General features: G+C 48.7%; 2 protein-coding genes across 5 annotated transcripts; one reads left to right on the top strand and one right to left on the bottom strand.

Moving 5' to 3' along the window:
• The first annotated feature begins 30,583 nt into the window (after positions 1-30,583).
• Positions 30,584-32,995, top strand: PGAM2 (phosphoglycerate mutase 2). The gene is made up of 3 exons (XM_065883878.1): positions 30,584-31,050; positions 31,156-31,336; positions 32,799-32,995. Exons 1-3 carry the CDS (start codon positions 30,637-30,639, stop codon positions 32,963-32,965), a joined length of 762 nt encoding a protein of 253 aa, XP_065739950.1. The 5' UTR covers positions 30,584-30,636; the 3' UTR covers positions 32,966-32,995.
• Positions 32,996-33,845: 850 nt separating this feature from the next.
• Positions 33,846-46,281, bottom strand: DBNL (drebrin like). Of its 4 annotated transcripts, none has more exons than XM_065883643.1 (13): positions 46,165-46,281; positions 42,464-42,519; positions 40,451-40,563; positions 39,765-39,839; positions 38,615-38,761; positions 37,744-37,821; positions 37,282-37,433; positions 37,126-37,171; positions 36,626-36,701; positions 35,928-36,023; positions 35,713-35,825; positions 35,381-35,477; positions 33,846-34,899 (listed from the first exon to the last, which is right to left on the bottom strand). In XM_065883643.1, exons 1-13 carry the CDS (start codon positions 46,245-46,247, stop codon positions 34,760-34,762), a joined length of 1,272 nt encoding a protein of 423 aa, XP_065739715.1. In that variant the 5' UTR covers positions 46,248-46,281; the 3' UTR covers positions 33,846-34,759. The 4 variants fall into 4 exon arrangements, with proteins under 4 accessions (XP_065739715.1, XP_065739713.1, XP_065739712.1 ...); XM_065883641.1 differs by having other exon boundaries at positions 34,760-34,899; positions 36,626-36,742; positions 37,125-37,171; positions 46,165-46,247; XM_065883640.1 differs by having other exon boundaries at positions 34,760-34,899; positions 36,626-36,742; positions 37,125-37,174; positions 46,165-46,247.
• Positions 46,282-71,075: the final 24,794 nt, after the last annotated feature.

The following is a 71,075-nucleotide window of genomic DNA, read 5'->3' on the forward strand; positions in this document are numbered from 1 at the left end:
CTAGGAACGGGATGCCAGAGGGCCAGGGCGGCATAAAGGCTGCCAGGTGGTTTATGGTCAACTACACGACAGCCACAGTGAAACCAGCTCAAGCAGAACAAAGACAAGAATTCCAGGTTGCAGCTAGCTGTCAGAAGCCTTCAAACATCTCCCCCAGGTGTCTTAGGCCCTCAAATTGAAGAGAGCTCTTTGCCTCATCACATACTCGGCAATGGAAATAGCACATTTAGGTATGTGATTCAGGACCTCAAAAGCATCAGAGGCGTACTGATAACAACCAATATTAGATGAAATTCAGAGCAACCCACTCAAGATGAAAAGATCTCAGATATATAACTCACGTGTAAGATTCCATGTGATACATTAGAAAGAAATCTCCTTAATTCCTCAGAGAGACACCTCTCTACCACAAACAAAATAGGTGCTTGGGACAGTCGTGCAAAAGTGGGCTACACCACACCATCCCATGAAAACAAAAATTACCAATCATCTAGATATCTGACTTTGTGAAAGCATCAATTTACTCCTTTAAATTTTAGTGTATGGGCTTCCCTGGCGGCGCAGTGGTTGGGAGTCCGCCTGCCGATGCAGGGGACACGGGTGCGTGCCCCGGTCCGGGAAGATCCCACGTGCCGCGGAGCGGCTGGGCCCGTGAGCCATGGTCGCTGAGCCTGCGCGTCAGGAGCCTGTGCTCCTCAACGGGAGAGGCCACAGCAGTGAGAGGCCCGTGTACCAAAAAAAAAAAAAAAAATTTTAGTGTTGTCACAGTTCTGCTTAATATCATTTGCACCTTTCAGGCCTGATTTGAACTCTCTCTTAAGATGATAAATTCCTGAAGAACGTCGCGTCTCCCAGACTGTGCACCCAGAGGGGATTCAGGATGAAGAAAAACAGGATACTGGCCCCAGATAGCTGAGGTACATATCAAAGGAATGATTTCAATATGCTCAAACTCTTGCAACTTCCCATACATAGAAAAGTGCTAAATCCATTAACCTGAGATGTCTGGTTTTCTTTAATAGTAATCTTTTGATGTTCCAACTACCTGGGGTTTTTTTGCTTGGTTTTTGTTTTTGTTTGGCAAAAACTCCTCTATAGGGGGCTTCCCTGGTGGCACAATGGTTAAGAATTCCCCTGCCAACGCAGGGAACACAAGTTCAAGCCCTGGTCCGGGAAGATTCCACATGCTGCGGAACTACTAGGCCCGTGCGCCACAACTACTGAGCCTGAGCTCTAGAGCCCGCGAGCCACAACTACTGAGCCCGCGCACCATAACTACTGAAGCCCGTGTGCCTAGAACCCATGCTCCGCAACAAGAGAAACCACTGCAATGAGAAGCCATGCACCGCAACGAAGAGCAGCCCCCACTCACCACAACTAGAGAAACCCCACGGGCAGCAACGAAGACCCAACGCAGCCAAAAATAAATAAATAATTTTATATTAAAAAAAACCTCCTCTGTATCCTGGCTCCTCCCTTAACCCTTCAGGGCAGTCCCTCCGAGTGATCTGAGAGGCTGGGTCCCAGGCTTAAGTACTTTGAAAAGAACTGAGTCCTTGACGCAGTCTAGGCTACGTACAGGGCACAGCACCACACACACTAAAGACGTGCAGGAGGCAGAACCAACGAAATGCGAGATAATTTCACCAAGTGCTGATTTAAAGGTGGGGGGATCGCATGTGTAGGTACAGATGCATGCGTTTTTATGTGAATAGTGGTCTCAGATTCACTTCTCCATTATCTGTCTGGTGATCACCCAGGAGATGTGATACCTAAGGTCATAAAATTATGAATCAACAAAAAGGACGCAAGTGGAGGGCACTCCACAAAAACATGAACCACTCAGCCAGGGAGACAGAAGAACAAAAAGAGTAAGTCTTTGCTATGGCGGGGCCGGGGGCAAGAAACTTTTCCATCAACCTTCTTTTCAGGAGAGCTCAGACTCTCCCTCCCATTTTGTAACACTGATTTCCTTATACATGAAGAAAACCAAGGAGTCGTTTCCAGAGTTTTACTACCTAAAAGAGAAAACGTAAGAACCTCATCACTCATTTACTTTGACTTCATTACTTTAGTAAAATTTCATTCAAAATAATGGAAGTGAGCAGGGAATAGAACAAACCTTAATCCAGACTGCACCCTAGGGCCCCACTAGCTCCCATTTTAAAGAACCCGCTTTAGCAAGAAGGGGGTGGCCGCCATCCGAGGGCGCAACTTCCCGGCCGGGGGCGGCCGGGGGCAGCCGAGTTCCCCACGAGGTTGCGGTCACCAGCAATTCCTCCGCCGTCGCTTCAACAAGTCCCCTGTCTCGGCTCCAAAAGACCACACCCACCCCGGCTCTTCGGGGGTTTTCTCTCGCTTCGGAAGACGGCGCTTCATCCTCACCGGCGGGGACGGCGGGGACATTTCCTCCTACTCAGTCCCGCCATCTCACTCGGGGACCCGTGACACCTCCCTCATCCACGTCTCCGCGCGGTCGCGCCCCGACCCGGCGGCGCCCCCTCCCCAGCCCCAAACCGCTGGTCGCCCTGACTCTGCGCCTGCGCCGCTTCAGGGACCACCCGCCCGCCAGCCCCACCAGACCCGGGCCCCCGGGGGAGGGGAGGGGAGGGGTCGGGCGCACAGCGCGCAAAGGGTTCTCCCGGGTCCTCCCCACGCGCGAGAATCGGTAACGCGGGGCGGGGGGACTGAGGGCCGTCGGAGGAGCGAGGAGGGCTGGGACGACCCCGTCACCAGGGCGAGGACGCCTTCCGTACGGGGGCTCGTGCGGGTCCGTGAGGCCGTGGCTCTTGGCCCTCAGCCTTCAGGGCTCCCGCACACGGTCTCCCGGGCGCCTCGGTGCCGCTCCCGCTCAGCCCCGCCCGGCCCGGCCCTACCTCCACGAGCAGCCCGAGCAGCAGCGCCGCCGCACTCCCGGCCAGGCGGCCCATGGCTGCGCGTCCTCCTGGTCGCAGGCGCGGGTCAGCAGCACGTCCCCTACGAGGGGGCCAGCCGGCTGGCGGGCGGGATCCCGGCCCGGAGTCACAGGGATTCGGGCTGGCGGGCGGGGAGCCGGGCTGAGCCGCGAAGCCCTCGCCGCGCGCGCCCCCGGCTCGCGCGCCCCCGGCTCAGCTACAGGGTGTCAGGGTCAGCCCCGCCGGAGTGCGCGCGCCAGGAGCTGGGAGATGAGTCGCGGAGGCTGGCGAATGGGAGGGGAGGGGCCAGCTGTTTCCTCCCTCCTAGGAGACCGCCCAGTCACCCCTGAATAGACCTGGTTAAGGGTTTAAAAAGAAGCAAAGTCTCCGCGGAGTGGGGTTCGTTCCAGAGGGAGATACATGAACCCGTTGTGTGCCTCCAGGTTCTACACCGTCCCTCCCATCCCTGCACACCGTGGGGCGGTGCACCCTCCCGACGTGTGACGGCGAGGACGGCCAAAGGATGAGGCAGACGGAGAATGGAAGAATCCCTGCGCTTCACCTCTCGCTTAGATGTGGTGCTTTCATGCCCGCATCCTCCTGTGCTGGCCCTGCCTGTACTCCCCACACAATTGGCCCACATTGAAGCCCACCCTCCCGCTAGTAAGTTTGCGATGTCCTTGCCTCTGCTGAACTGACTTTCTTCCCCCCACTACCTCGTACCTACCATGGTTTTTTCACAACATGGCTCAGATTCCATCTCATTTATACAGTTATTCAACAAGCATTTATTGAACTTGTAAGTTGTACCAGACCCTGAGCTGGAGAGCCAGTACATAGAGGGGGGCAAGAAAACTCTGTCTGGTGTCTAAAGGGAGAGATAGTCACTTACACGAATAGGATGCAAAGTGCTGGGTGCACACACCAGGAGGTACAGGATAATAAAGGACATGAACCTACCGGTGACTGGAGGTGAAGGGAGGGGTCGGGGAAATAGATGTTACATAACGCATGTCCCAAACGCTTTCCAGACTTCAACATATTTACTCATCTGATGACTCTAAAACATGCACCACCAGACAACACCTGTTGGAACCAGAACTTGCAAGTCAAGCAGAAAAGACGCTTGGTGGCCTTCATTGTCATGGTAATACAGTATCAGACAAGGCCACCAAGGGTCCTGCCTGGGATTTTAGTAACTTTGACTTACTATTTTATTTTATTTATTTATTTATATTTTTTTTGCGGTACGCGGGCCTCTCACTGTTGTGGCTTCTCCTGTTTCGGAGCACAGGCCCCGGACGCGCAGGCTCAGTGGCCACGGCTCACGGGCCCAGCCGTTCCGCGGCATGTGGGATCCTCCCGGACCGGGGCACGAACCCGTGTGTCTCCTGCATCGACAGGCGGACTCTCAACCACTGCGCCACCAGGGAAACCCAGACTTACTATTTTAAATGAGGGCATTTTATTACTCCTTTAAGGGTAGAAGTTAACTTGTAGAAAACTAAACACAAGCTTTGTTGTGTAATAGAGATGCAAATTTTTTCCTCCAGTGGTGATGTAAATGATTTTATCTGGTAAAAATGCAAATGACCTCTGCCAGCTCAGAACATTAACCAGGTTTCTGCTTGATTTATCGATCTCATCCCAAGAGTTTCCTTTTCTCCTCTTTTTCACTGGCTATGTACACATAGTCAGTTGCCTGCATTCTCCTCTGAAGCAGCCTTGTCACCCTCTGGTTCCCTCATTAATGGGTTGTTGACCTGAAACAAATAAGGCTGCCAGTTATTTCTACGGCAAAGATGGGTTTATTTGGGATCCTTAACACAAGTTTGTGTGCCCAAAGCACAGTGAGGCCAAACAAACTAAAACGTCGGAGTTTGGAACAGAGAAAGGTTTATTGCAAGGCCATGAAAGGAGATGAGGTGACTCATTCCCTGAAAAGCCTTGAGCTCCCCGAAGGGTTTCGGCAAAGCATTTTGAAAGGCCGAGAGGGGGTAGGGGTGGGGTCGCAGGGTAGATGATCAGCTTGTAAAGAATGCACAGCATAAACCAATTACAGTAAAGAATTGGCTTCTGGTGGGAATGGATGTTAGTAACATCTGAGGATTAGGAACAACAAGGTGTTAAAAAATAAGTTGTTTAGGGCTTCCCTGGTGGCGCAGTGGTTAAGAATCCGCTTGCCGATGCAGGGGATAGGGGACCGAGCCCTGGTCGGGGAAGATCCCACATGCCACAGACTGACTAAGCCCGTGCGCCACAACTACTGAGCCTGCGCTCTAGAGCCCATGAGCCACAACTACTGAGCCCACGTGCCACAACTACTGAAGCCCCCACGCCTAGAGCCCGTGCTCCACAATAAGAGAAGCCACCGCAATGAGAAGCCTGTGCACCGCAGGGAAGAGTAGCCCCTGCTCGCGGCAACTAGAGAAAGCCCGCGTGCAGCAACAAAGACCCAACACAGCCAAATACAAATAAATTTTTTTAAGTTGTTTATTGCTTGGGGGTCCTGGACAGACCTCCACCCATGGTCCTTAGATTTTCTTGCCAGTAAAATGGGGGTGTTACAAGGATTAGTGCAAGGGACTATGAGGTCTTGAGCCTTGTAATCTTCTATTATGGGCTTTATACCTTTAAGGGCTTCTTTACTTGTAGGACATTGGTTAAGAGGATTTGAGGGGTCAGCTGGAGATTTTGCCCATAAGGAGGGTGGTAGCTGACTCAACAGGGACAAATGATTAGTGTTTCCAGAATCAGCTCTGGTACCATCAGAGATGGGACAAATAAAAGACGTCAAAGGGTCATTTAATTCATGTGGTACGTTACTTTGATGACCACTCTCAATTTCTAGAATCATTTTCCCCTTTGGAGAGAGAGAAATTCCAGGAGAAAAGGGTGTGTCTCTCTCAAAGGGCCTAAATAAAGCGGAATACGTTCAGAGACAGGAACCTCTTGAGGTTCATTAGAGATCCCTACTGTTTGAACAGTTGTAGTCCTCTGATGCAGGGGCTGCTTTATAGTAGTGGGGCTGAGCTCTGAGAGTGTGGCCCTGGGGTCAGTTCGTACTGGAAGAGATTCATCCCCCATCTGGAGAAACGTTTCTCCCAGCCAATTAAGAGGGAGAATTGGGAAGAGCCCCGTCTACGGAGCCCCATCTTTGAGAATTGGGAGTACATTAGAAAGGCTGGTTAGAGGGCTGCAGGTACCTGAAGCGTTTGAATTTGTAACAATGTCTTTTCCAATGTCCTGGCTCTGTGCGATAACAGCAGCAACAAATAGGAAGGTTTTGTTTTTGTTTAGGGGCCTTCATTTGCTGGCGTTGAAGATTATGAATTTTAGCAGTCTTCCTTTGCGATGACTCATCTGGAGTGTGAGAGGGCTGGTTTGCCGGTCTAACCAAACCTGGAGTGGACATGGTTTCCCTTTCCATCCTGGTCCTTTGTACTAGAAGGGAAAGCTCCTGGTTTGGCCGATTAATAAGCATAGAGTTAAAAGCTACTCAGTGGAGTCAACATCTGGAAGACCAGACTTTTCTTTCTTTCTTTCTTGTTTAATTCTTTTTCAAATTCTTTTCCCATTTAGGTTGTTACAGAACACTGAGCAGAGTTCCCTGTGCTCTACAGTAGGTCCTTGTTGGTTATCCATTTTAAATATAGCAGTGTGTACATGTCAATCCCAAACTCCCAATCTATCCCCCGTCCCTGCCCCCCCTGGTAACCATAAGTTTGTTCTCTACAGACATTTCTTTAAAAACAACCTGAACTCAATTATAATATCCATGAACAGGTTCATCAGACTTTTGTACCCAAGACCAAATTTTGTTCCAACCAACAGACTTTGGAAAAGCCCTAGGCATTGCTCAGTGAAGTCACCTAGTGATTGCCTGAGCTTGATTGTATAATAAGTTAGCCTATTGTAGCCAAGAGGGTTGGCCTCCCAGCTGTAACTCTAGACATCTTTCAGGATTTTCCCAGTTAGCGGTTTTCATCCAGTGCTGGGCCTGCCCTTCGCTGACAAGCATGTGAACAAGAGTAAGTCAGTGAAACCAGGCTGATACATTTGAATGACTGTATTGAATTCCTCAGTAAATTTCTGAGGATCTGCATTACTCTGGGAAATTTTTGACTGGCTCACAGTTCAGCTTTAGTCCAGGGAATGTAAGAAATTAAGAGTTTAGCCTTGGGATCCTCAGAAGGCTTAGTATTAAAGGGACAGATTCTGATAGTTTCAGAGGAGAAGAGAGTTTCAGAGAAAAGTAAAAATTTGGTGAGAGAATTAGTGTGAGGGAGCTGAGGGTGTAGAGAAGGCATAGGCAGCATAGAAGAGAAGGAGGAAGACGATGCTGAACGTGGAGTCTGAGCACAGGAGTCGAGAGAGACAGGACAGCCCAGGACGCAAAACCTGAGAAAAAGAGACCAGGAAGAAAGGCCCGCAGCTTCAGGAGCCCTTTGATCTTTCTTTAATCGTTTGTTTGCCCCAGTTAATCTTAAAATCTTATTTTGAAGAGAGGCCATTTTAGACCACTGATGACCTTGGGAAGACTCAAAATACCAATCAAAATGAGCATTCCAGTCAGTTCTGGAAAACTTTGGTCTATTGTAGTCCAGTTTAGTTTTAAGGAAATTAAGGTTTGAGATTTCAAAAGTGTCCCATAGTGGCCACTGATATTCTAAATTGCCTTTGGTCCCATCAGTCCATTTAGTTAGAAATGCACATGAAGAAGGGCCACGTGTTTTTTATTTTTTCAAATAGTGTGTGCATAACTAAGATTCAGTTTCAAGCCAATTGGAACATAGAATCTGAATTTTAATAACTCTTTTTTCATATACATCTTTATTGGAGTATAATTGCTTTACAATGGTGTGTTAGTTTCTGCTGTGTAACAAAGTGAATCAGCTATACATATACATATCCCCATATCCCCTCCCTCTTGCGTCTCCCTCCCACCCTCCCTATCCCATGCCTCTAGGTGGTCACAAAGCACGGAGCTGATCTCCCTGTGCTATATGGCTGCTTCCCACTAGCTATCTATTTTACATTTGGTAGGGTATATATGTGCATGCCACTCTCTTCACTATTGTCCCAGCTTACCCTTCCCCCTCCCCGTGTCCTCAAGTCCATTCTCTAGTCTGCGTCTTTATTCCTGTCCTGCCTCTAGTTTCTTCAGAACCATTTTTCTTAATTTTTAGATTCCATATATATGTGTAAGCATACGGTATTTGTTTTTCTCTTTCTGACTTACTTCACTCTGTATGACAGACTCTAGGTCCATCCACCTCACGACAAATAACTCAGTTTTGTTTCTTTTTGTGGCTGACTAATATTCCATTGTATATATGTGCCACATCTTCTTTATCCATTCATCTGTCAGTGGACACTTAGGTTGCTTCCATGTCCTGGCTATTGTAAATAGAGCTGCAATGAACATTGTGGTACATGACTCTTTTTGAATTATGGTTTTCTCAGGGTATATGCCCAGTAGTGCGATTGCTGGGTCGTATGGTAGTTCTATTTTTAGTTTTTTAAGGAACCTCCATACTGTTCTCCATAGTGGCTGTATCAATTTACATTCCCACCAACAGTGCAAGAGGGTTCCCTTTTCTCCACACCCTGTCCAGCATCTATTGTTTATAGATCTTTTGATGATGGCCATTCTGACTGGTATGAGATGATATCTCATTGTAGTTTTGATTTGCATTTCTCTAATGATTAGTGATGTTGAGCATCCTTTCATGTGTTTGTTGGCAATCTGTATATCTTCTTTGGAGAAATGTCTATTTAGGTCTTCTGCTCATTTTGGGGGTTGGGTTGTTCCTTTTTTTTGATAGTGAGCTTCATGAGCTCCTTGTAAATTTTGGAGATTAATCCTTTGTCAGTTGCTTCATTTGAAAATACTTTCTCCCATTCTGAGGGTTGTCTTTTCATCTAGTTTAAGTTTTCCTTTGCCGTGCAAAAGCTTTTAAGTTTCATTAGGTCACATTTGTTTATTTTTGTTTTTATTTCCATTTCCTAGGAGGTGGTCAAAAGGATCTTGCTGTGATTTATGTCATAGTGTTCTGCCTATGTTTTCCTCTAGTGTCTGGCCTTACATTTAGGTCTTTAATCCATTTTGAGTTGATTTTTGTGTATGGTGTTAGGAAGTGTTCTAATTTCACTCTTTTACATGTAGCTCTCCAGTTTTCCCAGCACCACTTATTGAAGAGGCTGTCTTTTCTCCATTGTATATTCTTACCTCCTATATCAAAAATAAGGTGACCATATGTGTGTGGGTTTATCTCTGTGCTTTCTATCCTGTTCCACTGATCTATATTTCTATTTTTGTGCCAGTACCATACTGTCTTTTTTTTTTTAATGATATTTTATTTATTTATTTATTTAATTTATTTTTGGCTACTTTGGGTCTTCGTTGCAGCACACGGGCTTTCTCTAGTTGTGGCGAGAGGGAGCTACTGTTCATTGCGGAGCATGGGCTCCAGGCGTGCGGGCTCAGTAGTTGTGGCTCATGGGCTCAGTAGCTGTGGCTCACTGGCTCTAGAGTGCAGGCTCAGTAGTTGTGGCACACAGGCCCAGGTGCTCCACAGCATGTGGGATCCTCCCAGACCAGGGCTCGAACCCGTGTCCCCTGCATTGGCAGGTGGATTCCCAAACACTGTGCCAGCAGGGAAGCCCCATACTCTCTTGATTACTGTAGCTTTGTAGTATAGTCTGCATTCCAGAAGCCTGATTCCTCCAGCTCCGTTTTCCTTTCAAAGATTGCTTTGGCTATTTGGGGTCTTTTGTGTTTCCACACAAATTGTGAAGTTTTTTGTTCTAGTTCTGTGAAAAATGCCATTGGTAGTTTGATAGGGATTGCATTGAATCTGTAGATTGCTTTGGGTAGTATAGTCATTTTAACAATGTTGATTCTTCCAATCCAAGAACATGGTATATCTCTCCATCTGTTTGTGTCATCTTTAATTTCTTTCATCAGTGTCTTATAGTTTTCTGCATACAGGTCTTTTGTTTCCTTAGGTAGGTTTATTCCTAGGTATTTATTCTTTTTGTTGCAATGGTGAATGGGAGTGTTTCCTTAATTTCTCTTTCAGATTTTTCATCATTAGTGTATAGGAATGCAAGAGACTTCTGTGCATTAATTTTGTATCCTAATACTTTACCAAATTAATTGATTAGCTCTAGTAGTTTTCTGGTAGCATCTTTAGGATTCTCTATGTATAGTATCATGTCATCTGCAAACAGTGACAGCTTTACTTCTTTTCTGATTTGGGTGCCTTTTTTCTTTTTCTTCTCTGCTGTGGCTAAAACTTACAAAACTATGTTGAATAATAGTGAGGAGACTGGACAACGCTGTCTTTTTCCTCATCTTAGAGGAAATGGTTTCAGTTTTTCACCATTGAGAATGATGTTGGCTGTGGGTTTGTCATATATGGTCTTTATTATGTTGAGGTAAGTTCCCTCTTTGCCTACTTTCTGGAGGGTTTTTATCATAAATGGGTGTTCAATTTTGTTGAAAGCTTTTTCTGCATCTATTGAGATGATCATATGGTTTTCCTCCATCAGTGTGTTAGGGTGCTTTATCACATTGATTGATTTGCATGTATTGAAGAATCCTTGCATTCCTGGGATAAACCCCACTTGATCATGGTACATGATCCTTTTAATGTGCTGTTGGATTCTGTTTGCTAGTAGTTTGTTGAGGATTTTTTTTTTTTTTTTGCGGTACGCGGGCTTCTCACTGTTGTGGCCTCTCCCATTGTGGAGCACAGGCTCTGGACGCGCAGGCTCAGCGGCCATGGCTCACGGGCCCAGCCGCTCCTCGGCACATGGGATCCTCCTGGAGCGGGGCGCGAACCCGTGTCCCCTGCATTGGCAGGCGGACTCTCAACCACTGCGCCACCAGGGAAGCCCGAGGATTTTTGCATCTATGTTCATCAGAGATATTGGCCTGTAGTTTTCTTTTTTATGATCTTTCTCTGATTTTGGTATCAGGGTGATGGTGGCCTCGTAGAATTAGTTTGGGAGTGTTCCTCCCTCTGCTATATTTTGGAAGAGTTTGAGAAGGATAGGTGTTATCTCTTCTCTAAATGTTTGATAGAATTCACCTGTGAAGCCATCCGGTCCTGGACTTTAGTTTGTTGGAAGATTTTTAATCACAGTCTCAATTTCAGTGCTTGTGATTGGTCTCTTTTTATTTTCTATTTCTTCCTGGTTCAGTCTTGGAAGGTTGTGCTTTTCTAAGTATGTGTCCATTTCTTCCAGGTTGTCCATTTCATTGGCATAGATTCGCTTGTAGTAATCTCTCATGATTCTTTGTATTTCTGCAGTGTCAGTTGTTACTTCACCTTTTTCATTTCTAATTCTATTGATTTGAGTCTTCTCCCTTTTTATCTTGATGAGTCTGGCTAGTGGTTTATCAATTTTGTTTATCTTCTCAAAGAACCAGCTTTTAGTTTTATTGATCTTTGCTATCATTTCCTTCGTTTCTTTTTCATTTATTTCTGATCTGATCTTTATGATTTCTTTCCTTCTGCTAACTTTGGGGTTCTTTTGTTCTTCTTTCTCTAATTGCTTTAGGTGTAAGGTTAGGTTGTTTATTTGAGGTGGGATTGTATTGCTATAAACTTCTCTCTTAGAACTGCTTTTGCTGCATCCCATAGGTTTTGGGTTGTTGTGTTTTCATTGTCATTTGTTTCTAGGTATTTTTTTAATTTCCTCTTTGATTTCTTCAGTGATCTCTTGGCTATTTAGTAGTGTAGTGTTTAGCCTCCACGTCTTCGTATTTTTTACAGAATTTTTTCCTGTAATTGATATCTAGTCTCATAGCATTGTGATCAGAAAAGATACTTGATACAATTTCAATTTTCTTAAATTTACCGAGGCTTAATTTGTGACCCAAGATATGATCTATCCTGGAGAATATTCCATGAGCACTTGAGAAGAAAGTGTATTCTGTTGTTTTTGGATGGAATGTCCTATAAATAGCAATTAAGGCCATCTTGTTTAATGTATCATTTAAAGCTTGTGTTTCCTTATTTATTTTCATTTTTGATGATCTGTCCATTGGTGAAAGTGGGGTGTTAAAGTCCCCTACTATTATTGTGACACTGTCAATTTCACTATTTATGGCTGTTAGCATTTGCCTTATGTATTGAGGTGCTCCTATGTTGGGTGCATAACGATTTACAATTGTTATATCTTCTTCTTGGATTGATCCCTTGATCATTATGTAGTGTCCTTCTTTGTCTCTTTTAATAGTCCTTATTTTAAAGTCTATTTTGTCTGATATGAGAATTGCTACTCCAGTTTTGTTTTGGTTTCCATTTGCATGGAATATCTTTTTCCATCCCCTCACTTTCAGTCTATATGTGTCCCTAGGTCTGAAGTGGGCCTCTTGTAGACAGCATATATACAGGTCTGTTTTTGTATCCATTCAGCCAGTCTATGTCTTTTGGTTGGAGCATTTAATCCATTTACATTTAAGGTAGTTATCAATATGTATGTTCCTATTACCATTTTCTTATTTGTTTCGGGTTTGTTATTGTAGGTCTCTTCCTTCTCTTGTGTTTCCTGCCTAGAGAAGTTCCTTTAGCATTTGTCGTAAAGCTGGTTTGGTGGTGCTGAATTCTGTTAATTTTGCTTGTCTGTAACGTTTTAAATTTCTCTGTCAAGTCTGAATGAGATCCTTGCTGGGTAGAGTAATATTGGTTGTAGGTTTTTCCCTTTCATCACTTTAAATATGTCCTACCAGTCCCTTCTGGCTTGCAGAGTTTCTGCTGAAAGACCAGCTGTTAACCTTATGGGGATTCCCTTGTATGTTGTTGTTTTTTCCTTGCTGCTTTTAATATTTTTTCTTTGTATTTAATTTTTGATAGTTTGATTAATATGTGCCTTGGAGTGTTTCTCCTTGGATTTATCCTGTATGGGACTCTATGTGCTTCCCGTACTTGATTGCCTATTTCCTTTCCCATATTAGGGACGTTTTCAACTATATTCTCTTCAAATATTTTCTCAGTCCCTTTCTTTTTCTCTTCTTCTTCTGGGACCCCTATAATTTGAATGTTGGTGCATTAGTGTTGTCCCAGAGGTCTCTGAGACTGTCTTCAGTTCTTTTCATTCTTTTTTCTTTATTCTTCTCTGCAGTAGTTATTTCCACTATTTTATCTTCCAGGTCACTTATCTGTTCTTCTGCCTCAGTTATTCTGCTATTGATTCCTTCTAGAGAATTTTAAATTTCATTTATTCTGTTGTTCATCATTGTTTGTTTGCTCTTTAGTTCTTCTAGGTCCCTGTTGCACGTTTCTTGTATTTTCTTCATTCTATTTCCAAGATTTTGGATCGTCTTTACTATCATTACTCTGAATTCTCTTTCAGGTAGACTGCCTGTTTCCTCTTCATTTGTTTGGTCTGGTGGGTTTATTCCTTACTCCTTCATCTGCTGTGTGTTTTTCTGTCTTCTCATTTTGTTTAACTTACTGTGTTTGGGGTCTCCTTTTCACATGCCACAGGTTCATAGTTCCCATTGTTTTTGGTGTCTGCCCCCAGTGGGTAAGGTTGGTTCAGTGGGTTGTGTAGGCTTCCAGGTGGAGGGGAGTGGTGCCTGTGTTCTGGTGGATGAGCCTGGATGTTGTCTTTCTGGTGGGCAGGACTGCATCCGGTGGTGTGTTTTAGGGTGTCTGTGAACTTATTATGATTTTAAGCAGCCTCTCTGCTAATGGGTGGTGTTGTGTTCCTGTCTTGCTAGTTGTTTGGCATAAGGTGTCCATCACTGTAGCTTGCTGGTCATTGAGTGGAGCTGGGTCTTAGCATTGAGATGGAGATCTCTGGGAGAGCTTTTGCTGTTTGATATTACATGGAGCTGGGAGGTCTCTGGTGGACCAATGTCCTGGAATCGGCTCTCCCACCTCAGAGGCACAGGCCTGACACCTGACCAGAGCACCGAGACCCTGTCAGCCACACGGCTCAGAAGAAAAACGAGAAAAAATTAATTAATTAATTAAATTTAATTTAAAATTTACTATTATAAAAAAATTATTAAAAATCAAAAGAATTTAAACATAAAAAGAAAGAAAGAAGAGAGCAACCAAACCAAACAACAAATCCAACAATGATAACAAACACTAAAAACTATACTAAAAAAAAAAAAAAAGAAATGGACAGACAGAACCCTAGGACAAACGGTAAAAGCAAAGCTATACAGACAAAATCACAGAAAGAAGCATACACATACACACTCACAAAAAGAGAAAAAGGAAATATATATATATATATATATACACATATAAAATAAAAAGGAAGAGAGCAACCAAATCAGTAAACAAATCTCCCAGTGATAATACACTCTAAATACTAAACAAAGATAACATAAAACCAGAAACAAATTAGATGCAGAAAACAAACCCCAATTCCACAGTTACTCCCAAAGTCCACCGCCTCAATTTTGGGATGACTCGTTGTCTATTCAGGTATTCCAGAGATGCAGGGTACATCAAGTTGATTGTGGAGATTTAATCTGTGCTCCTGTGGCTGCTGGGAGAGATTTCCCTTTCTCTTCTTTCTTTGCACAGCTCCTGGGGTTCAGCTTTGTTATTTGGCCCCGCCTCTGTGTGTAGGTCGCCCTCTGGTGTCTGTTCTTCACCCAGACAGAAGGAGGTTAAAGGAGCAGCTGATTAGGGGGCTCTGGCTCACTCAGGCCGGGGGGAGGGAGAGGTATGGAATGCGGGGCGAGCCTGCAGCGGCAGAAGCTGGCGTGACGCTGCAACAGCCTGAGGTGCACCGTGTGTTCTCCCGGGCAAGTTGCCCCTGGATCACGGGACCCTGGCAGTGGCAGGCTGCACAGGCTCTCGGGAGGGGTGGTGTGGATAGTGACCTGTGCTTGCACACAGGATTGTTGGTGGCTGCAGCAGCAGCATTAGCATTTGATACCTGTCTCTGGTGTCCGCGCTGAGAGCCGCGGCTTGTGCCCGTCTCTGGAACTTGTTTAGGCTGTTCCCAGAATCCCCTCTGCTTGCACACCCTGAAACAATGTCCTCTTGCCTTTTAGGCAGGTCCAGACTTTTCCCAGGACTCCCTCCTGGCTAGCTGTGGTACACAAGCCCCCTTCAGGCTGTGTTCACGTAGCCAAGCCCAGTCCTCTCCCTGGGATCTGACCTCCAAAGCCCGAGTCTCAGCTCCTAGCCCCCGCCCACTCCAGCAGGTGAGCAGACAAGCCTCTCGGGCTGGTGAGTGCTGGTCAGCACTGATCCTCTGTGCGGGAATCTCTCTGCTTTGCCCTCTGCAGCCCTGTTGCTGCGCTCTCCTCCGTGGCTGTGAAGCTTCCTCCCTGCTACCTCCTGTCTCTGCCAGTGAAGGGGCTTCCTAGTGTGTGGAAGCTTTTCCTCCTTCACAGCTCCCTCCCAGAGAAGCAGGTCCTGTCCCTATTCTTTTGTCTCTGTGTTTTCTTTTTTTTTTTTGCCCTACCCAGGTACGTGGGGAGTTTCTTGCCTTTTGGGAAGTCTGAGGTCTTCTGCCAGCGTTCAGTAGGTGTTCTGTAGGAGTTGTTCCCCATGTAGATGTATTTCTGATGTATTTGTGAGGAGGAAGGTGATCTCCATGTCTTACTCCTCTGTCATCTTGAAGGTCTCTCCGACATTTTGTTAATTGTTTTGAGGTTATTTTTCTAGTTCTTTGTTGTTCCTTCTTTTACTCTCTTCACTTGTGATTTGATGATTATCTTTTGTGTTATGTTTGAATTTCTTTCTCTTTTTTGTGTTTATCTATTATAGATTTTTGGTTTGTGGTTATCATAAGATTTACACATATAGAAAAACAAAAAAGATATATATATATACATTATATTTATTATATATGTGATTATTTTTAGTTGCTGTTCCCTTAAGTTAAAACGTAGTTCAACAATCTGCATTTTTACTCCATTCTCACCACGTTTACTGTTTCTGACATCATATTTTACATCTTTTTGTTTTGTGTATTCCTTAACTACTTATTCTTGATAAAGATGATTTGACCAGTTTTTTCTTTTAACTTTCCTACTAGTTTTGTAAGTGTCTGATCTACTACCTTTACTATATGTTTGCCTTTACAAATGAGATTTTTCCTCTTGTAATTTTTATATTTCTTCTTGTAAGCTTTTCTGTTTAGAGAAGTCTCTTTAACATATCTTGTAAAGCTCCGGATGCTCCGGACGCACAGGCCCAGCAGCCATGGCTCATGGGCCCAGCCGCTCCGTGGCACGTGGGATCCTCCTGGACCAGGGCATGAACCCGCGTCCCCTGCATCAGCAGGCGGACTCTCAACCACTGCGCCACCAGGGAATCCCCAATAATTACTTTAAATGTCAATGGACTAAACGCTCTGATCAAAAGACATAGAGTGGCAGACTCGATTAAAAAAACAAGAACCTACAATATGCTGCCTACAAGAGACTCACTTCAGGGCAAAAGACACACGCACAGAGATTGAAAATGAGGGGATGGAAAAAGATATTTCATGCAAATGGAAACGACAAGAAAGTGGGGGTAGAAATACTCATGTCAGACAAAATAGACTTTGAAAGAGAATCCATAAAGAAAGACAAATGAGGACATTATATAATGATAAAGAGATAAAGACAAAAAGAGGATATTACACTTGTTAACATATGGGCACCCAATATAGAAATACTTAAATGTATAAAACAAATACTAACAGACAGAAAGGGAGAAATGGACAACTGTACAATAATAGTAAGAGACTTTAACACTCCACTAGCATCAATGGATAAATCTTCCAGACAGAAAATCAATAAGGCAAGAAAGTCCTAAATGACACTATAGACTGGTTGGACCTAATTGATATCTACAGGACACCACAAACAAATACACATTTTTTTCAAGTGCACATAAAAAATTCTCTAGGATAAACCACATATGAGGTCACAAATCAAGCCTCAACAAACTTAAAAGGATGGAAATCATATCAAGCATCCTTTCTGACCACAATGGTATGAAACTAGAAATCAACCACCACCGAAAGAAAAACGGGGAAAGAACAAACACATGGAGCCTAAATAATATGCTACTAGAAAAAACAATGGGCCAATGATGAAATCAAAAAGGAAATCAGAAAATACCTCAAGACAAATGACAATGAAAACATAACCTTACAAAATCTCTGGGATGCAGCAAAAGCATTTCTAAGAGGGTAGTTCATACAGGCCTTCCCCAAGAAACAAGAAAAATCTCAAATAAACAACCTAGCCTACCACCTAAAAGAAAATACCTACCACCTAGAAAAATAAGAAAAACCAAAAGCCAAAGCCAAAAGGGAAGAAATAACACAGATCAGGAAATAAATAAAGTAGAGACCAAAAGACAATAGAAAAGATTACTAAAACTAAGACCTTGTTTTTTGAAAAGATAAACAAAATTGACAAACCTCTGGCCAGGCTCACCAAGGAGAAAAGAGAGAGGACCAACTAAACAAAATAAGAAATGAACAAGGATAAATAGCAACTGATACCATGCAATACACAAAAAAAATCATAAGAGAATACTATGAACAGTTATATGACAGCAAATTGGACAACCTAGAAAAAATGGACAAGTTTCTAGAAACATACAGCCTGCCAAAACTGAGTCAAGAAGAAACATAATTTGAATGTCCCAATCACTAGAAGTGAAATGGAATCTGTAATTAAAACAAACAAACAAAAACTCCCTGCAAACAAAAGTCCAGGATGAAATGGTTTTACTGGGGAATTCTACAAAACATATAAGGAAAAGCTTATACCTATCTTTCTCAAACTATTGCAAAAGACTGAACAGGAGGGAACACTCCCAAATTCATTCTGTGAAGCCACCATCACCCTGATACCAAAATCAGATAAAGACATTACCAAAAAAAAAAAAAATTACAGGCAAATATCTTTGATGAATATAGATGAAAAATCCTCACCAAAATATTAGCAAACTAAATCCTACAATACATAAAAAGGATCATACTCCATGTTCAAGTTGGATTCATTCAAGGTTTGCAAAGACAGTTCAACATACAGAAATCAATCATTATGATACAGTAACAAAAGAAAAGACAAAACCCATATGATTATCTCAACAGATGCAGAGAAAGCACTTGACAAAATTAAACATCCATTCATGATAAAAACTCTCACCAAAGTGGGTATAGAGCGAACATATCTCAACATAATAAAAGCCATTTATGAAAACCCACAGCCAACATAATACTCAAGGATGAAGAGCTGAAAGCCTTCCCATTAAAATCTGAAAGAAGACAAGGATGCTCACTGTCACCAGTTCTATTCAACATAGTATTGGAACTCCTGGCCACAGCAATCAGACAAGAAAAAGGAATAAAATGTATACAAATTGGAAGGGAAGAGGTAAAACTGCAACTATTTGCAGATGACATGATACTCCATATAGAGAACCCTAAAGTCTCCACACAAAAACCATTACAAAAATGAATTCATCAAGGTAGCAAGGTATAAGACTAATATGCAGAAATCTGTTGCATTTCTTTACACTAACAATGAAATATGAGAAAGAGAAAGCAAAAAAAAAAAAAAATCCCATTAAAAATCATGTCCAAGGGCTTCCCTGGTGGTGCAGTGGTTGAGAATCCGCCTGCCAATGTAGGGGATACAGGTTTGAGCCCTCGTCCAGGAAGGTCCCCCATGCCATGGAGCAACTAAGCCCATGTGCCACAACTACTGAGCCTGCACTCTATAGAGCCTGCGAGCCACAACTACTGAAGCCCACGCACCTAGATCCCATGCTCTGCAACAAAAGAAGCCACTGCAATGAGAAGCCCGTGCACTGCCACTAAGAGTAGCCCCCACTCACCGCAACTAAAGAAAGCCCACACGCAGCAATGAAGACCCAATGCAGCCAAAAATAAATTTAAAAAAAAAAGGAACAACAGCAACAAAACATTGTGTCCAAAAAGAAAAATACCTAGGAATAAACTTAACCAAGGAGGTGAAAGAACTATAAACCTAAGACTTTAAAACATTGATAAGGAGAACGTTCTAAGAAATGGAAAGATATCCCATGCCCTTGGATGGGAAGAATATTGGTAAAATGGCAACACTACCCAAAATACCCATGACATTTTTCACAGAAATAGAACAAATCATCCTAAAATTTATCTGGAACCACAAAAGACTCAGAATTGTCAAAGCAATCCTGAGGAAAAAGAATAAAGCTGGAGGCATAACCCTTCCAGACTTCAGACTATACTTTAAAGCTCTAGTAATCAAAACATTGTGTTACTAGCACAAACACAGACACATAGATCAATATAACAGAATAGAGAGCCCAGAAAGAAACCCACACACCTTTGGTCAATTAATCTATAACAAAGGAGGCAAGAATATACAATGAAAAAAAGACACCAACAAGTGGTGCTAGGAAAGTTGGACAGCTACATGTAAATCAATTAAATTCGAACACTCCCTTATACCATACACAAGAATAAACTCAAAATGGTTTAAAGGCCTAAATATAAGACATGACACCAACAAATTCCTAGACAAAAACATGTGTAAAACTTTCTCTGACATAAATTGTAGCAATATTTTCTTAGATCATTCTCCCAAGTCAAAAGAAATAAAAGGAAAAATAAACAAATGGGACTACATCAAACTTAAAAGCTTTTGCACAGCAATGGAAACCATCAACAAAATGAAAAGACAACCTGTGGAATGGGAGAAAATATTTGCAAATGATGTGACTGACAAGGGAGTTAATATCCAAAATACACAAACAGCTAATACAATTCAATATAAAAAAAAAAAAAAACTCAAGAAATGGGCAGAAGACCCAAATAGACATGTCTCCAAAGAAGACATATAGATGGCCAACAGCACATAATTAGCACATCTAATACTAATTATTAGAGAAAAGCAAATCAAAACCACAGTGAGGTATCATCTCATACCTGTCAGAATGGCTATCTTTAAAAATCTACAATAATAAATGCTGGAGAGGGTACAGAGAAAAGGGAGCCCTCCTACACTGTTGCTGGGAATGTAAACTGGTGCAGCCACCATGGAAAACCATATGGAGGTTCCTTTAAAAACTAAAAATAGAGCTACCATATGATCCAGCAATCCCAGTCCTGGGCATATATCTGCAGAAAACCATAATTCAAAAAGATACATGCACCCCAGTGTTCATTGCAGCACTATTGACAATAGCCAGGACATGGAAGCAAACTGAATGTCAACAACAGATGAATGGATGAAAAAGATGTGGTACATATATACAATGGAATATTACTTATCCATAAAAAAGAACAAAATAATGCCATTTGCAGCAACACGGATGGGCCCAGAGATTGTCATACTGAGTGAAGTAAGTCAGAGAAAGACAAATATCACATAATATCTCTTATATGTGGAATCTAAAGAAAGGGTACAAATGAACTTATCTACAAAACAGAAACAGAGTTACAGATGTAGAAAACAAACTTATGATTATTGGTCGGGGGGGAAGGGGGAAGAGGGATAAATTAGGAGATTGGGATTGACGTGTACACACTACTGTATATAAAATAGATAACTAGGGAGATTTGATCAAGATGGTGGAGGAGTAGGAAGTGGAGCTCACCTTCTCCCCACAGATACATCAGAAATACACCTACACGTTGAACAACTCTCACAGAACATCTACTGAATGATGGCAGAAGGCCTCAGACTTCCAAAAGGAGAAGAGAAAAGGGGATGTAAATGTCTTTGAAAAATTATGGCTAAAAATGTCCCCAAACTTAAAGAAGGAAACAGATATCCAGATATAGGAGGCACAGAGGGTTCCAAAGAAGATGAACCCAAACAGACCTACACCAAGACATATTATAATAAAAATGGCCAAAGTTAAAGATAGAGAGAGGATTCTAAAGGTAATAAGAGATAAACAAAGAGTTCTTTACAAGGGAACCCTCATAAGGCTATCAGCTGATTTCTCTACAGAAACACTGCAGGCCAGAAGGTAGTGGCAAAATATATTAAAAATCTTGAAAGAGAAAAATCTTCAACCTAGAATACTCTACACACCAAGATTATCATTTAGAATAGGAGAAATAATTTCTCAGACAAGCAAAAACTTCAAGAATACAGCAATACTAAACCTATCCTAAAAGAAATATTGAAAGGTCATCTCTAGATAGAAAAGAAGCAGAAGAAATAGGAAGGAGGAAATCACAATTGGAAAGTAAATCACTTAAATTAGCCAGTATACAGATCAAAAAGAAAAAGAATAAAAACCTATTTGTGAAAGCAATGATAAACACAAGGAACAGCAAAAGGATAAACATGAAGATGTAAAAAGGGACATCAAAATCATAAAATGTGGGGAAGGAGGGTAAGAAAATGCAAATTCTTTTTCTTCCTTTTTTTTAGAATGTGTTTTTTAGAATGTGTATGGCTATCAGTCTAAAGCAAGCAGATATAGGAAGGGGTTAACATACTGAAAAACAGGGCAACCACAAATCAAAAACATACAATAGATTCACAAAAACCTAAAAGAAGAGAACACAAGCATAAAATAAAAGGGAATCATCAAACCACAAAAAAGAAAAAGAAAGAAGAAACAGAATCAACTGGAAAACAAGGTTTGAAATGTCAATAAATACATATGTATCAATAAATACCTTAAATATCAAAGGACTGGATGCTCCAACTGAAAGACACGGAGTGGCAGACTGGATAAAAAAACAAGAGCCTACAATATGCTGCCTACAAGAGACCCACCTTAGGGCAAAGGACACACATAGATTGAAAGTGAGGGGATTGGGAAAGATATTTCATGCAAATGGAAATGACAAGAAAGTGGGAGTTGCAATACTCATGTCAGACAAAATAGACTTAAAGCAAAGCCTATCAAGAAAGATAAAGAAGGACACTATATAATGATAAAAGGATCAAAACAAGAAGAGGATTTTACACTTATCACCATATATGCACCTAATATAGAAGCACCCAAATACATAAAACAAACACTAACAGACATAAAGGGAGAAACTGATGGTAATACAATAACAGTAGGAGACTTTAACACCCCACTCACATCAATGGACAGATCTTCCAGACAGAGAATCAATAAGACAACAGAGGTCCTAAATGATACAACAGAACAGTTAGACTTAATTGATCAATTTAAATATTTTTTTGCTGTGTTGGATCTTCGTTTCTGTGCAAGGGCTTTCTCTAGTTGTGGCAAGTGGGAGCCACTCTTCATTGCGGTGCGCAGGCCTCTCACTGTCGCAGCCTCTCTTGTTGCGGAGCACAGGCTCCAGATGCGCAGGCTCAGTAGTTGTGGCTCATGGGCCTAGTTGCTCTGTGGCATGTGGGATCCTCCCAGACCAGGGCTCGAACCCATGTCCCCTGCATTAGCAGGCAGATTCTCAACCACTGAACCACCAGGGAAGCCCCTAATTGATCATTTTAGATAGTGATATTTTCAATCACCATTTTTGTAGTGACTTTTGGACATTACATCCAAAAAAACCAGAATATATATTATTTTCAAGTGCACACGGAACATTCTCTAGGACTGACCACATCCTAGGGCACAAAACTAACCTCAACAAATTTAAGAGTATAGAAATATTTCAAGCATCTTCTCTGACCACAATGTCATGAAACCAGATATCAACCACAGGAAAAGAAATGAAAAAAAAAAAAGATTATATGGAGACGAAATAACATGCTACTAAAAAACCAATGGGTCAACGAGGAAATCAAAAAGGAAATTAAAAAATACCCTGAGACAAATGACAATGAAAACACAACCACACAAAATCTATGGAATGCGGCAAAACAGCAGTTCTTAGAGGGAGGTTCATAGAGATACAGGCCTTCATAAAACAAACAAACAAACAAAAAAACCAAGAAAAATCTCAAGTAAACAAGCTAACCTACCACCTGAAAGAATTAGAAGAATAAGGACAAACAAAACCTAAAATCAGCAAAAGGAAGGAAATAATAAAGATCAGGGAGGAAATAAATAAAATAGAGATTAAAAAACAATAGAAAAAAATCAACAAAACCAAGAGCTGGTTCTTTGAAAGGGTAAACAAAATTGACAAACCTCTGGCCAGGCTCACCAAGAAGAAAAGAGAGAGAACCCAAAAAAACAAAATAAGAAATGAAAAAGAAATCTCAACAGATATCATAGAAATACAAATAAAATAAGACAATACTATGAACAATTATATGTCAACAAATTTGACAGCCTAGAAGAAATGGATAACTTTCTAGAAACATACACTAAAATTGAATCAAGAAGAAATAGATAATTTGAACAGATCCGTCACTAGAAATGAAATAGAATCTGTAATTAAAAAAAACTTCTTACAAACAAAAGTCCAGAACCAGATGGCTTCACAAGAGAATTCTACCAAACATACAAAGAAGAACTTATACTGATTCTTCTCAAATTCTTCCAAAGGACTGAAGAGGAAGGAACACTCTCAAAGACATTCTATGAAGCCACCATCACCCTGATACCCAAACCAGACAAAGATACCACCAAAAAAGAAAATTACAGGCCAATATCTTTGATGAATATAGAGGCAAACATTCTCAACAAAATATTAGCAAACTGAAGCCAACCACACATAAAAAAGGTCATACCCTACGACCAAGTGGGATTCATGCCAGGTTCACAAGGATGGTTCAACATACACAAATCAACCAATGTAATACACCACATTAACAAAAGAAAAGTCAAAAAACACACGATCATCTCAATAGATGCAGAAAAAGCATTTGACAAAATTCAACATCCATTCATGATAAAAAAAAAAAAACTCTTACCAAAGTGGGAATAGAGAGAACATATCTCGACATAATAAAAGCCATTTATGACAAACTCACAGCCAATATAATATTCAAGAGTGAAAAGCTGAAAGACTTCCCACGAAAATCTGGAACAAGACAAGTATGCCCACTTTCACTACTTCTCTTCAACATAGTAGTGGAAGTCCTAGCCACAGCAATCAGACAAAAAAAAAAAAAAAAAAGAAAGAAAGAAATAAAAGGTATCCAAATTGGAAGGGAAGAGGTAAAACTGTCACTATATGCAGATGACATGATACTATATATAGAAAACACTAAGGACTCTGCACAAAAACTACTAGATCTAATAAATAAATTCAGCAAAGGAGCAGGATATAAGATGAACATTCAGAAATCAGTTGCATTCCTTTACACTAACAATGAAATATCAGAAAGGGAATGTAAAAAAAAAAAACAATACCTTTTAAAATCGCACCAAGAAAATAAAATATCTAGAAATAAACCTGAGCAAGGAGGTGAAACACTTATATGCTGAGAACTATAAAACATTAATAAAGGAAATAAATGAGGATTCAAAAAAATGGAAAGATATCCCACACTCTTGGATTGGAAGAATTAATATAATTAAAATGGCAATACAACACACAGCAATCTACAGATTTAACGTAATCCCTATCAAATTACCCATGATATTTTTCACAGAACTAGAACAAATAATCCAAAAATGTACATGGAACCATAAAAGACCCAGAACTGCTAGAGTAATCCTGAGGAAAAAAACAAAGCAGGAGGTATAACTTTCCCAGACTTCAGACAATACTACAAAGCTACAGTAATCAAAACAGTGTGATATTGGTACAAAAACAGGCATATGGATCAATGGAACACAATAGAGAGCCCAGAAGTAAACCCACACACCAATTAATCTTCGACAAAGAAGGCAAGAATATAAAATGGGAAAAAGACAGTATCTTCAGCAAGTGGTGCTGGGAAAGTTGGACAGCTGCATGTAAATCAGTGAAGTTAGAACACACCCTCACACCATGCACAAAAATAAACTCAAAATGGCTTAAAGACTTAAACATAAGACACCGTAAAACTCCAAGAAAAGAGCACAGGCAAAACATTCTCTGATATAAATCATGTTTTCTGAGGTCAGTCTCCCAAGGCAATGGAAATAAAAACAAAAATAAACAAACAGGACCTAATCAAACTTACAAGTTTTTGCACAGCAAAGGAAACCATAAAAAAATGAAAGGCAACCCAAGAGATGGGAGAAAATATTTGCAAATGATGAGATAGACAAGGGCTTAATCTCCAAAATATACAAACAGCTCATTCAACTCACCAACAAAAAAACCCCAAACAACCCAATCGAAAAATGGGCAGAAGACCTTAATAGACATTTCTCCAAAGAAGCCCCAGTAGGCACATGAAAAGATGCTCAACATCACTAATTATTAGAGAAATGCAAATCAAAACTACAATGAGGTATCACCTCAGACTGGTCAGAATGGCCATCATTAAAAAGTCTACAAATAACAAATGCTGGAAAGGGTGTGGAGAAAAGGGAACCCTCCTACACTGTTGGTGGGAATGTAAATTGATGCAGCCACTATGGAAAACAGTATGGAGGTTCCTCAGAAAACTAAAAATAGAATTACCATATGATCCAGCAATCCCACTCCTGGGAATATACCCAGACAAACCTACAATTCAAGAAGATACATGCACCCCTATACTCATAGCAGCACTGTTCTCATAACCAAAACATGCAAACAACTTAAATGTCCATCAATAGATGAATGGATAAAGAAGATGGTGTGTGTGTGTGTGTGTGTGTGTGTGTCTGTGTGTGTGTGTATATATATATATATATATATATATAATGGAATACTACTCAGCCATAAAAAAAGAACAAAATAGTGCCATTTGCAGCAATGTGGATGCAACTAGAGATCATCATACTAAGTGAAGTAAGTCAGAAAGAGAAAGACAAATACCATATGATATCACTTATATGTTGAATCTAAGATATGGCACAAATGAACCTATCTACAAAACACAGACTCATATACATAGAGAACAGACTTGTGGTTGCCAAGGGGGAGGGAGAGGGTTGGGCTGGGAGTTTGGGGTTGGTAGATGCAAACTATTACATTTAGAATGGATAAACAACAAGGTCCTAATGTATAGCACAGGAAACTATATTCAATATCCTGTGATAAACCATAATGGAAAAGACTATTAAAAAATGTATACATGTGTATAACTGAGTCACTTTGCTGTACAGCAGAGATTGGCACAGCATTGTAAATCAACTCTACTTAAATAAATAAAATAAAATAGATAACTAAGGAGGACCTACTGTATAGTACAGGGAATTCTGCACTCTGTAATGGCCTATATGGGAAAAGAATCTAAGAAAGAGTGGCTATATGTATAACTCATTCACTGTGCTGTACACTCTGAAACTAACACAACATTGTAAATCAATTATACTCCAATAAAAATTTTTTTTGAATCACTTAAAATTATATATGTATGAGACGTAGAATGTCATTATATAAAGGTAAAAGGGTCAATCCAATAAGAGTAATTTCAAATATTTAAAAATATTTTTGCACCTGCCATAAGGGCACCTAAATATATAAAGCAAACATTAACAGACATAAAGGGAAAAGTAGACAGAAATACAGTAATGGTAGGGAACTTTAATATCCCACTTTCAAAAATGGATAGATCATACAGACAGAAAATAAGGAAACAGTGGATTAAAACTACACATTACATCAGATTGACTTAACAGACATATACAGAACATTTCATCCATCAACAGAATACACATTCTTCTCAGGCACACATGGAATATTCTACAGGATGGATAATATCAACAAAGCAAGTCTTAATAAATTTAAGAAGACGAATTATATCAAGCATCTTTTCTGACACAGTGGTGTAAAACTAGAAATCAATTACAAGAAACCTGGAAAATTCACAAACCTGTGGAGATTAAACAACATACTCCTGAACAATCAATGAGTCAAAAAAGAAGTCAAAAGAGAAACCCAGATACATCTTAAGATAAATGAAAATGGAAATACAACATACCAAAACATATGGGATGCAGCAAAAGCAGTTCTAAGAAGGAAGCTCATAGCAATATACACCTACATTAAGAAAAAGAAAGGGCTCAAATAAACAATCTAACCTTACACCTGAAGGAACTAGAAAAGCCCAAAGTTAGCAGAAGGACAGAAGTAACAACGATCAGAGCAGAAATAAATGAAGCAGAGACTAAAAGGACAACAGAAAATATCAATGAAACTAAGAGCTGGTTCTTTGAAAAAAGAAACAAAATAGACAAACCTTTAGCTACTCTTATCAATTAAAGAGAGAGGACTCAAACAAAATAATAAAGAGGATACATTACAACTGATAAAACACAAAGGATCATAAGAAACTACTATGCCAACAAATTCAACAATCTAGAAGAAATCTAGAACTGTCAGAACTAGTAAATAAATTCAATGAAGTTTTGGAATATAAAATTAATATACAAATATCAGTCTGTTTCTATACGCTAACAACTAGGAGAAATTAAAAAAAAATCCTATTTACAATTGCATCAAAAGAATTAAACAACTAGAAATAAATTTAACTAAGGTGGTAAAAGATCTGTACACCGAAAACTAAGACATTGATGAAAAATTTGAAGATGACACCAATAAATGTAAAAATATTCCATCCTCATGGATTGAAAGAATTGACATGGTTAAAATGTCCATACTACCAAAAGCAATCTATAGATTCAATGTAGTCCCTATCAAAATTCCAATGGCATTTTTCTCAAAAAAGAAAAAAAAAAAAAAAACACTAAAATTTGTATGGAACCACAAAAGACCATGAATAGCTAAGGCAATTTTGAGAAAGAGGAACAAAGCTGGAGACATCACAGTTCTTTGTAACTATATTACAAAGCTATAGTGCTCAAACAGTATGATATTGGCATAAAACCCACATATAGACCAAAGGACAGAAATGGAGAACCCAGAAATAAGCCCACCCACATATGGTCAATTAATTTACAACAAAAGAGCCAAGAATATACAATAGGGAAAGGACATTCAATAAATGGTTGGGGAGAACTGGACAGTCACATGCAAAATTGTCCTAGGTATTTTGAACATTATTTTGAGAGTCTGTTTAAATTCTAAGGAGAATGTAGATCGTATTGTTTTGGCAGGTAATCAGGTCACCAGTGGGTCAGCCTGGGTCAGAGCCCACAAGTACAGGGAGCCCAGGAATTCACCTGTAACTGTACTGCATCACTCACCTAACCTCCCTCCTCTTCATGCCTGACCTGATACTTAACAGCTCCCTGGGGCCTGCTTTCCAAGACTTCCAGCCAGAAATTTGGGGCCTTAGTTTCCCCCCCTTGCTGCACAGTTCCTGCAGCTGCATCCAGTCCTCAGCTGCAGGAGGGAGGAGAGAGAAAGCAGCACGTGTTTGCCATACACTCTTGTGGCCTCACCTCCTCGGGTTAGAGGGTAGCTCTTCTCTCAGGGTTTCAGGTGCCTGCCTGGCTGACATTGCCACCTCTACATTACTGCCCAGGAGCTGTGGTGGGTAAGAAGGGGAAAAAGGAAAGGGGCCTGTAGGAACTTTATTTCTGTTCCTTGGACCAGAGGGATTCTCTGGAGCCCTTTCTGTCCACATTGGGGGCACTTCTAGGTTTCAAGCTGGGCAATCCTGGGAGAAAAAAATGGTAAATTCACCATGGAACTTGGAACCTGATCCGCTTCATCTGCCTGCTGCTTACTTTTCAGTTCTCCGAGATCTGCTTTCTGCCTTTGTCCAGGATTTACAGCTGTGGTCATGCGGAGAGACCAGTGGAGGGTGCTCGCTCCGCCCTCCCAGGACGGTCCTGTTGAAACAGCAGCCCTCCTGCCCCCTTGCTTGCTTCTCCATGGACCTCATCGCTGCCTACCATGCCACACATCACATGTTGTCCATCTCCCATGACTGGGATGGAGACCCCCATGAGCAGGGCCTTGCTCGCCCAGTGCTTGAACAGCGCTGGCACGCCAGACATGCCCAACAAACACTTTTTGAATGAGTAAGAGTCAGGCTGGAGTGAGCCAAGGCTTAGAAGCTGTGTCTAGTCCTCTCAGGCTTCAACTCTCCTCTGCGGTCCCTGGCTTTCTCAACAGCCACCAGACAGGCAGGAAGGCATGTCCCGTCCCCCGCTTTGGCTGGCAGTATGGCCCCAGTGGCCCCCCCAGTCTAGCAGCTCCTCACCATGCCACCTGCACCCAGCCCAGGCCAAGCAGCCTTGTTCTCACCTATCCCAAAGCCACCACCTCTACCAGGGCCTTTGGCCTCCGATCCTGCCTCCACAGCGGCAAGTGACTTTAAAACATAACCATGCTTCAGACTCTCCAGTGATTCCCATTCGTCAGGACACAAGGCCCAGCCCCTCTATGCCTCTCTGCCACACACCTGTTTGCTGTTCTATGAGAATTGGTTCTTTGCTGGTGCACCTGCAACTTGGCATCTTGACCCCGCCGCTCTGCTTCTTTTCTTCACAGCCCAGATCGCAGTAGCCCTTGTCCCCCCAAAACCTGAATGCAGAAGTCCTGGGCCTGCACCCAACTCTACACTGCCCCCTAGTCCCAACCTCAGCCTACCTCTGGGCACTCCTGATGAGCTGGGCACAGATCTAATAACCAGTACCTCTGATTCTGGGGCTCCTTGGGGACATGAATCCTGGATTTTTCTTTTTCTTTTCAAAGGTGGTTTCAGCTGGGAGGAGTGAGCCTGGCTGGGGTGAAGGTAACTAGGGTGGGAGAGTGTGGCACATGTGGATAAGAACTTGACAAAGGGATGCGAAAGCAGAACACCTTCTGTTCCTCTCTGGCCCAAGCAGCCAGGCCCCCAGCTACCCCTGGCTGTCCGGGAAACCCAGCTCTGCCCAGCTCAGCCCTTGCCCTACACTGCTGCCACCTCCCACAAGGCCGGACCTCTCCCCAGGGCTACGGTCCTCACCAGCTCCCCCGCTCTGCCCACAGCAACCTTTCCTCCTCCCGTGTGAAGATGACGGCACAGCTCCTCCCGGCCTGGCTGTCAGCCAGAGGCTTCCACAGGGCTCATTCTGCGGGCTAGGCTTGGGCACAGAGCCTGCCAGGGCAGAGGGACCTGAGGACGGGGGTCAGGAGTCCCGGGTAAGGTCCCCTGCCAATAAACAGACCCCACTCACGGGGGAGCAGAACAGCGCCCCAGGGGGAACCTCCTGGCATTTCACACGTACACGTGCAACATAGACGTGAGCGCCAGGCACACGGACGTGTACATGCAGTAGGACGTGCACAGCACGTGCACGCGCACCTAGGCACGCACGTGTGGGTGGGCGGGCACACGTGCATACTCACACCCTTGGCTCCCTCTGACACCAGGCTAGTGTACTTCCCGAGACGCGGGCTTGTCTCCGGTTGCGCTGAGTGACTCGGAGGAAGCAGTCGGGATTTTCCCGTGCCCCTGCCCGACAGCGGCAACCCCCGAGAGCAGCCGGCAGGCTGACGGGGCTCGGGACCACGACCTCAGGGGTAGTCTATCCCCGGCCAGTCCTTCTGTTCCCGCTAGCCTCCTTCTCAGGCTTGCTGGAGGCCGGGACTTCTGCCCTTGATGCCCAGCCCTGCTCAGCAGCCCCGCCCAGCCTGGGCTCTGGGCACATGGGGACTGGTGGCTGATGAGGCCCTTTTTCCAGTCCGGCGCTCGGCCTGCCTTCCACCCAGCTCTGCTGCCGGCCACCTGCTGCCGCCCGTCAGGCCTGGAATGCTGACTGGCAGTTGGCGGGGGCGGGGGCGGGGGCTGGGGATCGTTATAAAAGCTGGGGGCGCCTGGGGGTCACCTGTCCCTGTCTGCAGTCCGCGAGTGCCCTCCGCCGCCACCATGCCCACCCACCGCCTCGTGATGGTTCGGCATGGCGAGAGCACCTGGAACCAGGAGAACCGCTTCTGCGGCTGGTTCGACGCGGAGCTGAGCGAGAAGGGGGCTGAGGAGGCCAAGAGGGGGGCCCATGCCATCAAGGACGTTAAGATGGAATTTGACATCTGTTACACGTCGGTGCTGAAGAGGGCCATACACACCCTCTGGACCATCCTGGACACAACGGACCAGATGTGGCTGCCTGTGGTGCGCACCTGGCGCCTCAATGAGCGGCACTACGGGGGTCTCACTGGCCTCAACAAGGCGGAGACGGCCGCCAAGCACGGGGAGGAGCAGGTGAAGATCTGGAGGCGCTCCTTTGACATACCTCCACCCCCCATGGATGAGAAGCACCCCTACTACAACTCCATCAGCAAGGTGAGCAGCTGGGGTGCGGGGCTGGAGGGGAGGTCTGGGGACGGGGGCCCAGGCTGGGGGGCGGGGGGCTGTCTGGGGAGTGAACAGCAGCACGGATGCCCCCAGGCACGTCGCTATGCAGGCCTGAAGCCAGGGGAGCTGCCCACGCATGAGAGCCTCAAGGACACCATCGCCCGGGCTCTGCCCTTCTGGAATGATGAGATCGTCCCCCAGATCAAGGCTGGCAAGAGAGTGCTCATTGCAGCCCACGGGAACAGTCTGCGGGGCATCGTCAAGCACCTGGAAGGTGAGGCCCATCCTCAACACAGAGTGTGGGCAGAGGCGGGTGGGGTGACACGTCCCCTTGAACCAGCGAGCCCCCAGCTGCTCATTTTGTAAACGTGCCGGCTGCCTCGCCGAGGCGGCTTCACAGACATCCGCACCCCGGGCAGGGCCTCCAAACTGTGAACTGGACTGGGTGGGGTGAGAAACCACTTGAAAAAACAGCTCTGTAAGAACGAACCGTCCACTGCCGTGTGTACTGGGACAGACACTGTGTAACGTGAGTCTCCTTCTGAAGATTCTGGGTGAAAATGTGTGCCGCCACTGACCCAGGGCCCAGGCCCTGCTCAGGGGTCCACAGCTGGCCCGGCTTCCCCAACACAAGCCTCAGGGGAGAGGAGGGAAGGCCCAGGGGTGGCATCTTGCCCAAGGACACCCACCCCTGAAGAGGCAGGGCCATGTGGCTCTAAATCCCAGCTTGTTGAGTGACCCTGGTCAAGTCACTTCACTGGCAGCTGCTGGATATGGGACTGAGAGTGGGGCCCTGCCCAACCCTGCCCACACCCCAGCTCACCCACTCGGGGCAAAAGACGTCAAAAGACAGGTGCAGGGTGTGGAGAATGCCACAGACCTTAGGTTGGTAGCTTGGCTTCCACTAAAAGGGGAGGAGCCCCTCCCAGCATGACAGGCTTCCTCCAAGTAAGCCCCCGTCTGCCTTTCTGAGGACTTCCTGAGGCTGAGTCCATACAGACGCCTCACGGCTGGTGCTGAGCCTCGCAGATGGAAAGACCACCTGCCCTCCCTCCCTTCTGGGGGCTCCCTGCAGCCTGGTCCAGGAGAAACGAATGCACCAAGGCAAACGTGACCGGGGTCTCCCACTGCCCAGAGCATGTTCCCTTAAGGCCTCCCTGCACCAGCGGGCTGGGCGGGATGACAGCGATACCAAAGGTCGAGCTGCTATTCCAGGCCAGGTCTTCGGGAGGCCAGCAGAGTTGGGTCGGGTTTCCACAGAGAACTCTCTTCACCTGGCAGGGCCTTGCGTCCACCTCGGCCACGGGCAGCGCTTCTCGCCGTCCCTATCGCACCCCCCTTCTCAGGAGCAGCCCTGCTCCACTGCTTAGGACGTCCAGAAACTAGAACTCTCTAGAAGCTAAGTGGTTAAGGTCTTTCCTGATCCCAAACACCCACCAGTCTGACCAGAGCTCACATTGGGCCAAGGGGGCCGATGGCGTCACCCCAGATGAGGCCAGCTTGGGCCGGAGCGAGGTCCTCGGTTCACCACAGCTATTTCTGTAGGCTGCTGTCTCAGGGCTGCCTTGACCTTCTCGAGGAGCATTTCTGCGGCCTTGCTGTTGGGGTGGGAGGGCTGCTGCCTGGCCAACAGCCCCGTGGCCTGTAAAGGTCACTAAGCCTGCTAAATGCAAGAGCAGGTGGCTGCCTGGCGGGCAGGCTGGGCGGGGCTAAGGATGCTTGTTCCTCCGGTCCAGGGATGTCGGACCAGGCCATCATGGAGCTGAACCTGCCCACGGGGATCCCCATCGTGTATGAGCTGGACCAGGCACTGAAGCCCACCAAGCCCATGCGGTTCCTGGGTGACGAGGAGACCGTGCGCAAAGCCATGGAAGCTGTGGCTGCCCAGGGCAAGGCCAAGTGAAGGGTGGGCTTGGCAATAAAGGCACGTCCTCTCACTGCCTCAGGCCAGTGTGGCCCCAGGACGCCCGCCCCCCAGTGCTCACTCAGGGCTAGTTCCGTGGGCCTGGAGCCCGGGATTCCACACACACAGCCCTGGACCCCCGCTGCCTGCCCAAGCCTCCCCCACTGGCTGCGGGGACCCCGGGAACGTGGAGGCCAAGAGCCTCCCTATCCCCAGCTATCGAGTGGCTCCTGACAAGCCCCTACGATGACCCGCAAAGCAGAAGAGCCACTTGGCAAGCCTGCTGTAAATCCGAGTGCCCAGGGTCACTTAGGGAGAGTCCAAGTGACCCAGCCCTCCCCATGGCGAGCGAGGACTGTGGCCAACACACCACTTCCTTCACATTGGTTGTCCTCTACTGTCCTGGCTGCCCCAGGGCGGGAAGGTCAAGGTGGTACCCTGAGCCCTGCCCCACGTGGGCCCCTTGTCCAGGGGCAGACAAGCCCACAGGTGGCCTCAAAGCTGGCAATACCTGATTCAAGGGGCTTTCATAGCTGGGGTGGGCCCTGGAGGCTGTCCTAAGAAATCAGGACACGGTGAGGCCTGCCTGCAGCTCAGCCTAAGACAGGAAACGCCATCTGCAGCCAGGTGGGGAGGGGGCACTGGGATTGGCCACCACCTGGGCCCACAGCCCCCTCGGCGCATCCTCTGCCCCAAGCTGCTTCCACCTGGCACCTCCCAGAGCGTAAGAGCTTAATCCCCCAGGCGCTCTGTGGGTACAGGTGCCTCACTCCAGGCACATGTGCGCACTGGCTGTCCTGCGTGGGTGGAGGCTCCCCGTGGCAGGGGTCGGGGGGCCCTCGGCCCCTCCCCGAGCACTGAAATGCAGGAGGCTGACTTGCAGTCACACATTGACCTTTATGCCTCCTCCAGGTGGCTAAGGGTTGGTCAGAGGTCTGAGGGTGCACACATGAGGGCTACAACAGGAGGGATCGGAGCTAGGGCCGGTGTGGGGCAATTCTTACTCCAGAAGCAGGCACGGATGGGCTGGGGCAGAAAGAAGGAAAGACAGTAGGAACAGGCCACCATGGTTACTTTCCCTAAACCGTATCAACTGAGGTGCACACCGGGGCCAGCAGACAAGAGTGAGCCACGTGGAAGGACACGCAGTGTCTGTTGATGTTTTCACCTCTTCCTTCACATACTTAGACGGGGGCTTGGTTGTCCCTATCTCCACTGCCCAGAGCCCAGGCAGAGGGATAGAGAAATGGGGAGCACAGAGCAGGTTCCAGAAAGACTGCTACCAAAATTGTCATGACCCACTCTGACTTTGGTCATAAACTCTTAAGTTCACTGTTCCCAAGGGTCACTGAAGCTACAGACACTGTCCCTTAAAGCCAAGAGGAAAAGGAAAAAAAGGCCAGTGCACAAGGAGCCCTCTAGATGCCCCTGCTCAGACCCACCCCCGCAGACTGGCAGTGCCATACTCCTTGGGCAGAGGTCACTGAGAGGCTGGCCCTGGGCAGGCTTGGCTCAGTGTCTTCTGTTGGGGGTCAAGGACCAGGCTGGCTGGGAGGACTTGGGAAGCTGTTGGAAGCACGTCTGGAGATCACCAGGTTATTGCTGCATTTGGGGCAACAGAGGCCGAGCCACCCAAGCCAGAGGGAGCCCGAGGGCCTGCCCTCATCAGGGGGATCCCATTCCTAGAAAAGTGCCGTACACAACCCTCACGCCGCCTCTGCCAGCAACGAGGAAGTCGCGTCTGGGAGGGGAAGGGAAGCACAGCCCCTGGCCTCGGCCAGCAGTCGGGGCCCTTTACTCAATTAGCTCCACGTAGTTGGCGGGAAACATGCCAAAGTGGCCGTCCGGCCCGTAGCCACGCCACCAGCCTTCGTCGATCACCTCAATGCCCGTGATGAGGTTCTCAGGGTCAAAGGAGATCTCGGTCTCGTCGGCTGCAAAGAAGGTGAGCCCAGATGCGGTGCTGAGGGCCCCGGGCCAGCCGGCCCTCAGCCTGTGCTGACGCTGCTCCTGGGGCCACTCCCCCAGCACACACCTTCCTGCGGGGCCCGGCCCTGGGCTCACTGTCCCAGCGAAAGGCTGGAGCACAGCACTTCCACACATCAGCCTGCTCCCTGAGGCCTCTACCCAGGGTCAGCAGGGGCACCGGCATCCAGGCCTGGCCCCTCTTCTCTGGTCGCACTTTCCGGCACTAGGACAAGGTGGGCAACTGGGATTCACACCAGTGGACAGCAAGTAGCTGCCCGCAGCATGTGGGGAGGCCTGAGCTGTGCAGGGCACCCACCCACTCTCCCTTCGCACCCTCCTGCCTTCACTTCTGACACGCCCCGGGGCTCTCCCCTTGAGGGAGTCCGCAAATCCTGTCTCCTGATCTTGGGCCCTGTGGTTTGAGGTGGCAGGGCTGCAGCACATTACCTGCCTGGTAGTCATACAGGGCCCGGGCACAGAGCCCTTTCCCACTCAGCCCCGGGTAGTGGTCAATGCGCTCAGAGCTGGTATCTTGCTGCTGCACCTGCCCACGGATGGGAAAGAAGAAGAGAAGTCTGGGATCATGGTTACCCAGATTCAACCCTGCCTGTGACCAGGGCTCACGGCAGACTTGGGGTGGGGGGGCACGCGGGGCACGGGATGCTCCAAAATTAAACAAGGTAATTCACAGGTAGGGAGCCACGGAATGGGTACGGCCAAGGAGCACATTTCCGGGCACATGGGCCCTTCACACATCTGCCCTGCTGCAGAGAACCCACCACTGGAGGCTCCTCGTAGAGGGTTTCCTGCTCTGGGGGCTCCTCGTACACGGCCTCCTCTTCCGCTGGCACCGAGCACGGAGGGGCACTGGGCACCGGCTCCTCACGGAGATCTGCATGGGAGGACACAGCCCACTCTGACCCAGGGGAGGGGAGAGGACATGCCACGTCTCCCTCCCAGCCCCAACTCCTCACAGGGCAGCCGAGAGCCTTGCCTGCCCTGGGCCTTGAGGTGGCGTGAGCTGACTCTCTGCTGAGGGGGGTCTCCGGTTGGGTGAGCTGCTTCTGCAGGAAGGGGCTCCTCAGCTTGCCTGCAAACCAACGGTAAACATCGAAGACATCACACTGCTGGAAAGGGGGAAGAGCCGGGTCCTCTCTGTCCCTTCTGTGCCCTGTGTTGCCCAGAGGGTGGACCTGTTCTGGGACAGTGGCTGTCATACAGGGAGCGGACAGGGACATGCAGCAGCTGCAGGAATACCACCCACTGTGCACACAGCTCACACACACACACATCGTACACTCCAAGCAGCCCCTTGGGGGCCACGTGCAGTGCTGGAGAGCTGACCAGCAGTGCAGTCTGATATAGCCTTTGGGGGCCAGAGAGGTGACTGATGCAGGCCCCTGAGACCCAGCTAACAGCCCAACGTTGGGGGATTTACAGGGCCGGGGCTGGAGGGTGTCCACTCTAGAGCCACACACGGCCCCTCTTGTCCCACCACGTCAAGAGCAGGAAGGGGACACCCAGGTCCCCGGCTCCCGTGCAAGAAGCAACCCTCATGAGCACGGGCTCTCCTTACTCATCCCTTTCACCTTCTGATACATCTGTCACTAAGTCAGGGGGCCCTGCCCTGGGACCCCAGGCTCCCCTTCAGCCTTCCCCTGCCTCATAGCTGGGTGCAGAGTGAAGTCTCACCTGGCTGGGGGCTGGAGATGGGCGTGGTGGACACGGCCCTCTCTTTCTGCTTGAAAATCTCCCGTGGGTGTGCTCGCTGTGGACAGACAGGCTCCTGAAGGAGCGCGCACAGAGCCGGCAGTGAATGAGGATCCGGGAGCCATCGGCCTGCCTGGCTCCCTGCAGCTGTGCAGGGGGTCAGGAAGCAAAACACCAAAGCTGAGGGGCTCACAGGCCTCTTCCAGCATCAGGCGGAGGTCCATGCCGGGCTGAGCTTCTGCCCTTGGCTCTCCTCTCCACTGACGGCCCTGACACACCACGTGTCCCACATTCTAATCTGCCCCAGCAGGCTGCAGGCCCCTCCCAGTAAGCGCCTCCCTCAGGCCTGCTGGGTGGGGTGTGTGCATCTGGAGGGACCCACAGGGCCACCATGGCTCACAGCAGGCAGCCTGTGCACCTGTCCCAGACGAGCCTCAGCTGATCGGGGACCCCCGCGCGTCACTCTGGCCCTCAAGACTCACCTGCTCCTCTCCGCTCCTTGAAAGCACTTCCTGCTGCTCACACTTCCTGCTGAGAGGGGCAGAGGCAAGAGATGCAGCCCGGCCTCGGCCCACCCTCCCCTGCCCTGGGGGATAGCCCTCCGGAGGGGAGAGGAGGTGGGGGCAGCGCCGCTGCACCTGTGGGGCCCGGCCTCGCCGCCCTGCTGCTGGTGGCGCTGCTCCCGGAGGGCGGCCTCGCGCAGCTCCCGCTCTCGGCGCTCCTGCTCCAGCCGCTGCCGCTCCTCCTCTGCCCGCCTCTTCTCCTCCAGCCTGCGGTTCTCCTCCTCCTTCTGCGGGGAGAGGCGCAGGCGGCTGCCCCCTCAGCCTCGGCGCTGCCGGCAGCATGGACCCGCCCAGGCAGCCCGCACGGGCCGCGGTCAAGCGTGGGCTCTACAGCAACACTCGCTGCCTGGCCTTGTTCCCTAACACCTCTGACCCCTAGTTCAACCATCTGCGAGTGGGTGCTACCAGGGACATCTGATCTAGTAGCTTATTGTAGGAAAAACCGAGACACAGCGAGTAAACCACTTCCTCCTGTCTGCTGCATACAGGACCAGACCAAATGCCAGCTCTCATCCTCATGCCCTGGGCGGCACTTACCTCTGCCTTGGCCCAGAAGCTGTCTTTGCCAACCCTTTTGATCTCAGACACGGCGTTGGTCTTCTGGTACACAGAGCCCTGAGGTGGACAGAGAATTCACTACAGGGTCATCGATAGGAGCATAGCACGCAGGTAAGAACGGTTAGGATGGCACCCGGCAGAGGGAGTGGCGCCTGGCCCGGTGACCCATAAGCAGACTGATACCAAGAGGGCCTGAAAGGCCCTGGAAACCGCAAGTGGGGAAGCTCAACCCCAGACAACACTGGAGGAGTCTCTGGCTGCACCAGGCCCCTGTGGATGGAAGCCAAGGCAGGAACGGCCCCTTGGCCTGCCTGAGATTCCTGGAGGCGGGGCAGTTCTGAGGCAGGCCTCTGGACAGGGGCCCTCAGACAGCTGACTGCCATGGCAGCACCCACAGGGTCTCCAAGAACCCCAGCTCCCATCCCGCACCGGACCACAGGCCCACAGGCGTCCGTCTGCCCACAACTCAGAGGGGCCTGCCCTGTCCACCACCAGAAGTTTCTCCAAAGCAACCACCATCCAGGGCGGCACAGGACACTCTGGGGCCACGGCCTGGAGGGTGGATGGAACTTCCCCGCAGAGAACCTCTGCGCACACACAAGAGGCTCTGGAACTACCAGGCAGGGTCAAAGGCCACGCCTCATGCCCACCGGCACCCACCTCACCAGCAGGCAGCTCTTGCTCCTGTCAGGCCGGGGTCACCACCTGCACCTCAGTCTGGCTCCAGGACCGGAAGCCAGGCAGGAGGAGCCCAGCCCCCGAGGGAGAAAGCGCTGAGGGCGGGCCGAATCGGTCCGCAGCTAGAACCGCGCACTCCTGTCCGGCCACCTCAGGCCCACACAGCACTCACCACCGGGGCCTGGGGGCCCATGTCATGGAAGCGGCTGCTCTCTCCGTGGAAGGTGTAGTTGGCCCCGGAGGCCCTGGCCACCTTCTGCATGATCCACTCGGGCTCCACGTCCTCCTCGGCCCTGGCGTTGACGGTCACGTGGGCCCCCTGCAGCAGGAGCGACACTTAATGAAGAAGCAGCACTGCAATCCCAGGAGAAGACAGGCCGCACACCTCGGCCTGCACAGTGCAACGGCTGCACCGCGCTCAGGGTCGGGAGACCCTGCCAGGAACCAAGGCACGCTCTCCCCGAGGCCTCAGAAAAACCAGCTGAGGGAAACCCATCGCTCTTGTCCCAGCCTGCGTGGGAGGCCCTTGCCCTCCACGGTGTGGCCTGTCCTGTGCTGCTGTAAGACAGCCCCGGCATTAAAGGGCTTCTTTCTAGTGAATGAAATCCAACCTTAAAAGTCACCTGGAAACAAGCACATTTTCTACAAAAAGCAAGTTACTGATTTCTTCTTGAGAAGTTACAACTATGACCTTGTTGTTACTAAATACCAATAAGCTTGGGACCTTCCCTTTCAGCTCCTAGATGGAGAAACTGAGGTGCATCTGAAGAAGCGTTGGCAGAACCAGAAAACAAAGTCCTGAGCCTCCTTGCCAGTAACCAAAGAAATGCAAAGAGTAAGCTGACAAGTGAACAACAAACGCTTTTTGATACAAAATGCTTTTGAAGTTAAACAAGGTTCCATTATATGATGACTGAAATAAATACGTGCAGAAATGGACCACAAAGAATGCGTTAAAGGGAACATGCACGTTGAGGTTGAGAGCAGAAGCAGCTTTCCTTCTCGTCCAAATCCTCCTAGTACTGCTAGAAGTTTGTACTCATAAAACAAATGCAGCCCAAGGCCTAGCCCCGCCCCAAGACAAGCTCCAGCAGGGCCTCCTCAAGGTCCTTCGTCCTTCCTTCCCGCTGAAGCCAGCTTGCAGGTGGCTCTGGCTACCTCCTGGGCAAGAGGAGAGCAGCCTCTGGCTATGCCCTGAAGTCCAGACAGAGCATCGGGATGTGAGGCACGCTTCCGACTCTGGCTGTGATTCCCGCTCACTCACACCCTGGAACCTAGGGACCTGGTGAACTCTGTGAGGCCCTGTACGGAGCAGCCCTCACCTTCAGGAAGCTGGCCATGGTGCTGACGTGGTTGGCGCACGCTCCCTTCCGCACGTCATTCACACCCTCGCCGGTCTGCAACACAGCACACCCAGCATGACCCGCCAATTCCTCAGTGTGACCCAGGTCTCCCCCCAAAGCCACTGCCCACTCCAGGGACTCAGCAGTTTCCCTGTGTCCCGGGAAAGAGCAAACCACAACCCCAAAGCAGAGGACACGGTGAGCCCCCATACCTCCGAGTCAGGGAGGTTCTAGGAGCAGGACGGTCGCCAGTGTCCACTGTGGGGCGTTGCCTTAGAATTCCCTAGTCCCCACCCAGGGGGCTCCACTTCACTAGAGCCCCTGTCCTATACTCCCAGTGTCCTCCCAGCCCTAATCCAGGCACTCTGCTCCCTCAGGATGACTACCCTGAAGGGGACAAGAACATGAGTGCCCTGTGATTGCGTGGAGTCCATTCACAGGAGTCGTTCTGGGCTGGAACAGTGAATTCTGCACTAGCAAGGCCCTAGGTATTCTTTGGGCCACACTGAATTAATCCACTGTTCTGTTCATTCACCAGATTCAAGCTGTTCTAAAATCAGGTCCTCTTCCACTCCACTCACAAAAGGCAAAGCACGAAGGAAGAAAAGGGAGTTTTTCCAGGTCACACCTAGGTGAGAACTCAGAAGCCCTCAAGTTCCACATACCCAGTTGATGAGGACAAACTTAGGCAGGCCGGAGTTTGGGTCCTTCACTCTGCAGAAGGCGTACATCACCTTCCCACTGTTGAGCTCCTCCACCATTTCCTCCAGGCCCCCCTCTGCAGCAGTCACAAGGAGAGTCAGGGGCAGGCCAGGCACCGCACGCCCACCCTGGCACCTAGTCCATCAGGAAAGGGAACCCCAGCTGCCTCTAAACCAGGGTTCTCAGCCCCATCTGCGTCTGAACCAGATTCCTAGGCCTACCCGCACTAAGCTGACTTATGAGAACCGGATGGGACCCAGGATCTGCATTTGTGAAAAGCACCTCAGCCCCGCTCACCACAACGAGAGAAGCCCCTAAGAAGCAATGAAGACGAAGGAAGGAAGGGAGGGAGGGAGGGAGGAAGGAAAGGCACCTCAGGTGATTTTTTAAGCCACACTAGTCTAAAAACCACTCCTGTAAACCCACACGTAATTCTGGAAGTAAAAATGTCATTTATGCTACAAACCAGGCAGGCACCAGACCTCCAAATGGAGGGGCTCTGCAACAATTTTACCATTGCCTGGACTCCACAAACCGCCCTGGAATAACAGGGCCTGATGTGAGTCACCCTGCCCTTACCCATGTCTGCTCAGACTCCAGGGCCACCCAGAGGGTCCCAAGCAGATGTTAACTCTCCGCCATATAGGGCCTCAGCTCTTAGACTCTCTGAGTGGGGATAAGGGAGTGATGGGGCATAGAAATGAGCCACGCTATGCCGTTCTCCCCTGACACCCAGGCTGTGAGCCCCAGCATGTACTAGAGTTTTGGGTTCTCATCAGGTGTCCCAAACCTCCTCAGACCGTGAGAAGGACCTGGATCAGGTATTTTAGCTACAGGGCTCCAGGGAACCTGGGGCAGTCCTGAGGCCCTGCTCTGGGCTCTTACAGCAGAGCCTGTGAATACCACTGAGGATGGTGGTATGAAACTCAGCTGAGCTCTGCAATCCTCAGTCCCCTATGGCATCACACTGCACCTGAGACCACTGTCAGTGGCAGTCCTTCTAGAAAGAGGACCATTAAGGAGAGGCACTTGAAAGAGGGAGATGTTTTCTACCAACAAGTCACCAGAACCATTCATGGGGCAAGCAGAGAACATGCTAGTGAACATGCACTGAACAGTGAAGCCGTGTCACTCAGGTCAGGTGAGCTGGCCTTGAGAACGAGGAGTTAGGGGTATCAGGTGGGGGGCCTGCAGTTTCTACCCCTCTGCCCAGCACTGGCCAAGAGCCTGTTCTTCCCGAGGCACTTCCTATCACCCCGTATTTGAGTAGCACTTTTCCAGGTCACCCTGTCCCAGTGGACCATGTGCACTGATGTGACCTCTCCTGGGTGAGGGTGTGCCCAGCAGGAAGAGGAGAGAGGGAAGGATGTGTCCACACCTTCTCCTCCACCACCAGCACCCGGCTCTGTGGGACTGTTACCCTCCCAGCTGCAGCCCAGGGCTAAGGATGCAGCACAGGCCAGGCCTTGGGCTGCCTGCAAGCTGGAGAGGGCTGGCCTATTTCCCATCTCAGCTCTTCCAACTACAACACAGACAGAGAGCAGCGCTGCCTCGCACCACCAGGCAGAGAGAGCCAAGGAGAAGGTATTTTCACTTAGAAACATCTGAAACCCAAAGCTGGCCAGAAGGAGCTGTGAGTGCCGGGGAGCCCACACTGCTCAGTGGGAGCCTCTGTCCTGCCTGGCTGGCTGCAGCCGGCCCCATCAGGGCACCAGGGAATTCCTGAACATTGAATGAAACTGACGTGGGGGAGGCTCACCCTTAGCCAGGGGAGGTGTCACTGCAGTCACGCCACACGCAGGGGACACCTGTGCACCCTGAGTGCCCTTCCTCCCACTGTGGCGGCTGAAAGGCCAGCAGAGATGGAGCAGTGACGTCACGACTCCCTCCCCTCCACGCGCCTCACCCTCCCTCCCGGGCTTCTGCCTCCTGATGGTCCATAAGAGCCCATCTGCTTCCTCGCTTATCATACTCACCCCCAGTGCCAGCCACACGGATGTCATTGCTGTTGCCTTCGTAGGTAAAGAGGGCCCTGAAACAAAACACAAACAGGCTCTACCACCATCTGCCCTCACTGTCCCCACCAAGGCTTCACGCTGCGCCCCAAAGAGCTCAGCCTGGCAGTAACCCTGTAGGCTGACCCCGACCCCACTCTGAACTACAAGGCGGGACCTCAGTAGGCCGCTGGGCCTCCCAGAGCTGAGCCTTCTCAGCTGCAGCCGGCCTGTCGTGAGGACAAGCCTATGCAGACGGGGAGCATACATCCATCCGGAAGAAAGCTAAGCTGTGAAGTTTTCTGGCAACCTTCTACACATTTACGTGTGAAACACCCACCTAGCTACCACGTGTGTACATTTGAACAAACAAAAGATACCTACATATTCCTGAAACCAAAGCACCCCAAGGAGAAGCAGGAAGGAGAAACACGCGCATTTTCAATGACCCTGTGTATATCTGTGGTCTTCCGGGAAGCCTCAAGGGTTGCTGGAGCAGGTCTGTCTGGCCTGAGGCCCTTCCAGCACACACAGGCTTTTATCGGTTGCATATGGCACTGGAAACCACAGGGGCCATGACTCAACACGCAGTCAGGCTCCTCACAAGACAGGCTCCCTGGCTGGGCACGTGCTGTATCTAGCAGAGCCTTAGGTCTCCACAGGTGACCCTGGGTCACACCGCCCTTCTCCTGTAAGCCTAATTATTCATAAGAACTCTGGTAAAGATGTGGCCTTATAAATTATGGTAAATTGTATTAAATCTGGCCCTTGACCAGAACAAAGGTCACTCAAAGAGAACATCTTAGAAGAGGCGGCTTCTGTGCGGTCCACATGAAGCCCAGACATCTGCATGAACTCTGCAGCAGCTCAGCCCCAGGGAGTGCTGGCGGACCACAAGGTGAGGGTGCTAACCCATCAGACAGCAAGTCACAGGCAAAACCCGGTCTGGGGTATCATCACCCCACGCTCCACGGCACAGGCCTGCTGAGGCGCGCCGGACAGAAGCTCCAGGGTCAACAGCCTGACAGGAGCCATGTCAACTTCCACTCAGCTTCCCCAGGGCCTCGCTAATGCCACTGGGCAGAGCTGCCTGAGCCTGAGAAAGTCAGAAGAAATTAGACCCAGGTCCAGAGATCTGGCTGGGAGGGAGGACAGACTGCCAGGAAAGAACCACTGCTTCCCAGCAGAGGGGAGAGTGCAGGAGAGAAACACTCGGAAAAACAGGGAAAAGGAAGGCTGGGTGGTGGCAGACATCCAGACTCTGGTGGCCAGAGTCCTGACCAGCCTTCCTCCCGGAGGAAAGAAGCCCCTGGCTGCACAAGACAGGGGCACCGGACAAGCAGCAAGAAACGGAGGTGGCCGCTCAGCTTAGCTTTTCCAAGAAGGGATCCAGCAGCTAGCAAAGGCCACACTCCGTGCCTGCCACCTACCCCTCTGACTTCATGTCCCTCCACCCTGGGCTCCAGCCTAAGCCACCTTCCTGAATGTTCCCGGTTCAGAGGCTCATACCACATTCAAACAACCCTTCTTTCAAACCGACATGAAAAAAAAAATGGTGTGTTGGCTTGTGCAGGCACATAGCACAAGGAGTATGGGGCACTGGGCACCTTATAATCCAGTCACTTCCCAAAAACCTAATCTGAGACCCTGCTGCTTGCTAGCGATGGGAATGCAGCTACAAATAATCCCTAAGAGGCCCTGCCCATGGAACTTACTTTCTAATGGGAGACAAACAAAACATACACACACACACACACACACACACACACACACACACACACACACACATACACACCAGATAGTGCCAGATACTGTCAGATAGTGCAGTGGGAGCAGGAACTGAGCAAACATGCCACTATCTAGGGGAAGAACCACCTGGGGGAACCAGGAGAAAGAGCCGGTATGGAGAGTTGATGCAGTGGCTGCTCTCCAGCCCACCTGGCTCCAGGGCCTGGCCCGGGGCACCCACTCTGCATGAGAAACGTGTTATGACCCGTCGAACCAGAGACCACCTGTTCTTGCTCTGATATCCTCTGCCACTTTTTCCGCACCGCTCTCAGTACCCCTACATCAGGGACAGAGATGGGGACCACCCCACCCTTTCTGGTGAAGAGCAAAGGTGACAAGAAAACCAGTGAGGGTGTCTGGTGCATGCCTGAAGGCAGTCAACCAGGGAGATGGGAAAATGTACTGCAGCCAGGGAGACAGGAATCCAGAAAGGCCTCTCCAAAAAGGCAACATCAGAGCTGAGAAAGGAAGTTTGGGGAGCCCCCTAGGATGATGTGGAAAGGCGCTCCAGGCAGAGGAAGCAGAATGAACAAGAGCTATGAGGAGAAAACAGCTTTGCAAGTTTAAGGAAAAGAAAGAAAGCTAGAGTGGTGGTAAACAGGTGTGACCATAGCACGGTAAACAGGAGGGGCGGTCAGGAGCCTGTCGGCCATGGCAAAGAGTCCAGGCTGTTTCTGATGCAACAGGAAGCCACTGCAGAGCTTAAGCAGGGAAGTGACATGGGTCTAGATATTTTTTCAGCTAGTGAATGGAGACCTGCCCACATCGACGTGGCCCCAGAGATTCTGCAGACCCGGGCAGCTGGTGTCCTGAAGCTCTTCCCTAAAAGGCCTGGGGGTGAAGAAATGGCAAGGCAACAATGCCCTCAGTGTCACAACAGTACAGTGTACAAAAGCCACTCTGTGCTGGGCACCAGGGAAAGTAGACACGAGAAAGCAGTAGCACCTGACAAGTGGAGAGAGCCACAGTAGCTCAGCCACGCCCAGCGGGCTCCTCCCTTGGCAACGGGAAAAGGCTCCCACCCCGAAAGCTGGTCACCTCACTCGATCATACTCAGCATACTTTTTGGAAGTACAAGTTCTCAAAACTGGTCAGTGAACACACTTTAAACAAAAAGGAAGGTAACAGACAATTACCATGCAAAAAACAACCCTAGCTGCAGGACAGACAGCAGGCCCTATGTGTGGGCTGCCCAGGGCTCTCCCAGAGACTTCAGATCCAGGCTTCCAGTACTATAAAGCCCCTAACACCGACAACCTAGGAAAGGATGTCACTGGGAGGTGGACGGAAGATGGGACCTTTTCCTAAACACATAACCAGCATCGTCCTTTCCTTCAACTCCCCATAGCTCAGGAATATTAAGAATATTCTTCTTGGAGAAAGCGAGGTTCTCGAATACACATTCACAGGGAACCAGGGACTTAAACCCCTCCACCTTCCTGCCTGACATCTCCAAAGCAAGGCTGCCAGACCACCCTTAGAGGGCCATCCCTGAACACAGAGTTTGGAGGAAGCCGGGCGTAGCTTCCGCTTTCTCAGGGAGGGCTGTGGAAGGCCCCTTTGTCCACGGAAGTCCCCGGGCAAGAAAGGAGAACCTGGCGAAGCCCTCAAGCACAGCCAGGCACAGGATGCATCAACGAGGCCAGTACGGCCGAGACCGGAGGCCAGCGGAGGGAAAGGGCTGGGGACTCACCGGACCCCCACCCCCACGCCGGGTTTAACCTGCCCACGCACGGTGGGGCAAGGGGTGACAGGGTGGGGACCGCCACCCCCCCGGAGTGTGGCGCAGGTGCGGGGCAGACAGGGCTCCGCGCCCCCTGGCTCCCCAGCCCCAGCCCGCTCCCGGCCCGCCCCCGGCCCGCCCCCGGCCCGCCCCTGGCCGCCTCGGCGCCCACCAGTCGGTCGGGGACTTCTCGTTGACCACTTGCTCGTAGGCCTCCTGCAGCGCCGGCCCGTTCCGGCTCAGGTTCACAGCCATGGCCGACACTGCGGTGTCCCAGCCTCCGCCGCCGCTTCCGGGCCCGGGCAGCCCAACGCCCCGCCCGTCGGCCGGAAGCCCCGCCCCGACAGCCGGAAGCGGAAGCGGTGCAGGCGGGGCCCGGGTGAGCGGGCGAGTGCTGGCTAGGCGTCTAGAGGGCTGCTGGGGAGTTGGGGCCCGCGTGCGGGTCGCGGTCTGCAGACAGCTGGACGAGGGGGTGGAGGGAGGGCGCGGCCTTCTGCGCGTCCCCGTGCTCTTTCCCGCCGAGCCCGGGCGCGCCTTGTGGGTCCGGCGGAGGGACCCCACCCAGCCCCCTGTTCGCTACACTCATGGAGCACCGTGCATTTTATTCTTAAACTCTTGTTGCAGTTAAAGCACTTGCTTGAGAATCCTGGATTCGTGACAGGCACGGGATCCCCCGATCCTCTGTGTGGACCCTCAAAAGAAATTTTATCTATGAATGAAGCAGGCATGAATTAATGAGAAGAATAAAAATGAACACTAAGTGATGGTCACACTGCCACAAACCTAACTCAGAGTGCTGTCGTGTTTCTTTGACCTCACCTGCATTTTCTAGTGAGGTAGAGGATGCGGTGGCGGAGGAGAGATGAGAACCTGCCCCGTGCTGGTCCTGTTAACCCAACCAAACTTGGGTCCACTGGCCCCAGTGTAGTAAAGCCAATCTACTGACATGAAGTCGTGGTGAAGGAAAAGTGCAGCATTTATTGCAGGGCGCCAAAGCAAGGAGTCCTGGCAGCTAGCGCTCAAAAGATCTGAGCTCCCCGCGCTGGCTTTCAGGGAAAGGTTTCTAAAGATAGGGTGAGGCAAGGGGGCTGAGGGGTGTGTGATCAGCTCGTGGACATTCTTCTGATTGGTTGGTGGTGAGGTAACCGGTAATCAACATCGTCAACCTTCTGGTTCCAAGCAGTCTGGGTTGTGGGCGGCACGCAGTCAACTTCTTCCACCTAGTGGGGGCTTCAGTATCTGCAAAAAATAGCTCAAGGATATGGCTCCAAATAATATCTATAGCCTTTGAGGAGGCAGTAAAGGGCCTTGACTTTGTTTAGTGGCTGAACTATTATTATTTTGTCTTGCTTGACTGTTTTCCTTTGTTTCTGCATTTTCTCACTTCTCTGATTAAATTTATTCGTTGGAACTTAGGGAAGGCCTAGAAGGCTAAAGTTTTTCTAAAGACAAGAGGCAGGCAGAGGACATGGTGGCAGGGACGGGGTGTCTGCTCTGGGAAGGCCCCATAGGGTCCTGCTCCGTCATGGTCCTGGTTCTTTCCACGCCCTGGCTGACTGATGGAAGGGGTCCACCATGCCTCAGCCTGCACCTGACTATGACTGACCTACCTGGAGGGAAACAGAGACACATGCCCGGCCCACAGCAGCTCACAGCTTCCTTCTCTGCCCTAGAGAACTCCCCCACTTCCCTAAAATTCAGATCCACAGTCCCATAGCCCCTTAGAATTCCATGCTTTGGAATTCAGAGTCGTTCAGCTTTCAGAAAATATCGCATATACCCTTTATACTCTATAGACTCTACCACAGGAACCCGAGCAGAGTCTGGTAATCAAACGTGTTCATTTTTCTGCAGTGACGTCTGAAAAATCAGTCAAGTGGGTTATAGAAAGACTCTAAATAGCCTCATGGCAGTTCAGGTCAGATTTTGCTGACAAATCAGTTACCAAAATCTTAAGGTCTTGGGGTCTGGACTGTGCATTTAAGGGCTTGTAAACCTTATTTGGGCACAAATACTTTTCATTTGTTATGCCATTTTCATTGCTGTTCACATCACTGTTGCTTGTCTTACAGGCAGAAACTCTGACATCTCTCTGATGGACAGAGCAGTGACCTGGTCCCACCCTGGGGAAACCTTGGGTCCTGGCCAAATACTCCTCGCCTTCAGCAGCTCTGTCTGCGGTCCTGCTCACTCCCCAACCACCCTGGATCTTCTTCAGTGTACAGGTCTCCTCGTTTCTCCACTTTGACTTCGCTAATGTGTTTGCCTCGGAAAAATGAACTCTAGTAAATGGAGGCCTCCCAGCTCTCCCGATTTCTAGTCTATTTTTTGTCTTCAGTAACATCTCTGCTGTCATGTTTTTCCTCAGACTTGGCCTTCAGGTGACTTTCTGATCCGCCCCAGTCCCTTTGCCTCCATATTCCAGGGGAGTTCAACCCACAGACACTCGTATTGTTCTTGTTTCTTATTTTCTTTGGCTCCACGTGTCTTTGTTTTCTCTTCTTTCTCTGGGAATGTTCCTATTTAAACACGTCCTAATTACCAGTTTCCTTCATCTACTTGGTTGCCAGTCCCCAGCCTGGGGGCCCTGGATCCCTAAGGCCTACTAGGGAGCACTTTTCAACACTTCAGTCAACTGGGGGTGGCCCTACCTTGCCTGAATCAGGCTGTGCAGACTAAGGAGGCAGGTCTCTTTGTCTTGGCACTAGATCAGCTCAGTGTGGTGACCAGGTCCATGCATACTGATGAGGGAAGAGCAGGGAGACCCAGGCTCCACTGAAAGAAGGCTGAGGGGGTCCCTGGTGTGGGAAGGTGGGGACATTAGGATTCCACTTCCTGCTGTAGTGTGTGGTAGCCTATTTCAGCTTGACAGATCAGGGAAGGACTCCCAGAGGTAACACAGGAGCAGAGACTGGATATGGGGGTGGGAGGGTGGGGGACGCAGCTGTGGAAGATCTGGAGAGAAGTGTTCCAGGCAGGGGGAACAAGAGGTGCTGGAGCTCTGAGGTGGGAGGCCAGAGAAGAAGAGAGGGAAGGAGGCATGGGTGCGGGTTGGATCCTGTAGGACCCTGTGGGTCAGGGGGGAGCACTTTATTCTTAGGTGTGATGGAATCCCTGGAGGGCTTTAGACAGAGAGGATGTAACCTAGGGATGTTTTTATGTTTATTTATTTATTGGCTGCTCCGGGTCTTAGTTGTGGCACGCGGGATCTTCATTGCCACATGTAGGATCTTTGTTATGGCATGTGGGATCTTTCTTAGTTGTGGCATGTGGGTTCTTAGTTGCGGCATGCAGGATCTAGTTCCCTGACGAGAGATCGAATCCGGGCCCCCGCTGCATTGGGAGCATGGAGTCTTAACCACTGGACCACCAGGGAAGTCCCTGATCTAGGGATGTTTTTAAAATGTCCCTCTGGGGACTTCCCTGGTGGTGCAGTGGTTAAGAATCCACCTGCCAATGCAGGGGACACGGGTTTGATCCCTGGTCCGGGAAGATCCCATATGCCGTAGAGCAACTAAGCCCGTGCACCACAACTACTGAGCCTGCGCTCTAAAGCCTGCGAGCCACAACTACTGAGCCCGCGTGCCTAGAGCCCTGGCTCCGCAACAAAAGAAGCCACCGCAATGAGAAGCCCGCGTACTGCAACGAAGAGCAGCCCCCGCTCGCCGCAATTAGAGAAAGTCCGTGCGCAGCAACCGAGACCCAACACAGCCATAAATAAATAAATAAATTTATTTTTAAAAAAATGTCCCTCTGGCTGCTGTGTGTAGATCCTGTCCACGCCCCTCTCCCTCCCACTCCTGCTTTTCCTGAGTTCCTATTTCCTTTTGGCCATCTCCCTCTTGTTGGTTTTTCCTTGGTTTGAGAATGTGAGATGTCTCCACAGGTCATTCCTAGGACTCTTCTCTCTTCTCCTTAGCAAATTGCTCTGTCATTCACACAAGCCTGTATACTCTTCTTGCATGTTGATAGACTCAGATCTTCTTTACTTCTTGATGCTCTCCTGGTGCGTTAGGATAACAGATCCAGGGCATGAGAGCAGGGCTCCAAATGGTCAGTGTCCTTCACACTCTGAGGGCAGCTGTGTCCTGAAGGCATCTGGGCCCAAGTGTGGAGGGACCATGCTGGTAAACGCCTTCCGGAGCCCACTGCCTAGAAGGAGTCAACAACGTTAAGAAAAAGAATTGCCACAGCAGTGTCCCACAGGGTTTCCACCTATTCGAGCTGCTGTAATAAAACACCACAGACTGGGTGGCTTACAAACAACTGAAATTCATTTCTCACAGTTCTAGAGGCTGGAAGTCCAAGATCAGGGCACTGGTAGATCTGGTATCTGGTGAGAGCCCACTGCCTGGTTCATAGATGGCCGTCACGTGTCCTCACGTGGTGGAAGGGGCAAAGGAGCTCTCTGGGGGCGTCCTGTATAAGCACCCTAATGCCATTCACGAGGGCTCCACTGTTAGGACCTAATCACCTCCCAAAGGCCCCACCTCCTAATGTCATTACCTTGGGGGTTAAGATTTCAACATAGGAGTTTTGAGGGGACACAATCATTCAGACTACAGCCATCAGTAGGAAAGCACAGGTGTTTATTCAAAGTCTTCCTCCACAGAAGTGTCAATTAGCAAGAAAAGCATTTTCTTAAAAACCACCAAGATTACATCTCTCTGATCCAGCCACACACGGCCACATTACTACAGAGTTAGAGAAATGAAATCGTTGCTTTTCCTGCCCTAAAAAGAAAACTTTTTTTTTTTTTTGTGGTACACGGGCCTCTCACTGCTGTGGCCTCTCCCGTTGCGGAGCACAGGCTCCAGATGCGCAGGCTCAGCGGCCACGGCTCACGGGCCCAGCCGCTCCGCGGCATGTGGGATCTTCCCGGACCGGGGCACGAACCCGTGTGCCCTGCGTCGGCAGGTGGACTCTCAACCACTGCGCCACCAGGGAAGCCCCTTTGCCGACATTTTAAACCCAAAGATGTCAATAGGTTCTGTTAGTCCCTCCTGTTTCAGGCTGAAGGCATCCTGGGCCTGCATGCTGGACATACATACATATATATTTTGGCTACACCACGCGGCATACAGGATCTTAGTTCCCACACCAGGGACTGAACCCGTGGCCCGTGCAGAGTCCTAACCCCTGGACCGCCAGGGAATTCCCACTGCTGGACATTTGACACGGAACTTTCAACTTTCCTCAGAAGGGTAGCCAGCCTTAAATCCCTTGCTTCTGCCACCCTCAACTTTATGGCGCATGCCTCCATCCACATCCTTGTTTCTGGAGCTGTTGAATCATTTTGCCCATTGAGCACTGCTGACCTTCTTTCTTGTGCCCTAGCCAGGCCATTATTGCTCCCGAGAACAAACTCTCTGAGGCCAGGCTGGGCCCAGGCCTAATGGCACTTCTTTCTTCACGTGGATAGAGGGCTAGATAGATGCAGCTTTGTGCCTGTGTCCTTGCCCCTAACAGGTCTCTGGTCCAGTGACGGTGCTTGTTTCCCTGGGGGTCTAGGGTGTGAAATGGCTTTACACACCAGCTTATATGAAGTGTGCCATCCACTCAGTATGAACATTTGTATTCATCCTGCCACTCCTCTGCCTTCAGTGATTCTCCGGCAAGGTCAGCCCTGTGATTCCATTTACCCTAGTGTCCTGGTGACCCCTTGGCTCCCAGAAGGTAACAGGGCCCCAGTTTGGGAAGGGCCATGTGCGGAAGTATCCCCAGGTGCTGAGTCAGCTCCCAGAATATGCTGGAACCCAGCCTCCGTTGAAGGGCTCCCTTTGCCTGCAGGACCCTCTCCCCTGTCCATCCATTAGACCTGACCCTATTCTCACCCCCTTCCTGAGGCCTGTGGGCTTCCCCCCGTGACTAGGCCCTTGAGCTGTTGCGGTGATGGGGGTGGGCAGCAGGGGTGAGAGGCAGGCTCCAACGGGGCAGTTCTGTCATTACCTCCCAAAGGGGAGCCCAGCCAAGCCCCTGCACCCCGAGAGAAGCTCTGTGGTAGGGAGCTGGATGCACCAAGTGGGCCTCTCTGAAGGGTGAGAATTGGGAGTCTGGGAGAAGTGGGGTGGAGATGGGATAAGGAGACTTTTTTAAGGAAAGTCAAGAAGCCACTATTTGGCCTGATAGGGGTTTTGCAGATTTTCTATAGCTTTTTGGTTTTGTTTTTAATAAAATCTCTCTGGCAACAGAATAGAAGCCCCGGTGGTGGTCATGATGAGGACAGCAGACGGGCCGGGGGGGAACACCAGACCTGAGGGGCGAGCGTTGCCTGCCTGCGTGGCACCAGGCTGCTGTCTTGCGGATGCTGGCGAGATAGGCTGGGACCTGGGACTCGGGACCCTTTCCTGGAGTGCTTGCACCTGGACAAACGTCTCCTCTCCTCAAGCAACAGAATACAAAGAAACTCGAAGGGACTAAAAAATAACTGCATGCGTGCGCAGGTGGGGTCCGTTATGAGCAGTAAGATACAAAAAGGCCAAAACCCACTTGCCATTTCTGAGGTGCGCGGAGCAAAAGCGGGGGGCTGCACATGATCCCCGCACACAGCACCGGCAAGGGGGTGCGCAGATCACCGAAGCCACCCCTGCACGCCCACTCCGGCTCGGGGAGCGGGCAAGCGCACCTGTTACTTGTTCTCACTCCCACATGCTGCCGCTCAAGTCCCACTAAAGCCTTGCCGCAATTTCTTGTCTGGTCTCTTATCAATTTCTATTGATTAAATAGTCCAAGGACCCAGGTTGGTAACCCTGGGAAGCCATCCTCCGTTTCTCAGAGGACCAGCTTTCACGGCTAGATCTAATCCTCATTCAATCCTCAGCCAGCGCTGCCAGGGAGGAAGCATGTGTCACAGCGAGAAGAGCTGGAGGAACAGGGGCACAGGAGGGATGGGCAGGCGAGGGCGGGAGGGACGGGTGGCCTATGTTGCTCTCAAGGCTTTCTCAGCCTCCGCCAGGACAGGCATCGGGCCAGGAGTTCTGCAGACCAGTCCCATAAGCACCTCTCTGGAACTCCAGGAGACTGTCTCCTGAATTTCAGAGACAGAAACCTGCCCGTCCTTGAGCATCTGCAGTCGGGTGGTGTGGGACCCCACGGTGCTGACGCACAGCTCAGCTGTGAGCTGCCAGGCCGTTGGGCATTGGTGTTCTGGTGTTTTCATCCCTTGTCGGGAGACTGACCCTGTGCCGTGTTCTTGGAACTCTTGGGTCTTCCCGTAGCCTGACGCAGGATCAAGATCTCGGCACCGTCCTGCAAGCTGAGACACTTGCGGCCGGAGCTACGTCATTTGTTCATGTTGGATCAATTGCTTAAGGTCATGCATCTCCATGATATCCCTGGTCCACAGAGAAGAAAATGTATCACTCCCGCCGTTAGCTTTTCAGAGCTGCTGTCCAGTTACTGACCTGGGACTCGCCTTGGAAACATGATATGTGTATCTGTGGCTTACGCGGGAGCTGCCTGCACCACAGTGCATTTTAAAATAAGGTTTTCGACCTAAGATGCCTGTCCTTCAGACTGACCTGAACCCTGGAAGCCATGAAGAGCAAGTTTCCCATGGGGACAGAGTCCAGGGAATTTGCCAGGGACAGGCCTGTGGAGCGTCACTGTGGTGGCCTGTCCAAGGGCTCTGGCAGGTACAGAGCGTGACTCAAGTGAGCGAAGAGTGAATGGTTATTTATACTGGGGATCCCAAAGGGATAATTTTACTTTTTCTACTACAGATCTCCAACAGGGAGAGCAGGCTTGGGGAAATTTTGACTGGACTGAGAAAATTCATCAGCTTGTTGGGAGTCATAAGCCATTACACTGGAAAGGCTGAAATATGGCACCAACTTGGGCCTGGAGGTCTCTTCTCTGAGCCTCTGACTTGTCTCTGAAACGTGAATCTACCTTCCCGTGCTTTGTTACGCGTGGTTCAAGGAGCACTGTGACCCCTGTCTGAAGTGGCAGAGCCGTGTGATGACAGTGTTCCCAGGGGACACCTAACGTTTATCATTTTGTTTAGGTAAAGACCGAAGGGGTAGCAAAGACACGAAAATTAAAAGGGCCACCCTCACCATGGTAACAGGCAGGGAACGGGGCCCATGGAACACAGAAAGCAGCCTTGCTGTGGTAACAGAGGATCCTAAGTGGGGATCCCCATAAGGTAGATGCAGACCAGGCTCAGACTGCTGCTTGCTTTGCTAAGGAAGCGGTGGTAACTAATCCCGGCACTCTCCCGGCAGTTTCTGGAGCAGAGGAGCCTCCCGTGGTCACCTATTGTTTGCTGATCCCCAGCTGCAAGGTCTGTAGGCTTCCTTCCAAACTCCACAGGCCTGGCCATCTGGTTGCAGCATTTAAGTGTTTCTCTACCCCCTGGTCCTACTCACCCAGACACTATTTTCATAGGGCTGTTCTGGGAGTGGACCAGCTTTGAAACGCCCTTAGGAAAGACCAGGCCAAATTTGACATTAGAGGTTTGAAGTCCCTCAGTTTTCCTCCCTCTCTTTGGAGGTTTAATTAGACTAGCCCCTTTCCTACCCTTCTCCTCACTAACCTAATCTCAAACCTTTGAACTCTGAAGGCAAGTCTTAAAATGTGTTGCATCAGAAACTTAAGAGAGGAGGCCAGTTACCTGACAGGCTACCTGTTAAAAGTTTCCATATCTTCTCTTCTGCCTGGAAAAAAAAAAAGAGACTTCAATGTCAGTTATCATTTAGGGTTATGAGTGAATTACATTTTAATTTACATTTAACAGTCCCCCTCTCTCCCTGTGTCTGGTCCGTGACTGGCTCACACTTGGACTTCATGGAGGCTCTGAACGGGAGGAGGTAGGGGTGATAAAAACCTCATCGGGTAGAAGAGCATAACCCAAATCTTTCCAGGTTTCATAATTTTGCTCTTGCTTCTACAAGGACAGTCATCTCTCATGGCGTGTTATGTGCTTTATACCCCTTTATATCTTCTATCTACCGCTGCTCGGTGTGAGGGGAGAGGGCCAGCAAGTGGCACTGCCGAGGAAGGCTGGTGGGAACTGTGGGGTAAGGCCTCCACTTCTCAGTGACACTGTTCCCAATTCCCAGGAACTCCTGGGATGAGTGGAGACTCCTCGGGATGTGGTTTGCAGCAGACGGGATGTGAGGGAAGCCTGCCCGCTCCGCCCTGGGCACCCGAGCTGGCACTGAATTCTAAAAGGCCAAGAGTACGTGGTAAGGGGCCATGCTGAGGCCCCCTGTGTATCCCCTCCGTGAGCGATGCCGCCTGAGTGAGGCCGGGCAGGGGAGGCGCACAGGTCCCCCCAAGAGGTGAGCAGTGAGTCGGGGTGGCAGTACAGATTCCAATGTAGCCAGGAAGGCTGCAGATCATAACAGTGACCGCTGATCTGGCATCAAAGACATGACGCTGTCAAAACCACGATGGCTGAGAGTGGTACCAACATGCTGTGGTTGGGGAAAGTGGGCAAGCAGCGTCTGTTTGCAGAAGACATGATGCTCTGTGAGTGGCTTGGCCAGCACCTCAGCTCAGCTTCTCTTGGACAACGTCACCCGTAAAACCTCTGAGGCACTTACATAGCATATTTCTGTGTCCACTCTCTCGCTAGTCTGTTGTACCTGGAAGAGAAAAGCAGAGGGGGTGACACCCTCGTGCATAATGGTCACTTCCTTTCAATGTGGAGCAGAGAACAGAACTGGTACGGGGGCAATGCTGCTGATTCCAGTCAAATACCGAGGACTGATGGACGAATGCAATAAAGGCTGCCCGGAGCGGGAACGTGCCATTCACGGCCGTAAACCCCTAGCCTGGTGAGTCCTGAGGGTTCTTCACAGCTGTCTGCTGGGGAAGATTTAATAGTGCAAAGAACCTCCTCCCTCCGTCTCTCCCGTCCTACAACATGGATGAGGAAGAGATACACAGAGGTCAGCGTGGAACAGCCCTGGCTGTCCAGCATGTGGGCTCCAGGAATCTGGCCACCAGAGTGTGAGTCAGTGCCACTCTTGGCAGCATGGAGCAGGTCTGGTGCCCATTGACAGTATGTGCGTTTATCCTCATTACTGTAATGAAATCTGGTGCCATGACACTGTAAGAGAGATTTGTAATCAGAGGAGGCAATGAAAACAACCACTCTGGGTATATCTAAAATATATCAGTGTTGAAATAACTTACTGCCCTGCACGGTCCTGGATGAGCTGGGCTCCCTCCCCAAACCTGAACAGGATACAGGAGAGGGCACCCGGAGGAGTAGACCCCCAACCCATTCCCTGCTGGGTACTTGAGCTAGACACCGGGACTGACACCATCTGCCCCAAAGTAGTGTGCTCTGAGGGGCAACAAGAAGGACGGTGGCAAGGACTCGGAAGTCTCCTTGAAAAATGGAGCTCTTAGGCTGGGTGGCGCATACGTGGGCATCCGTTATATTATTATCTACAATATTTTACATGCCTGAAATAGTTTATAATAAAATAGTGGGGGTTTTGCCTGTTTTTTTTTTAAAAAAACAACTTACTTCACAATATGAGGAGAGGAAGCTGTGTGTATGGGAGGCTAATCATCTATTACCAAATGATTTCTTCCAGGACGGGTCAAACTTCCAAAGCGTCTCAGGCACTAAGTATCTGTCTTATCCCCCAAAATCTCCTAGAAAGAAGATCACGCAGTCTTGCCAGACCCCCCTGAGAGTCAGAAAATTCTTGCCAAAACGTCAGTCTACTTTATCTTGTTCTCCTGTGGAAAGGAGATTTTAAAAAGACAGAAACACCCTCTTCTCTTGTAGGAGACAGGACTTTTTAGCTCACACCTCTCCAACTCACAGGGCTTACTGCAGTCTTTTAATAATAGGCGCTGTTTTCTCTTTGTCCTTGGGCAGGCAGTCAGGAATCCTGAAAATGCCTAAGAGACATACAGGACTACATCCTGTTTATTTTAAGAAAGATTAGCAGCAGCTTATACTCTCATGAAGGAGGTAAGATGGAAGATTCCTACCTTACAAGACACGGCAGCATCTCTCAACAGGGAAAGGGGCGAGGGAGTACATTCAAGACCATGAAACACGCCTTGCAACCAAACCCCTTGGAATAACAGTCATACTCAAGAGAGTTATTTTAGCATCTGCCCGCCTCTGCCCAGCACACCCCAGTCTCCCCTGCTAAAAGCTGGCAAGGTCTCCGGGATCCTAACCACATTTAACCATGATTTAAAATACGGAGGCACCAGATGGCCTCTGGTGGCAATGCCCAGGAAGAGCTGCGGCTGAGAAGCCCGATGGGGCCTCTTCCCACAGCTTCGATACAACGTGCACACACGGGGTAAGGGGTCTGATTCCAACTGAGCCATCAAGGTCAACCTTGGGGCAGTACGACATATCACAAACCCTGAGATCGGGGGCCCTGAGACAGACTCAAGACTTTTGCGCATGTCTTGCTAAAACGCAAAGCCTTAGTTCACCCTGAGGAAACATCACACAAACCCCAAATGAGGGACCTCTGACAATATAACTGATCAATGCCTCGCAAGAGCATCAAGGTCATGAAAGACCAGGGGAAATGGGGGCCCTGCTACAGACCGTGGAGATGCAGGAGACAAGCCAATAAATGCAGTGCGGGGTCCTAGAACACAAGGGTGACAGCAGTGAAAACTGGTAAAAAAAGTAAGGCCGTCAGTTTAGTTCAGAGTATCGTGGCCAACACTGATTTCCTGGATTTGATGCTTGTACTACAGTAACGTAAGATGTTGACTTAGGGAAAGCTGGACAGGGATATATGGAAACTCTGTACTATTTTTGCAACTGTTCTCTAAGTCTAAAATTAATTCAAAATAAAAAGTTAAAAAAGAAATAGGCCGACACATCTGGGTTCAAGTCCCACCCTCCACTATGAGCAACGCCATTTTCAGGAAATGACGTGCCCATTTAAAGCCTCCGTTTTCTCATTCACAACCAGAACCGACAATTTTATTTTAAAGATAAGAATAAAAATATATATTGGTGTATGAAGAAAAATCCTGGAGGAGTGTATACAGGGCCATCAGTGGCGATCTCCTCTGGGGATAGATTTATAAGGAGACTGATTTCCAACTGTATGTTAGTTAGTTCTCCAAATGTTCTAATTTTAAAATAACCAATTTTTATCGATTTTCCAATCAGAAAAATAAAAATATGTTAAAAGTGATGTGGGCTTCCCTGGTGGCGCAGTGGTTGAGAGTCCACCTGCCGATGCAGGGGACGCGGGTTCGTGCCCCGGTCTGGGAAGATCCCACATGCCGCGGAGCGGCTGGGCCCGTGAGCCATGGACGCTGAGCCTGCGCGTCCAGAGCCTGTGCTCCGCAACGGGAGAGGACACAACAGTGAGAGGCCCGCGTACCGCAAAAAAAAAAAAAAAAAAAAAGTGACGTGAATCACATACACATCACTGCTGTGTGACCACATCTGGCCTGCCGCCTCTCCTGTTGGCTCCATCTTGGAAGCCTCCAGAATCTGCCTCTTCTGCCTGCCCTCGTGCCACCTGCCCTGCCTTCACAACCAGCCCGGCCCCCACTCCACCTCTCCGCACCACAGCAAGCCACAGACCCCATGCCATGGGCCACCCCTCTGGCATCCTCCCCGCCCCCAAACACAGGCTTGTCCCCCTGTTCCCTGTGGGCCCTCCCATGCTCAGGGCGATACCCCTGCTATCCGCCCTCACTGTCATGTCCCACTTTCCTGCTCTGTGCTTCTCCTCTGCGTGGCCCAGCTCTCATACTAAATGTCCCCCACAGAGGACTGTGAGTCTCATGAGGGCAGGACTCCTCTGGGTGCAGGAAGGAGGTGACTTGCCAGGGCCCCAGACCAGGGTCTCTCCACCTGCAGACATTGAGGGCCGTCCTATGCAATCCAGGGTGCTCAGTGGCATTCCTGGCCTCCACCCACTAGATACTACAGGCACCTCTCCTCTCCCCACCTCCCACCTCAGGCTTTAACTACCACAAATATCCCAGGACATTGCCCAATGTCCCTGGGACAGGGGCTGAGAAGCCCTGTCCTAGACTGAAAGGGACTGCAGAGAAGGGAACTGGAGCCTGAGACATGTCCCAACTCAGCCACCCTACAAGCAGCACCCCCGAAACCACGGCTTCAGGAGGAAGCCCTCACCACCCCGGCCTTGCTCACAAGAGGAATGGATTCTGAAAGTCCAGTGTTTAACTCCTGGGAGGCCGTACCCATGGTGGTGGATGAGGGCCCTTGGGAGGAGTCCCAGGTGCAGCTTTCTGTACCAGTGACTTTATCACACGCTGTCTCTGTCCCGTCCTTACCTTTGGGGGCTTGAAAGGATAATCTGTAGGAAAGTGGATGGTCAGGAAGAAAACACCTCCTTGGTAAGGACTGTCATTCTGGAGGATGAGACACCGAAAGTGGATTAGTGCATTTCTGAGCGCGTACAGCGCAACAAGCGAAGCGAGGGGTGCCCTCGGCAGCTGCTACCTACCGGGCCCACGATGGTGGCCTGCCAGTGGAACAGCGCAAGACAAAAGAGAGACGGGAAACTGAGACTCCCTGACAAACACGTCTCTCCACCAAAGAGGAGCTGCTCTGCTCAGAGGGTGCCGTTCACGCAAGCCTGCCCTCACTTCTGACACCAAACGCCCCTGCAGGGGGTTCTGTAATTTGACTAGACTCCAGACTCATGAAAGGCTTTTGTACTCACAGCTCCAGTTTATCACAGGGAAGAGCTCACGGGGACAGTCCAGGAGGGGTCCAAATGCAGAGCTTCCACCGTCCTCCTCCTTGGAGTCCTGGCACTGATGTGTGACAGCACACAGAACACTGCCCGCAGGGATGCTCACCCCTGGCTCAGCGTGCAGAGTTTTCACTAGGGCTCCATCACGGAAGCAGGATGGATTAATGGACTACCCACGTGGCTGATCTGAGTCTCCAGCTCCTCTGGCAATGACCCAAAGCCTCCACCTTAAACCACGTGGCTGGTCTAGCTAGTGTGGCCAGCCCTCACCCTAACTCACATTGTTGGTATGGGTCAAAGCCTTTGGGTAAACAGACAGTCCCATCAGGCAGGACGTTTTAGAGATCGCCTCCCAGCGGCTAGGGACAGAGGCCAGCTCTTTTAAGAACAAAATTAAATTCCTCACTACCCAGGTGCCAGTAAACTACAATTCAGTCTTCTCTTTGCATAGAATTAAGCCTTAGGTAGGCTTTAGCCACTTTCCACATTACTTTTATAAATCTTTCTCCTTAGTTCTTCACAGTTCACTCTGAAGTCCTCTCCAAAGGGTCTCTTTTAGGAGCCAATCAATGCCCGTGGCCCTGGGGCTTCAATGCGGCCACCCTCCATCTGTGTCCTCTCACATATCCCCCAAGTGGTGCCCTGTGCTCCAGGGACTGGGTGACAGAACCAAGAGCAAGAACAAGGGGGCTTCCCCTGTGCTTCCCTCCCAGGTCCCCACCTTAGGTGGTCAGGCCAGGCTCCCTCCTTAGTGGGTTAGAGCCTTCTCTTGCAGCACATCCTGCCTGCTGCCCTCTCTGGAGTCTCAGGTTACTTTCATTGCTGGACCCATCCCTAGGGAAGCTCCTGTACACTCAGCAGGGCTGGGCTAGAGTGGGCCAGTGACTCACTTCCAAAGCTCCCAGGACAGTCTTTGTGGAAAGCACCTATCTGCCCGCCCGAGTGGGCTGCTGAGAGCATCTGAGGGGTCTGTTATTCTCTAGGGAATTCTGTCTTAACGGCTCCATGACGTGTGTGGAAGTATTAGCCCAAGGTTTCAGACCTGGTCCCGTACTGGGTTTCCTGCCACCTGTTCAAATGTCTCACAGACTCTACCCTTGACAGCAGGATAGGAAACTGCCAAGGCATGAGAGGGGGTGCAAGTGAAGGGACCAAAGGAGAGGTTTCCCCAACCCCTAGAGGTATCCGAAGACACCTTTTATAAACGTTTCAAGAAATGCTACTGAAGAGAACACCTCTCCCTACAATAAGGCTGCCTGAGCTAACGCAAGTGTCACTTCTTTTTCTTTTGACTGCCTTTATTCCAACTCATGCTAATCATTAGTTGGTAGGTACACTTCTGCCCAATCATAATATAGAATAGAACTGCTTATTAAATAAGTGTTTTTGATAATTAACATACTAGAGAATAGGAGCCCATGGGGAGGAGTAGCTAATATGCGTGGCTCCTTCTGGCAAACAGGTTGGGACACTTTGGTCCCATTCACTTTAACCCCTGAGGTCTGCTGAGGGGCTGAGCAGGGCTTGGGGGCACAGTCAGAAGAGAAGGACCCAAAAGAGAGAGGAAGAGAAAGGAAATTGCAGAGGGATGCTGGCAAGGGGCTACTTGCCCACAGGGCAGGCATGAAATGGCCCCCAAAGGTAAGCTAGTTTCCAAGGCTGTACGAACCTCATCAGAACTCAGGTACTGAGTACAGAGGGTGGCGAGCCTCTCGGGTGAGGATAGCCACCTTCCAGCAAGGGCGGCAGGGAAGGGTGAGAGTGCGTGTGGTGAGAAGCAACGAGGGGCACCTTGAGAAAGCTGAGGCTGCACGAGCACCAGTCCAATGTTAGCAGTGAGCCTAGTTTACGTTATCTTAAGCAACAGGTAAGAGGGGAAAACACGTTAGCAAGATGTGGGACGCTTGGAAGGACAACACAGATCGGGTAACAGTCACGTGAAGCCACCCTTGTTCATTAACTCTGCATATGCAGTGGGAATCATTTCTGTTTTGCTCTAAAAAAAATTATTTAAACTCTCGCATAAAGCTTTTGGAATCTGCCATTTTCAGTGGCTCTGTCTGCCCACCTTCAGCTCCTCTAAGCCTCAGCCCACAGGACATGCAGGAACACACACACATGACACCACTTCCTCTTTTATTCCAGCTCTGTGAAATTTTTCTTTCTTGTATTTTAACATAATAAAGTTTTAGAACATACAGCATCAAATATGTCATTTTAGCCACTTTTAAGTGTACAAGTCAGTGGCATTAAGTGCGTTCGTAATGTTGAGCAAACCACCATTATCCATTTCTAAAACTGTTTCATCACTCCAGACAAATTCTGTACCATGGAAGAATTCCCCATTTCTACCTCCCCTCAGCTTCTAGGAACCTCGACTCTGCTTTCTGTCTCTATGAATTTGCCTTGTCTAGTTAGTTCATGTAAATGGAATCATCCAATATCTGCCCTTTTCTTTCTGGCTTATTTCACACGGCATGTTTTCAAGGTGCACTCACGTTGTAGTATGTGTCAGAACTTCATCCCTTTTTATGGCTAAATAACATGCTATCGTATATATATATATATATATATATATATATATATATATATATATATATATATATATATACCACACTGTGCTTATTCATTTATCTGTTGATGGGCACTTGGGCACCTCTGGGGGATTGTAAATAATGGTGCAATGAACACTGGCGTACAAGTTCTGTTTGAGTTCGTGTTTTTAATTCTTCAGTGTCCTTGAAGGGCACATCACCCTTCTTTTACGCAGTCTTTCCCTTCCCGGCCTACTTTTCCTTCAGCTGTAGCTACTGCAGCCTTACAGTAAAGGATGAGTGTGTCCCAGAGCCTAAGACGCTCAGAAAGTGGAGGTGAAGTGAGAGAGCAGAGTACAGATTTGGGAAACCCAAGTGTTGGGCAGCTTGGCCTATGGCCAGTCGGCTATAGAGGGTGGCAGAGGGCTGGCTAGCGCTGCTCCTTCAGTCTCTCCTGGGGAAGAGCAGAAGTGGGATTAAAGAACTGCCCCTCCCCTTCGCAGAGGCCAGGAGCCAGCACCCACCCTTCCCCTCACCAACCCCCAGAGCTCTGCCCCCCCGTGCAACAGCAGCAGGACCGCCATGATTAGCTTCATGACCATTTTTATACCAACATCCCAAGTTGTAGTTGGTCAGAGGCACCTTCCAGAAGCCAATGTGCCTCAGGATAAGATGGCTTTCTTGTGCCCCAGTGGAGGGAGATGGTGATTTCTGGCAGCATCTTGACCAGGCGGGCTATGAACTCAAGGCATCTAGTGAAAAAGCAATTCACAACCAAATGAAGGGAAAACAACGATAGGTTTTTTCAAACAAGCAAACAAACAAACAAACAAAAAAACGCGAGGGGCTGATAAATTTGGGGGTCTTGATTGCAAGGCTCCTGGGATCTGGAGCCCTGAAAGGTACTTACAATCATCTCCCACAGGTCCTGCAGAGCACTGGGCAGGGGGATCCCTCTGCAAGTCGGTTAATTCCTGAAACACAAGACAGCGAGCTCAGAGCTGGTGTGTGAACTGGGGATGCTGCTCTACACCCCACACCTCTTGGCCAGAAGTGCATTCTCCTAGAGGGAGGGGCTCCCGGACCTCAGGAGTGTGTTGGCCCGGCTAAGGAAAACAAGTGATCTACAATACCCTTGAAAACACGGGTCTACTAGTGGCTGTGAAGATATGCGGGAAGAAGGTATTATCATTTCCATTTAATAAGTTAGAAAATTGAGATGTAAAGAGGCTCAATTACTTACCCAAGGTCATAGAGCTGGAAGAGGGCAGGGCTCCATCACCCACTCAGGTGGAGAAGGGCAGGGGCTGGGTTTTAGCTCTGGGCTCCTGAGTGGAAGCACTTAGCCCAGCGGAAGTGCCCAATTAAGGACAGGACTCCTGTATTTCAATCTCTCTACCTCCCCTACAGCCCTACACACCTCTGGTTGTATGGGAGTCCTAAGGCTCCAAGTGGGAGATGAAGCACATGCCAATCAGTCTAGCACAGCTATCCCATGTACCAACGGGGGAGACAGGAATTACATCATAACTAGATTCCCTTAATGGGATACCAACTTGTAGACACAATCCCCCAAAATTATCCCAGCCCAGCATGAGCCTCAAGGCCTAAGAGTCTGGGCAGTGTCTCAAGCTCTAGCTTGCACGTACTAGGATGTTTCCTAATACTCCGTACTCTCCCCAGATTCCAGATCTGGGTAAACTTCCTGGGGTTTCCGGAGAGGTTCTGAAGAGAAGGAAGGAGGCACAAGTAATGGTCCATCAGGTGGCAGGGAAACTCCTCAGGGGACGGCAAACCCCAGGGTCTGGGGCACGCACGTGAAGTTTAAACCTGGATGATCACATTCTTCCTCACCTGAACTATGCCTGAAACTGAGCTCATCCACAAAGGCCCTCCCGATCCCACCGTATCATCTCTGGGCATGCTGATCATTCTAGTAACCGCCACCTCTCTGGCCATCCGGTACTTATCCCACATATGCACAAATATAATTGGCCACGGTGGGAATAAGTGTATCACAGAAGCCAGCGAGTGTTACAAATCAGGGCCATGTTTCATCCCACAGGGTTGTTGGGTTTTTTGGGTTTTTTTTTGCGGTACGCAGGCCTCTCACTGCTGTGGCCTCTCCCGTTGCGGAGCACAGGCTCCGGACACGCAGGCTCAGCGGCCATGGCTCACGGGCCCAGCCGCTCCGCAGCATGTGGGATCTTCCCAGACCGGGGCACGAACCCGCGCCCCCTGCATCGGCAGGCAGACTCTCAACCACTGCGCCACCAGGGAAGCCCCAGAGGGTTGGTTTTTAAACACCTGCCAGTATACCACCGGTCAGTTCTTAGCTAGTATCTAATGTATCTAAATAGGTTGCACTTGGTAAGCACTCAGTACTCAGCATTGCTAGTTGTCACAACAGAAATGAGCTTGGGGAACAACTAAGGTCATGTGAGGGGATCAGAGGACGTGCTAAAAAATGCAGTATGGCTCCAGGAACCACAGAACAGTTCCTTTCCTGCTTCCCTCTGCTTTGTGTCCTCCACACCTCCACTACCACTCTGTAGGGGATTGTTTATACCCTCTGCACTAAGGCAAATCCCAGAGAGACCAGATGAGCAGTCAGGGGCAGGAAAAGCTAGCAGTACTGGCCAATGCCCCCCAACTCAGTAGGTTTCTCCACACCTGCAGGCATTCGCATGGGCTGTTCTCTGTCCCTAGAGCGCATATACCTCATAAACCGTGTGGCGAATGGTTACTAAGAGTTGATGATTCCTGAAGGCCCAGAAGTGGGGCTCAACTGACAGGTTCCAACTAGCACCAAGGAGTTTCAAATGCTAACTGGCATTTCAAGGAAGAACAGTGTGATTTGAAAGAAACTAGTTCACTAATATATCGCATTCCTGTGTCTTCCCAATAGAGGCTAGAAGACCCAGGTCTGAGTCCCAGCTCTGTCACTGGGAAAATAACTTTGACCTCTTTGAGCCTCAGTATAATTATCTGTTCAGTTGTAATTATAACACGTGCCTGCCAACTGGCCAGCACTAATGTTTGGCTATAATTCTGTAATGTGTATAACCGTACACAAGTATACCCAGTAAAGAGTCAAGGCTGACAGTTCACAGAGGATGCAGTCATTAGTATTACAAAAAGAAGAATGAAGAATGGATAGAGATATCTAGTACTGGAAGAATACAGAAGAAACTAACACTGATGACACCCTGGGAGAAAAACTGGGTGGCTGGGGACAGGAGTGGATGGGAGACTTTCCCCTATAGACCCTTTTGTATTTTCTGAATTTTGAATCATGGGAATTTATTACCTATTCAATAAACACATAAATAATATATTTTATAAATTGTAAAGGACTAGGCAGGTTAAAATTGTGTAATAATTATTGTTATAAATAACATTGATGATAAAAGTGAGTCCTGAAAAGGGAAAAGGTTAAAGCATAGCAGATTACCAGAGGAAAACAGTTAAGCAAACCATTATACTTTAAATAGTTACACACTCAATTCTGTTACTGTGTTTCACTGAATCCAAGATCTCATTCAATGTACGACCATCTTATATAAAACTAAGAAAGAAAACACACTGGCAATTAAACTAAGACCAAATGCATTTTTTTTCTATTCTTAATTGGATAGTCTTTTATTGTTGAGTTGTAAGAATTTTTACATATTCTGGATACATGTCCCTTTTCAGATATTTGACAAATATTTTCCTTCATTCTGTGGGCTGTGTTCTTGCTATCTTCAAAAACAATCTTTTTTAATTGAAGTATAGCTGATTTACAATGTTGTGTTAGTTTTGGGTTACACCAAAGTGATTCACTTACACATATATATATTTTTTCTTTTTCAGATTCTTTTCCATTATATGTTATTACAAGATATTGAATATAGTTCCCTGTGCTACACAGTAGGTCCTTATTGTTTATTTTATAGTATGTATCTGTTAAACCCAAACTCCTAATTTATCGCCCCCCAACCCTTTCCCCTTTGGTTACCGTAAGTTTGTTTTCTCTGTCTATGAATCTATTTCTGTTTGGTAAACAAGTTCATTTGTCTCATTTTTTAAAAACTCCACACACAAGTGATATCATTATGATATTCTTTACACTTAAAACTTTTATTTTAAAACTCAGCTTTAAGCTCACTTGGGTACATGCTTTTGTTTTTCACTCACTCATGCATACCACACACACCAAAAAGGAAAAACAAGTGAAATCAATAAATTGGTCCTTCCCGTTTAGAGTCCAATACTAACCCTGGGTCACGGATGTCCTCATTATCATCCTGTACCTTCCAGGCAACGATGATGTGGCAATTCTTCAACAGCCCTCCGCTATACTGTTTCTGGAGTTTTCTTCCAAGTCACTGATACCCATTCCGCAAAGGCCCACAATACACAATCTCTTTGCACAAACCTCGGTGAGTAAAGGGGACCCAGCCTCACCGACCTGAGGGTAGGTGGAACTTTCCTTTCCGTGGTCTATGAAGCATCTGGTTAGCTTGGCGTGGAAACAAAGAACTGCAGTCCTTTCTCCAGCAACTTTTATTCCATTGATATGAAGCTTATTCCCCACTGTTCTGCTTCTGTGCCTGTGTCCACAAAAGCTTTTATTTTCAGCATTAAGTCACAGTATCTTTTTTTTTAAACATCTTTATTGGAGTATAATTGCTTTACAATGGTGTGTTAAGTTTGTGCTTTATAACAAAGTGAATCAGCTATACGTATACATATATCCCCATACCTCCTCCCTCTTGTGTCTCCCTCCCACAGTATCTTCTTGAAGACATTTTTAAAGCAATTACTCAACATACCAACAATGCACTTAACCTCAATATACACTGCTGGGACATGGCTCTCACATACAGATGGTGACAACCAAGTTACAACTGCTGCTGGGCTGACAGCGACTTTGAGCAGCATCCCAACTTCAGAGATGTGAAAATGTAAAAAACCAGTTCATCTTAGAGCAGATGAAATATGCTATTATCTATACTTTCCTGATTCTCCAAGTTCTCTCTGAAGAACTAACATTCATAGTCAGAAAAAGAATTAACTTTTTCTGAAAAGCTAAATCAAGTATTATGCAATCATTAAAAATGATAGTTTCTAAAGACTACAGGAGTAAAAGTCATGAAACAACATTAAGGTAAAAAGAGGGGGAAAAGGCAGAATATAAAACTTGATGCACCATGTGACTATGATAATCAGAAGCATACATTCACAGTGAAGAGACTGGAATGAAATCTTATCAAAACGTTAACCATAATTATCCCATGGGGCTACAGATGACTTTTTTTTTTTTTTTTTTTTTTTTTTTTTTTTTGCGGTTCACGGGCCTCTCACTGTTGTGGCCTCTCCCGTTGCAGAGCTCAGGCTCCGGACGCGCAGGCTCAGCGGCCATGGCTCACGGTCCCAGCCGCCCCGCAGCATGTGGGATCTTCCCAGACCGGGGCACGAACCCGCGTCCCCTGCATCGGCAGGCGGACTCTCAACCACTGCGCCACCAGGGAAGCCCCAGATGACTTTTTAAAAGATTGCATTTTGGGGTATTTTCCAAATTTTCTCTAAAGGATACATATTGCCTTAAAAAGCAAAAAATAATCATTAATGTAAACATAAATGTAATGCTGCCACATAAATCCCTGTCCCTGTTGAAGACGTTTAGAAATGTTACACTGACACATATCAGATTTTTAAATGTGAATTCTTATTTAATTGAAGGAAATACTTTATCAATAAACTGAAAGTTCACGTACAAATACTCAACTCTTTGGAAGAAACTTTTTAAAAAGGTATGAAGTTGGTTGGCAAGGGTTGTGGGTTGGGAGCTAAGGGGACAGCTAGTGCAAGGCCACCTCCTGATCAGGCCTCAGCCACTCCTCTTCCTCTGTCCTGAAGAGCTCCTGTTCAGTTCCAGTCCCTCAGGAGAGGCAGACTCACCTTCAGCTCCAGGTCTAAGAGTAGCTGCACCCCTTACCATCCACCGGTTCAAGAATGAGCATGTGAAATGATTCATAACAAGGGGTGAAGAAAAAAAAAATGATTTGCTGGGCTTTCTGAGAACTTCTGGAAGCCAACGCCTCCTTGTCTCCCAGGGTATGTCCAGTGAGCTCTGGGGCCCAGAGCTACTCAGTCTAGAGAATTTCACAAAAACAGAGCAGGAGCTCCAAAATCACTTCCAAAGCTCTATGGACCTCCAATTCTGTGAGCAAGGGTGGCTGGGTCTCTGTTACTTGCAGCCAGGGCTTCCTAACTCATCCCAGTGATGTCTTCTGACCACTGTGGACTGTTTCTTCCAGGTCTGGATACAGAATTTGCGGGGTCCTCGTGCAAAATGAAAATGCGGGGTTTCTTGGTCAAAATTATTGAGAATTTCAAGACGGTGACTGCACAGCATTAAAGCAAGGGCAGGGCCCTTCATAGCAAGTGAGACGTTACGAGTTATGAGTTACGAGTTACGAGTCACATACTGGTGACGCCAGCTCTGCTTACTTCCTTTATTGGTTCCTATCAAGGAAAGTTCTCCCTGCCCTTGTGACCTCAATCACCTTACATCTACGGTTCCCATGTCATCCTCAAGGTCCAAACTTGTTACTCTCAGTTCTCCTTTTTGTAAATCTTACCAGCCTACATGTTCACACATGTAAGTTCAAACCTACCCTCCTTATCTCCCACACCCTGCTCCCTGCCCTCACAATGTCTGATTCCCCAACATAGGCAATACTACTACCACCCACCCAGCTACCCATCTTGTGCACCTCCCTCTCTCACTTTCACCACATACTCTTCTTCAAGTCTTGTCAATTCTACCCTTCCACATCATCCAAGTACAGTTCTTGCCTCGGTATCCATTCCATGGTCATTCACTCGGATGAAGCCTTTGCTGGACTTTCACAATACCCTCCACTCTCCCTTTGTTCCAGTGTCTGGCCCACTCCAGGCCACATCAGAGCCAGAAGGCTCTTTTTGCAACACAGATCTGAGCATGTCATTCACCTGTCTCAAAGTCCTAGGATGACAGACGACCTCTTTCAGAGAATAATTTGCCGAAAACATTCCTTTTTGGAGAGCTGTTTATTAAAAAGGAGCCATACCCTTAGGGATCCTGCTATCTCACCTCTGGCAATCAAGCCTAAGCTCACCACACAACGATGCTTATTACAGCATTATTTACTTTATATAAAATTTAGAATATCAGGGGCAGTTAACTCATACCGGGCACTTGATATATGCCAAGCATGTACTAAACATGTATCATCTAAGTCTCAAAAAAACACCTGTTGGGCTTCCCTGGTGGCGCAGTGGTTGAGAGTCCGCCTGCCGATGCAGGGGACGCGGGTTCGTGCCCCGGTCCGGGAAGATCCTGCATGCCGCGGAGCGGCTGGGCCCGTGAGCCATGGCCGCTGAGCCTGTGCGTCTGGAGCCTGTGCTCCACAAGGGGAGAGGCCCCAACAGTGAGAGGCCCGCGTACCGCAAAAAAAAAAAAAACAACAAAACACCTGTAAAAACATGTGGACACGGAGGGTGGGAATGATTAAGTGCCTTGCCCTCTGACATCCATGTCCAGTGTGTTTATTCACTACAGGTAATGATTAAATAAATTACTGGTAATGTACTTACGGAATGCTAATGTTAAAAATTACAGTTATGGGGCTTCCCTGGTGGTGCGGTGGTTGAGAGTCTGCCTGCCGATGCAGGGGACGCGGGTTCGTGCCCCGGTCCGGGAAGATCCCACATGCCGCAGAGCGGCTGGGCCCGTGAGCCATGGCCGCTGAGCCTGCGCGTCTGGAGCCTGTGCTCCGCAACTGGAGAGGCCACAACAGTGAGAGGGCCGCGTAGCGGGAAAAAAAAAAAAAATTACAGTTATGAATACTATTTCACAACATGAAAAATGCCCACGTTTAATGCTATATGAAAAAGCGGGATACAAAATATAGCATAATTTATTTTAAGTATAGGTAAAAGATTGGTAGTAGATATGCTAGAATGTCAACAAACAGAACTGAAATCTGGCAGAACTGAAAATACCTTTTCTTTCTTCTACTGCTGTGCATTTTCCAAATTCTACTTAATATATTAAACGCCTGCAAGGACTCCCAATTACTCACAGGACAAAAAAGTTATCCCAGCACTGCCCCTAAGGCCCACCCACTCCCATCCCCAGCTCCAGCTGCGCTTAAACCCCAGTCATCCCCTCCCCGCCCCAAGCCCAACCACGTCTCTCCCGGCCCACGAATCCCCTTGTCCCTTTTCTGCACCTGCAGAGACCCTACTCATCCCTTAGGGCCCAGCTCAAACCTCGACTCCTCTGCTCAGCCCTCCAGACCCCCGGACAAGGGCATACCCTCCTTCCTCTGGGGCCAGCCGCCGTCACTCTGCCCAGGATGCCCGCGCACATGGCCCAAGGCGTGGCGAGTCCGCAGCTGGTTCCAAGTGCCGGGTGGAGACGCTCCGCTCGCCCCGCCCCGCCCCACGCTAGCCCCACGTGACCTCGCCCCGCCCCGCGCACAGCGCGGTTCCCTTTTCAGGCCACGCGGGCGCTGGTTCTGCTTCCCTCACTGGCAGGTGTGACCATACCCTGTTCCTTCTCAGCCGCCGTTCACTTGGCGGCTGCGCCACCTCCGCCCGTGAATCGACGCTTCGGACTAGCAAGGAGCCCGAGGGCGGGAGGACTCCTTACCTTTTGGGTCCGCCTCAGCGCCATCCTGCCCCCGCTGCCAGAGGCGGCCACTAGCCGGCTCGGCCGCCGCGCTGGGCTGCAAGCTGGGAACGGCCGCCTGCGCGTGCGCGCCGCGGGGCACTATGGGGCGGTGTTCTGCCTGTGGCGCGTCTCGGCGCGTGTCGGCGCGTTTTGG

The sequence above is a fragment of the Phocoena phocoena genome, chromosome 9, assembly GCF_963924675.1.
Source record: "Phocoena phocoena chromosome 9, mPhoPho1.1, whole genome shotgun sequence".
Classification (NCBI taxonomy): domain Eukaryota; kingdom Metazoa; phylum Chordata; class Mammalia; order Artiodactyla; family Phocoenidae; genus Phocoena; species Phocoena phocoena.

Coding starts and splice junctions, on each gene's coding strand:
- PGAM2 (XM_065883878.1), top strand. CDS start 30,637: ATGCCCACCCACCGCCTCGTGATGGTTCGGCATGGCGAGAGCACCTGG. Junction 31,051..31,155: donor ACTACAACTCCATCAGCAAG/GTGAGCAGCTGG, acceptor GGATGCCCCCAG/GCACGTCGCTATGCAGGCCT. Junction 31,337..32,798: donor CATCGTCAAGCACCTGGAAG/GTGAGGCCCATC, acceptor CCTCCGGTCCAG/GGATGTCGGACCAGGCCATC.
- DBNL (XM_065883640.1), bottom strand. CDS start 46,247: ATGGCTGTGAACCTGAGCCGGAACGGGCCGGCGCTGCAGGAGGCCTAC. Junction 38,762..39,764: donor CCATGGCCAGCTTCCTGAAG/GTGAGGGCTGCT, acceptor CTCCTGCTGCAG/GGGGCCCACGTGACCGTCAA. Junction 37,175..37,281: donor GGCGAGGCCGGGCCCCACAG/GTGCAGCGGCGC, acceptor TGCCCCTCTCAG/CAGGAAGTGTGAGCAGCAGG.